This window comes from Phaseolus vulgaris, chromosome 2 (assembly GCF_051622355.1).
Source record: "Phaseolus vulgaris cultivar YP4 chromosome 2, ASM5162235v1, whole genome shotgun sequence".
Classification (NCBI taxonomy): Eukaryota; Viridiplantae; Streptophyta; class Magnoliopsida; order Fabales; family Fabaceae; genus Phaseolus; species Phaseolus vulgaris.
The window spans coordinates 43,200,437-43,272,525 of NC_143499.1; the positions used below are offsets into that span (position 1 = coordinate 43,200,437).

The following is a 72,089-nucleotide window of genomic DNA, read 5'->3' on the forward strand; positions in this document are numbered from 1 at the left end:
GTGTTCCTTCAGATTTGAGCAAATTTGCATCACTTTAATTTTCTACAAAAATTCTTATACTATTGTATATTAGTACGGAGTTCTTATTCACGCCAACAAAACTCACAGCAAAGTGCAATGAACCATAAAGGCTTGCAAATAATTTAGGTATCGGTGTCGGACACTTCTTCAAAATATTAAGATACTCCAAACTTCTTCATCTTGTTGTTTTTCTTCTTCCATTAACACTTCTCAACCACATCACCGACTTCCAAGACCCCACCTTTGTTAAATCCATCAAGACCACTTTCCTTCATTTTTATCGTCGGAGGAATAATATTATCGCGCCAAATTGAGATCAATAGTAGTGGAGAGATAATTTCATGATGCAAATTACGCACACACTTTTTCCTTTTCCAATTTTTTTTAGTATATAATCATTTTTATATATATAATGATTTCGGGTCACCATTAAAATCTTATTATTGCACATCATGGCTACATATTCGCCAGTGAAAAATTATGTCAGCCAATTTTGGAGTGATGACGTACACATATATATATGGTATATCACTATGGGTGACTATACCTAAGATCTGAAAAAAAAATGACAAGGAAAATGATTTAGCCGTTAAAATGCACAGGCGTGAATTGTTTGAGTCAATTATTGTATTTATTTTGTTTCAAAGAACAACAATAAGTGGAAGACGGTATGGACCCATGGATACATGGGCATGTGTAATGTGTTTTATATCGCATTGTCATAATCTTGAAAAGTTGGAAACATATGAAAATGTCTTTGATTTCGATAAAACAAGGATGCGGCGGCTATATATGCATTCCCCAAATGTCGCCACCAATTACTCCTAGAACCCACAACTTTATAATCGGCGTTAAATTAAAGACTGATAAAGAAAAAGAGAAGATCTTTCTTTGCAGGACGTACATTAGATGCCAAATGAACTGAAGGCCAACAGAAACAAGAAGAGAGAGAGGGGCACACATACTTACACTTTTTTTCTTAATCGTGTTCAATCAACACAGCAGCAGATTATACAATTTCTCTTTTAAACTTAATTAGCAAGTCAAAACCAGTATCATATATATTATAATCTCACACCAATTGACATAGAAAAGGCACAAAATATATAAAGGGATTAGCACTTTGAAACCACCAGGGAGGACCCTTTTGTAAATATGATTAAAAGCACAACTCAAGATTTGAAGGGAAAACAATAATTGAGAGAGAAGTTAATTAGCTGCTACTTATTTACATATTATTTGAGGGGAAGCAAAGCACAATGAAAAGAAAAGAAAGAAAAATGAAAAATAGTGTTTAATTAATAATTAATTTGATGGTCATAGTTAAGATGAGGATACCGAGATTCTCTCTTCCATGCATTAGAATTATACTAGCATATAGTACCATTAGTTGCTTTAAACTTTATGAAATCACAAACATCAATCCTTTTTTCTTCTTCTTATTCTGTTTGGTGGCCCATGCTTTAATCAGAAGAACAATTAATCCAGGATTCCACCATACCTTGGCTTCTGGCAGTTACACTGAAGTCTGGTACCTTCTCTCCATGAAAATCCGATGAAGAAGCTGAGTAGTGTACTTTGCCGTTGCTCACTCGCTCTGCAATGTCACTGTAGCTGACAGTGCCACTGAGGCCACCTCCTCCACCTCCTCCGTGATCGCAATCATCGTTGGTAATGGTGCCCGTTCTCTGGACCCATTCCGTTGACGGATTAGCATTACTCAAGTTATTGTTGTTGTTGTTGTTTCCACTTGACAATGCTCCCACTCCAACCGATGTTGACGAAACCATGTTCTGATGAAGACACCTGAGGTCGGTGTTAACATGGCCATCGGGTCTCAGTCCCAGCTCCTCAAACACCCCCATCTTGAGACTTGGCGGAATATCGAAGGAGGATTGTTGTTGTGGTCTGGAGACAAGGACAGAAGAGTTGCCCAGAGGGTACTTGGGATGGTGATATGCTTCGAGAGAAGGAGTGTTGTTAAAGTTGTGAGGCTGTTTCATAAGGCCAAAATGTTCGGACAGGTTTTGCTGCTGCTGCTGTTGCTGTTGGTGGTAGTTAATGGAAGTTGAATTAGTAGTAGAGTTAGTTGAAGGTGACAAGGTGTTGGAAAGGGAGGGAGGAAATGGGTGAAGGCTTCGGAATTGCAGTTTTTGTGCAAAGGGGCGAAGAAGATAAGGAGGTGGCGTTGGAGGGTCCAAAGGGTTAACATTAACGTTAAGGTTGGATCTCAAAGTTGGTGTTGCGGCTGAAGCAAAGAGATCCAGCCTAGTTCTCGGGAAAGGCGAGGATGTGAAGGGTGGTGCGGGGATGCCAGTGAATTCCTGAACCATGGCTCGGAAATTGGTGGTGTCTGTGGTTAGCACAGTGGTGGGTGCACGCCTAGAAGCTCTGGACCGTTTCTTTGGGTTTCGAACCACGTTGCTGTTGTTGTTGTTGGTACTGTTGGTGGTGCTGTGGGTTTGAATTTGATCATTGTTGGCGGCGGACACTGAAAGCATTAGTCCTCGGGAACCACTTTCTGGAAGCAAGGTAGGAAAAGCACCAGTATTGCCGCCCCTTGTTTGACTTGACAGAAAAGCTTGGTTATGTGGCGAGGGTGATGATGAGGAGCAAGGTATCAAGTTAGCAAGAGTGGTTTGGTTTGGTTCGGATCTACCTGGTTTGGACCACATCACGTCAAGGTTTAGAAGTGATGTTGAGCTTTGGGTAAGTGGATCCAGGTAACCTGATAAAGGGTCGAACATGTGGGTATTTTGGTGGTGGTTTGGTGGGATAAGTGGGTTAAGGTTTTTGGCAGTGGTAGTGTTGAAGGAAGCAACATGGGTGGGTGGTTGTTGGTTGTTTAAGAAGGCAGAGAGTGAGGATGATTGGGCGCGTGAATCGTACTCTTCATCGGCACCGCTTGAAGATTGCAAACTGCCACTAGTGTTGGCCGAATCCATGAGAGCGGAAAATGGAAAGACGTGAGGGAGGGAGGGAAGTGGTGAGAGATATTGATTTAGTTGCAGATACAAGAGTACATTTAAGAGGTATGGGAGCGAGAGACGAGGAAAACAAAAAGAGAGAGATTTTTCTGGTTGTGGAAAGACAAGCTAGTTGTCTTCAGAAAGTGGTTCCTCCCACCCACGTCTTTAAGGCTCTGCAAGACTGCAACTAGCACACAGTGCTTGGTTCGCTTTTACTTAATCTGTGTTTGTGCAAAAGGGTGTTACGTAAACAAAGGAATAAACAGCCCACGGATGATCATGCATTTAATACTTTCTGCAGAGAGGTTGGGAATACAAGTTTACTCTGTTTTGGAGGTTTGAGAGTGAGGAAAGTCTTTCCTATTTATGCTTCTTGCCTCCTTCTCAGTCCTGGGTTCTGGATTACTCCTATCACAACAACAGATTGCGAAAAGGATCAAGTATTAGGGTTTCAAGTGAAAGAGAAAAGGAAGAGAGAGAAGAAATGGAAAAGGATAGTTCTCTAGCCTTTTTCTCCTATAAAAAGAGACCCTCTTCTGGTAGATGTGTGGTTTCACCAGCAAAATATCGGAGTGGGGTGACTATAGGAATGAAAGAAACAGAGAGAGAGAGAGAGAGAGGGTTTGTAAATAATGGCAGGCTCCAATGGTCAAAGTATGAGAGATTTGTGGTTTGGATTTAGAGACTGAAATGGGGGAAAGACATAATATAGAAGAAGCAAAATGGTTTATTTATTGAGAACGTTATTTACTTACTCCCACTGTTCATCTTATATGTTTTGCGGAATAATGAGGTGTGTGGGCAACCAGATCAGATGATGGTTGTTGAATTGCATAAAGCAAACACATCAACCATATATAGCTTTCCAAATTGCGTCAATAAACCATCCAAAATACCTACATATATAAATAAACTTTTGTCCAAAATATTAAGTAAACACTGTTTCCACGGTAAACGCAGTAAACAGACTCTACATCTTTATGCATAATGATATTCAATATTTAAAAATACACACGAAGAAATGTGACTATTTGTTTCCAATAACTTTGACCAAGTCAGAAACCTTTATTTAGAAATTATTATTAAGCGAAAAATCTTGCATAAAATCTAAGAGAATCTTCCACAGTCTCTCTACTGATATCTTATATTTTATACAATTTTTCCCGTTAACTTTTTTTATTTATTTTGCTTATGAGTGGTCATTTTACTTGTTAATTGCTAATACTAACTAGTAATTAAGAAGCACGGATAAAAAAATCCAATTTTATTACCACGTTCCCAAAGATATATGGATGAATCAGTTGAACAACATTCTTGTTCGCTCCAACCAACGACACTTGGAACCAAGAATCAACAGAAACATTCCCTCTTTAGTATGTGTGTTTGGGAAGGGGAAGCTGCTCAACAATCAAATGACCATCAAATAATCTTAAAAAATAATTAACTTTGTTTCGTATACATAGTCCATACAATATCTATATTTATACCTTTTTCCCCTTTGCGTAGCTACAATTGTCGACATATTTAGTTTTGATCTACGTACGTAGTAATGTAAAATGAGCTCCAATAAAAATGTTGTAAATAAAGGCAATTATCTTATATTCTATGAGTGATTAGTGGAATATTAAAGAAGTAATAAGAAGCGTAAGTATATAAAGGAGATGCCATACGGTCATACTACGCTACTTGTTTATTCTGTTTGGTTATAATATTAGATACCGTGAGTGTGCAGTTTTGTTTCAACAACAATTGATAGAGTGGAGATGAGTGTGTTTATTGGTTTAAGAATAAAAAGAGGAAACTGTTGAACTAATTATGTTTGGGGTATGTTGCTTGCAGATGTAAAACTACTTTAGTTTGTATTACTGGATATGGTGACCGTCCTCTGCATCTACAAGGATAAGGGATGAATGAAAGAATATTGATGGGACCTCTAATCTAATCTACATTATTGTCAAATGGACACTAATTGGAGCCCCATTTCATTCTTCTCTCATCCACATTTTTATCACCCATATTTCCAATGTAAGGGAAATACTTATTTATTTTCTTGTTTACCTTCCCTAAAATTGGTTATATAGATAAATTCATCTAAATGGATTCTTTATTCTAAATAAAAAAATAGATTATATATTAATAATTAGGAGTATTAAATATGAAAGAAGTTAACTTAAATTCTTTATATAATGTATTGAGATCAATGTTAAATAATTCGAGCATGGCTCATTTTTTATATTTTGATGAAAATTATTATTGATTAAAATTTATTTATTTTTCAATTAAATCATACTAGATTCAGATAAAGTCTTGGAATATTGATATACAATATGTAGAAGAAGAAAAAATATATCTTTGCATAAAATTAAACACTAAAAAAATAACTTATATAAATTATCTCATTTTCCCATCCGATTATGTTCTCGTTACAAGAAAATTATTAAATATAAATCAATTTTAGAGACAAAATATAATTAGTTACTAATTAAAATAGAAATATTTTAGATACTAAAAAAATATTAGTTTTTAAATTAGTTTCTATTATTGATAAATAGTTTCTAAATTGATATTTAATTAGTTTTAACTACCAATTATTTAGATTTTAAATTTGATAACAAAAACATTGATAGTTAATTAAATATCAATTTAAAACTATTTATTAATAATAGAAATTAATTTAGAAACCAATAATTTTTTTTAATTTTTAAAATAGTCTTTAATTTAATTATTATAGTAACTAATTATTTTTGTTTCTAAAATTATTTTTTATTTAATGATTTCTTTTAGTGGCTACAAATTTTTTTCGTTTGAAGTGAATTTTTATGTTATTTGAAGTGAGATACGCAGGTAATGAATTTTTGTTGTTGTTGTGATTGAGGCGTTCTGACTAGGGTTAAATATCTGGAAAATGAACTTGAGCACATGAAAGTGGTAATTTTAGCAGGAATGAGAACGTGTAATGAATGCAAACCAATATTGTTGATTTTGGTCAATATCTAACAAGTAGGTTAATCCTTTATTTAAGTTAAGATGTCTTTAAACAGCTTAATCATTAAGTCCAAGCTAGAATAATATCTCTGATGGAAAAAAAATACTATTGATGTTAAAGAAGAAGAAAAAGAGAGAAATTGTCGTGACAACTTTCCTGAATGCATGACTCTATAATTAGAACTGCATGTGATTCTCACCAATCTTAATTCTCACACAGATAAAAACTTATCCAGCATGTGATTTTTTCCGTTTCAATTTTTATCCATTCAAAAACTCACTTAGTCAATTTTAAATTATTTTAGTTCAACATCGCTCCCTCAAATCTTTTGTTTCAATTACCCGTAACTATAACTCTAGTGGTAAAAAACAACAAAAATGAATCATTAGGAATAAGGAAAAATACTTATCAATATTATACTTGTATAAAAATAATAATAAATTATTTTATGCTACAATATTGGTCGATCCATTATAATGGGATTAGCTAAAGGGGATTATCACATGGATCTAGAACATGAGACAAGAAGAAGCTATATTAGTTCATATGAACACCGAAATTTTGGTTAGCAACAATGTACAAATGCCAAAGTGAGTTGAGTGAGCGTAGGGATTCCAAATTTTCAATTGGTGAGTTATATGGGAGAAAATAAGAGAGGGTTTTCGTGTGCATTGTTCTTCTCCCTCTAGAGTATTTTCACTGTATTATTTTCCTAATTCTAAAATTTTCTTTATATGTTTCTATATTTGCTATGATATGATGTAAATATAATCTTTCTCATTATAAGAAACTCACTATATATAAAGAACATGTCAAAAATATTAGAGATTTCATAGCTTTGTGCATTATCTCATTATTTATATTTTTCATTTATAGAAGATAATGAGTATTTGAAAGAGTTGTAGAATGACATGAAGCATTGGCGGAGATTATAGAAAAAATCAATGAAAGTTTTAAACAATTTTATATTATTAGAATTAAATACTTAACATTAAGATTTAGTAATTGGTGATCATCTTTAAACACAAACGCTCGGTGGTATCAACTCACAACTGAAATCTATTATTGTATTCTCACTATTGTAAAAGATATCTTTAGGACTAGTTCTCGGTGAATTTTGACAATAATTTCTAATTCATAATTGGAAACATAGGTTTTTAATAATGATTGAAATCATCGTCATATCAAATATATACAATAATGATTTTTTATATAGAATTGTCATTGTAAGTGGATTTACGTTAACATTTAACTATCATTCTAAGTTCACATACAATAGTGATTGTAATAAGAATTGTCTTTTTATTGTAATTTTTCTTGAAGAAAAACTCATTTTCTAATGTTTGCCTCAATTAAGCAACATTTGTATATGATATTTATTGCACAACTAGTTAGAATTAACAATATAATATGAAAATAGTAATAAATAATATATAACTGAATGAAAAACAATGTAATGAAATGAACTATATAAGAAGTATTGCAATGTCAAGTGTCAACCAATTTCAAAACACTAAATCCACGAGTTAAAAATAAAATAAAATAATAAAATGTAAAAACTATTGATAAAATAGAAATTGATAAAATATAGGTTATCCATATTGATCTAACATAATTTTTATTTTGAATCTCAAGTGGAAAACTAAGGTTTACTCGATGAAATAGAAAATTAATTTAGACTTTCAATGTTAATTAAAAATAAATAAATTTAATATAGTAAAATATAATTCAATTATATTATAATACATTAATAAATGTACATATACAATAAGATCGTTATAGTAAAAATAGAATTAAAATATGAACATATAATTCAAAACAATCATCCAATACATGTCAATCTTTAAAAAAAAATTAGAAGAAATACACCAACTTGGATAAAAATTTTAAGTGAAAAATATAAGACATTTTTTCAATATAGTCCTATTGTTAATTTAATTATATTTTAAGAGGTAATATTCTATATTATTTCTTCTCGTAAATAATCATTTATCCACACTTTATCCACAAGATCAATATATAAGATAAAAGTTCATATGTGTGTTATATATTCATGTACACACAATGTAAATGATGAGCTTTGTTTATTTACAATCATTTCTTTGTTTATACTAATAATACATTTATATTGTTGACGGAAACATATTTATTAAATGGTTGGTGTGAATGGCGAGTGATAGATAAAAAGTTATGAGTATTGGTCATTCCAAGATAATTGGGGCTTAAATGTTCATATCCAAACTGGTGCTAGCAAAAACTTATGAGAATGGATTAGAAAAGTTTGGAACTTCCATATATATATATTTAAATTGATATTTCTATTTTTATTATATACAAGAGAAAAAAATAATATATATATATATATAAACTTTTCAATTTCATTAACATATTAAATCTTATTTTATATTAAAATAATTTGAATTAATTTTGTTGTTAGCTGGGATAAATGAGTTTTACAGTGATTAACACAATTACTAAAAATTATTTCATTTTGAGTAATATTTACTCATTTGAATTCACAAGATCAAAGATAATATCATCCAATATTTATTTTGTTAATAATATTGTTATATTTTTAAATTTTTAGATTACTTTTATTTTACTTATTTGTCAATCCATAAAAAATGATAAATATTATAATTAAGAAATATAGGTGCATTAGTTAACATAAAATCATTGGATAATATGATTTGAAACATCAAGTAATGATAATGATTAAATAAATAAAAATGAGATTAAACATGTTTGACTTAAAATGTAATTATAAGTTAATAAAATAAATAAATAAATAAATAAGGTGATGTTATTAACACCTCATCAAACAAAAATAGTTATTAAATTAACAAACAAATAAATATAAGAGATTGTCATCGAACAAAGATAATTATAACATTAACCAATGAATAAATAAAATAAGGTTAGAGACACCTCATTTAGCAAACATAATCTTAAGATTAATAAATAAATGAATAAATAAAAATAGTTTAAAGACATTTTGCTGAGTAAATATAGTTGTAAGATTAACAAATAAATAAATATAATGAGGTTAGAGACACCTCACTGAATAAAGATAATTATAAAATAGAACAAATATAATGATGTCAGAGTTCGATCACTCGACAAAGATAGTTGTAAAATAAATAATTAAGATGATAGATGTCTATTTTCCTTTAGTGATCGTAGTTTAAACACTAGAATTTTACTAACAATGTTTCACTTAATTTTCTATAATCTCTTTACCTCTATTTTTTCTATCTTACTGTCGTATACTAATCACTCTCGGACACTAGAAATTGATAAAATCTTATTTGACAAATGGTTAAAGAATTCTAATTAATTGAACATTTCTAATTAATTGTGATTAATTATAATATATGAAACTCTTTAGTTAAATTTTATTTTATTTTTAAATAAAGGCAGAAATGCATATGAAGATTCACAAAATATATTTTTAGTTCAAGCTTCTAGTCAAAGTGGTAATAAATAGTTATATAGAAGAATTTGTGTAAATCAAGCAAAGATCATGTCTTAGCCAAATAAGAGTTCCACCGATTATCTCACAGATCTATACAAAGAACTCAACATGAAGATGAAGAACTTATAACAACAATATGAAATTCTTTTATTCTTCTAGTGATAAATGTTTGGGTGAGTGAAAACTTTTGTAATTTTTTACTATATGAAATACACTCAATGAGCTTAAATTATATTTTCTTTGAGAGTATTAATTTCTTTCTTTTGAGAGTGTATAATTAAAATTAATTTATGTACTCATTGAAATTAGGAGTAGTTTGTGTAGTGGTCATAATGAAGTGATTTAATTAGTGAAAACTCTTGAATTTTCTAAAAAAAATTTGAATGTATAGATAAGTCAGTATAAACACTTATGATAGAATCTAATGTTCATAAAAATATACTTTACACTTTATTGTTTAAATACAAAATCAAATAAAAATAAAAAGTTTATTAAACTTTGATCTAACAGTAATAAAATACTTAAAATTAGTTTAAAATTTAAAACTTATATGATATCAGTTTCATAGCACATAAATATTTATTAGCTAATCCCTTATGGAAACATTTTAACTTTAATTAATATTATTTGAATGTACTTTAAAATTTGAACAATTTTATACTTTCTAAAGATTTATTTCTGAAAAAAAATCACCGTTTTTGGTGGTTTTCCTCTATCCAACTATTTTCCATCATCTGTCAACAATCAATCAAAACGATTAAATAGATGGATACCAGAACAGCAGAAAAAGATATCTCCATCACCACACTAATCAAAGGTTCATTTTTTTTGAAAAATAACTAAAAAATACATATTTGGTCAATATTTTATGTTTATTTATTTTGTGTTGTTTTCTGAGGTGCGATCAAACTGTACGTAAACTACTACAGCCAAATTGGACGAATTTAGAAAGGTACGTAGAACAACCACACAATAAGGAGATGATAATGCAAATAAAAAGAAACAAAATAATACATTATCATATCATCATGCGTAATTCAATTTCCTCTCTTTCACTTCTTTTCTTTTGTTCAATTTTGTTTTTGCTTTGTTCCCGAGAAGGAAACTTTGTAACACAACACATATTTAAAGATAGATCAACCCGAATTTCCTCATTAATCATGCTTTTACCTAACCTAACCATGCAAACAATTTCAAATTTAAGATACTTCAAACACTTGATTAGACAACACTAACTATATATTTTTCTTATTTATGTATATATATACTTTCACGGTTTAATTAAAACAACTCATTAATCACATTTGAAATTAACTCCAATAATCAACATACCTGCTATAAGTCATTTAGAACATAGAAAAACAAAATTACTGTGCCCGTGCAAAGTGTCAACTTACAAGGTTTTTAAAGAAAAATCAATATATACATATACATATATTGCATGAATTGATTGAATAAAGAGATAATGTTAATCAGTGTCCCTTTTCCAGTGACATGTTCATAGTGGAGAGAATTGTGTTGTGAACTATTGAACTTTGTAGGATTTCCCTAAATCCTTTTGTCCCTAACCAATTTAAAAGTGTTGGTATATTCGTTTTGGAAAAGTCGTAAAATTGGAAAGAAAAATAAGAGGTAAAAGTGAGAGCCTCTCTTTGTTTCTTGGTTCTGCTGGGAATGATGATGCAGGAGATGTAACAGCTATTTTCTTGATTTGATCTTCATCTATGGACTTCATATGAAGATAGTGATATGAATATATAAACATAATATTTTATTTGAGAATACGACTGAAATTTTAAGTAGTTGATAACAGTCACTATTTTGATAAGTCCAATGCCACCTAACATTTTTTTCTTATTTTTTTCCCCTTCCCGTTAACCATATTATCCTTTTCCCTTGCTTTACTAAGGAGGTTCTCTAGATTTTTAAAAAAAGTAGAATTTTTAAAAAAAGTAGGATATATATAAAGATTTGACACTGATGATCACAAAAAAAATATAACACTACCCCCAATCTGTCTTAAGTTTAAATTTCTTTTACTTGTACACTTTTCTTTTGAGTAGAAGTATTTGTTTACCATGAGTACCCTACTCATGTAATATTCCTTACATACACTACCAATTACTCAAATACTAATAAAATTTAATATAAAAAAATCATTAATTAATCTATTTAAAAATTATAATACAAGTATTAAGCTACTATAAAGTTTAGCATTTTTAGACAATTCATAATTGGTATGGTTAATATTTTGGAGAGTATATTGTAAGATATTTTTTCAATTAGGTGGTTTGGAAGATAATATGAGGTAGAATTTTTATAAGGGTTGGAGTATATTGAGTATGAAACCAGAACCAATTGGGTTGTGTTGACTAAACACAATGTTTTAGTGAGTGGCTTAATTATTGTGTCCTTCAATAATCTCTATTTAAGAGATCTTTGTGTTTGTATTAAAATTGTAACAAACATAATGAAAATATAATTAGTTGGTTGTGGAGGTAGGTTACCGTTGGCGACTGAACCACATTAAATTTTGTGTTGTTTATTTTCTGCAGTTGATTCAAAGTATTATTTAAATATCTATTTTAATTAATTTTTTTTTTTTTAATGAAAACAAAATTTGAAGAGAATAAATTTGTGAATTTTTTTTTATATTATTCATCTCATTCATATTTATTGAATATTTTTTGAAACTATAATTAAATTTATAACAAATAGAGAGAAATAAAATAAAAATAAGTGGGGGAAAGTGAAAGAGGAAAAAGGTTGGAGGTAGGACTGTGTCAAAGGTACATTAGAAGTCTACGTAGTGGGTGTGGTGGGGTCTTGTGGTCCCATCATTTGGGTCTGGTCGTGGTAGTTCTAATTTGCAGCACTAACAAATGTCTTCTTTTCCTCCTTTCTAAGTAAAATGTTTTTTTGACAAAAAATATAGTGGTTTCTCATAATTTAAATTAATTTGTTAATACATTTATTCCGTGTTTGCATTAGTAGTACGATACAATCATAATATGCACAAATTATTTTTAGTATATCAATATAATTATTATTAATGTATGCATAATTTCATCGAATCAATTCTTTTTTTAAACATCGCAATACGTATATCCTTATGTCATACATTAAGAAGAGGGGAAAGTTAATTGCAAGGTTTACTAATAGTATAATATTTATTTAAAGAAAAAACAATACCTAGTATAAATAAATATTAACAGTATGAAACATTAAATTATCAGACAAACTCGTTAATATTTTTTATACTTTATACTGGTAATAAGTTATTTGAGTAACTTTTCAAATTTATACATATTATTGGTGAAATTTATGTTAAAAAATAAGTCTAATAATTAACGTAGAATTTGTTCAGATAATTTTTTCTGTTAAATACATTTAGGAAATAAAATAAATTATATTTATGCACAAGTTAAAAAATATTTTTAGAAAAAATAATGTGAAAGAACTTGTATATAAATTCATTTTAGCATATAAAAGACGTTAATTATGATTTTATTTTTTAAACGGACCTTGGTACATTGACTTTTTTTCATTGGTCTGAAAATAAGAGATTTCTAGCTCTAGGGGAACATGGTGAACACGTAGTACGAAATAAGTCAGAATTTCACATTTGACTTGTGTTCATTATTTTGGGTTGAACAACTCAGTTTTGTTTACTGGATTCAACAATCTAAATTATTGTTCATTAATTAGGGTTCAACAATCTACATTTGATTCCAAGCTTTGACGAGGAACAATTTGTGATTGTGAGAGAATCGACCAAACAAACTGTAAATGTGGTCCTTTTGTTTTGTTTTAAAAGAATGGGAAATGTGACGAAAGAAAATAGGAATAATATAAATAGTAGAATATGCTATTTTTATTATTTGAATGGGAAAATAATACTGATGAAAACGATTTTTTAAAATTATCTTTTGCAGATTAATTTAATAAATTCTTAAATATATATCAAATATGGAATTTAAGATGTGTCAGGCTTCAATTTCAGTTAATGATGTTAAGGGTGTAATTTTAGTTAGTGTAGTGATTGAAATATGGAAACAAAGAAACTTTGTCATATTTAATAGGGGAGTGACATATATGTCAGAAGTGTTCGTATTAACACAAGTAAAGGTTTGATCTTGAATTTATACAAAGTTTCGTTATGTTTCGTTTTCTTATTCTAATTGGGTTTTAAATCCTTTGATGTGTATGAGGTTGATCTTTTGGTAGTTGATTCTAGTTAGGAAAATGATAAAATGTATTTATATATAAGAGTTTGACTACTGAAGTGGTTCTTATTTATTTATTTTTTATTATCGATAAAAAAGACTATCTTAATAAGAAATCATTTCTATACATATTTGGCAAAATAAAATTAAAAAAATCAATTTCTTCCTAATAATTATTTGATCTATAAATTAATTTATAAAGTCTATTTTAAATATATATTTTTAAATTAGGCAGAAATCGAATTTAATTTATGAAGAAACTAACTTTTTTACTTTTCTATCTAAAAGTTTATTTTTTAAATTTCCTCGAACACCTATAACATATCTTGTTGCCGCATTACTGCGTTAGATAACATTTTTTTTAATGTTTTTATTAGTTCCTGTTTTTTAACATATGCTAAATTATTTATCAAGATGCAATTTATTTCTTATCTTAATTTTATTATTATTTTTGTATGAATCAACACGTTATAATGTATTACATAATTAAGTTAATCATCCAGTCGTTTATTTTCTTTAATTAGTATTTGGTTTATTAATACTAGCGGGAACACAGACACTCACGTGCCTTTGTATCCGCATTTTTCATTTTTACTATTTATATATTCATACAACTTTAATAAATATTAAATTATATTGAGAAGACATATAAATTATCTAAATGCACTGATAATAGTTTTATTAAAATTTTACATTAATTTTCTTATATTTTCATTTTATTGTTTTTTAATATTAAATTTTGATTTAACTTGGGTGTAATGTTGAACTTTGTAAGGTTATCAAGATTAAAATTAAGGTTTAAAAAAATGGAACAGCAAATAATGTCAAAACATAATGCAAATGGTAATGTTATTCAAGATCTTCCCATTTCAAGTTTAGAATAGTAACTTTCATGTTCATCAAACGTCTTATGCAAGGGTTGTATGTTGGAAAGTTGTAGAATCTATCACCATATCAATTGAATCCACGTCTTCTTCCATGAAAAAGAAGTTGAAAAAAATAAAATAATAAACTAAATACAAATTACCAAACTTCCAACTTATGTAATATCTAATAGATCAAAGCATCAGTAGACATAAAAACTTTGCCCGCAAAGCTCGGCTTAGGATTCATACAAAAATATAAAAAAAATTAAGAAAACAATAGAAACAAAAATGTTCAAATCCTATAACAATGAGACACGTCTCTGCTTCGAACGCTTTGGGAAGTGTGAGAAGGAGGAAGTAATGGTGGTTGTTGTTGTAGAGTGGTGATTGAAGAGGGACTAAGATGGGTGAGAGTAGGAGAAGAACATGGAGAGTGAAGGAAGAGGGTTCAAGATGTGTCAAAATTTATGAGCATTTTTGTTCTTTGGATGCAACTGGTGAAAACTACTCCTTATAAGAAAGTGGATATAACTGGTGAAAACTACTCCTTCGTAAGCAAGTAGATGTAAATGGTGAAAATTACGGAAGAAAGTGATAATCGCTCAACTACTACTCATTATAAAGATGGTGGATGTAACTGGTGAAAACTACTCATTCGTAAGAAAATGGATGTAAACAGTGGAAACCACTGAAGAAAGTAGTAACCGCTCAATAATAATAAAATTGTTCACATTTGGCCACTACCCACGGTTTCCTAATATTTATTTATCTCTCATAAAACAAATACTCCTCTCATTATGCAATTAATTTTCAAAATAAATTATTTCTTTCCATTCAAAACGGTTGTTCCATTTATTTCAAATATTTTATTAAATTTATTTCTCTCTCGTAAAACAGACACTCTCTTATTATGCAATTAATTTTCAAAATAAATCATCTTTTTCAATTCATAACCACCCCTCCACCTCTCTTTCAATTCATAACCGCTCATTCACCTCTCTTTCAATTCATAACTGTTCATCCACATCTCTTTTAATTCAAAACTGCCCTCCACTACGTATACCAAATACCGTAAAAAAAAAATGACACAATGACCATAATGCAATAATAAAATTAAATATTAATATAAGGATAAAATGGGAAAAAAAATTAAGAGCAGTTAAGAGAGAAATAAAAAATGACACAATGACCATAATATAATAATAAAATTAAATATTAATATAAGGATAAAATAGGAAACAAAATTAAGAGTAGTTAAGAAGGGAATCCCTTTATATATAAGTATAGATTTTAAAAAATGTTGTTTATAACAATCTTATCTAATTTAAGGGTAATTACATTTTTTTGAAAGATATATGTAGTCTCGTAAAATAAAGTTGATGTGAATACATGGAATAGTTAAGATTTTTATTCTTTCTAGTTGAACTTTTCCATTTTTTTTTATTAACAATGAATAAGAAATTGAAACTTAATTTTTGTTTGAATACATATATTCACTAACACTACAAAAAAATCAGTATTATCTACGGATTTTTATCCACGGATCTGAGTCCGTAGGTAAATTCAGCATTACCTACGGATATTACCTACGAATAACATTACCTACAGACATTACCCACAGATTCTGAATTCGTAGGTAAATTCAGCATTACCTACCAACTATTACCTACGGATCTTATTACCTACCAACTTTTACCTACGATCTCTATTACCTACCAACTATTACTTACGAATCTCTATTACATATGAACTATCACCCACTAATCTTTATTATCTATCAACTATTATGATAATAATTATACACATAATATTAAAAATATTAATATAATATGAAAAATTATAAAATCATAATTCATATTTATAAATAATAATAATCATAACTAATTTATACATATTATTAATATTAATATAATAATTTAAATAATATAATTAATATTATATTAATAATAAAAATAATATTAATAATAATAATAGTATTAATGATATTAGTAATATAAAAAAATTAATAATATCAGTATTAATAACATTAATAATATAAATACTATTAAAAATATATATAAAATTAACATTATTTATAATATTAATAATATTAACACTATTTATAATATTTAATAATATTAATAAATATTTATAATATTAATCATATTTAATAATATTAATAATAGTTAATAATATTAATAATAATGATATTAAATATATGAAGAATGTTATTAATTTTTATTTTATTAATTATATTAATATTGATAATCATACTCATAAATATAATAATAATCATAACATGACAACAAAATTTGACTGATGTAATGGTTAAAGCTTCTGTGGACATTTCTCAAGGAACATGAATGTATTACAAATCCTTCTTTAGAACATAGAGAAAATATATGTTTAGTTTTAAACATATTTTAGGAATAAAATTATAAAAATTTTATGGACAACATAAAAGGTCTTTATATCATACATACATGACGTACACAATGGGAAGAAATTAGTAGAACGATTGAAGAAAGTAATGACACGAATAATTTAAACTTTTCTCAAATCTATCGGGATAGCGTGCAGTAAAAAAATGTTTATTCCAAAAATCTTGTTAAAAAATGTTTAAAATTGTACTTCATGAATTTCAAAAATATATGTTCTAAAAAAATAATTCATAAATTATTAAAAGAAGGGTAGAATAATTTTTTGAAAATGGATGGAATGTTGGGAGAATTTTGATAAGGTACATGAATAACCACCCGTAAGAAGATATGAACCTACCTACATTTTTTTTTTGGCCTCATCAACCTAAGAAGCCCACATAATAATAATAATAATAATAATGGACTGTTTCTTCCTGCACCTCCATATATTCTTTTGACACATACAAAACATGAAAATATTTTTTTATCCTTCTTGTACTATCTCCATATATTGGATTACATAATTCAGAATGATATTCCGAATTATATGATTCAGAAGTCTGAATTTGATAGTAGCTTCCGGATTATGTAATCCGAACACGCATTTGAAAAAAAAAGTTTTTGTATTACATAATCTGGAAGTTAGAAAAAAAAATTTCAGAAATTATGTAATCCAAAAACTAATCATGTATCGAAAAAAAAACTTTTGGATTATATAATCTAAAATATTACATAAAATCATTTTTGAAAATAAAAAATGTATGAAGGTGGAAAAATAACATATAAAAGTTCATAAAGAAAGAGTCATAATAATGACATAAAGACAAATTACTCTCATTCTATCAAACATTATAAGATTGAAAAGACACAAACAAACTAAGACCAAAAGAGTTATAATTAATTTGTTTACTAAGATGGATACTATTAGTCAATTTGATCACCCAAAAACACTTAATTTAACTTTAAATTTGAACCATCTCCCAGTTTCGCCATAGTCTTTACAAATTGATTTAAGTTTTATAGAAGTAAAAATAATAATTTCAAATAATCTAAAAGACCAAAACATATTATATTTTTGTTATATATACACTACTACATCATCAAAGACTCTTATAAAATATTGAAGAACAAAAAATATAACTTGGGTGTATAGAGATATTCCAAACTTAGGATGGAACACAAAGGAGATGAAATAAAAAAATAAATTGAAGAATGTGATGAAAAAATAAAGTGAATGCAAATTAATATTTTATTACATTTAGCGTAGGTCTAAACAACATTAATATTTGTTTTCCAAGTAGTGTTCCCAATAGTAACAATTTACTCATATTTCTAGACTACGATTTTTTATTTTTTTAAAATTTAATATGTTAAAATATATTTTAATATTAAAATCGTATATATGGAATATGATTTTAGTTAGAAATCGTAAATCTTTATACAATTTTCAATTTTTTAAAAATCTTTATTGCTATTGACGATTTTATTTTATCAAAATATCCATGACGGTTTATCCAGAATAAAAAAAAAGTTGTCCATTTTGGAAATATAAAATAAAAATTGCTCCATTGAGAAAAAAACCTACAACTAGCCATAAATTTGTTTTCATATATGTTACAGTTGGCATGCAAAGGTGCGATGCTTGTATTTTCATGGTTTTGTTAAGATTTAAGAAATGATGGAGGCATAATAGTAAGTCCATGATTTCCAAAAATATTCGAGATCCTTGATCCACCCATCATCGGGTCTATGGGTTCCTATCATAATCAAACAACTAACTGAAACAAAACAAAAAAAACAAAACAAAAACTAAAAACCAACTATTACATTTGCTTTTCAAAAATTTACACATTTGTGCATCATTATTCTCCCCTCCTCTCTTCATGATGCAATTTCATATAAACTTTCCAACTGTAAGAAACATAAAAGTAAGAAGTTTTGTCTCATAGGAATCCTTTACGGATGGTTTGTATCAATCTTTGAAGCCCCACAATGCACGTTCACGCTGTTTACATTTTAAGATTGAAGTTTTTGTTGTTTCAATGTTTGATATTACATGTTTTGGTCAGAGATGTTTGAAATCATGATTCATTAGAATCAATCTTTTTTTGTACAATTCTTCATATTTCTTGAATTTTCATTTCTAAACTTGTCATAGACCTTCAACCAGCCAATCTTGTCTCTGTTAGCTTAGAAATATACCAATATTTCATCATGATCAACAAGACCGCCACCTTAATGAAGCATTCTTAAACATTGATAACCAAACCATTTTGAACATGGGAAACAACACCCCTCAGAGTAAATGTGGCTGTGGTGGCTTAATGGCCACAGCATTCTGGCGTTCTACACCCAATGCACCCAAAACCAACAATGCCGACAGTTTTGAAAAGGCATCAAACAACCCATACACAAAAAAACAACAGGATAGTTGTGAAGATGTAACTTTCTTTCCAACAGCTTCATCTGATAAACACACAGATTCTTCACCTGGTTCCAACACCAATTCAATCCCTGTTGTTAACCAATCCCACCAAAGGAACCATCCCAAAGTGTTACAAAACGAGGGCTATGTCAAGAATGAAAGAATGGTACCTAAAGAAGTCGAGGGTTATGTTAACAATGAAAGAAGGGTCCTTAAAGAAGCCGAGGGTTATGTTAACAATGGAAGAAGGGTTCCTAAAGATGCAGTTGGCATTTCTGGTGAACTTGAAAGCATGTTTTCTGATTGCCAAAAGGGAAGCAAAAACCTTGTTCGTGCTTCTTCTAGTAACGTGATGATGTTCAGTAATTTAGGCAACCTCAAGAAAGGAGAGAATACCAACACCTATTCTCATAATGTAGGGGATTATCGTGGCGAGCAAAGGGATGAAAACCCTGTTGCTAATGGAAGATACACAAACCAAAAGGTGGACAATGCAAGTAAAGGAGGCACAGAACAATCGGGTTCTCTATGCAGGGTCGTGTCTACTAGAATGGACCCTGAAAAATTGAAGATAATGGGCAATGAGGATTACAAGAATGGAAAATTTCAAGAAGCATTGGCTCTTTATGATGCTGCAATTTCGATTGACCCCAATAAAGCTTCCTATAGGAGCAATAAAAGTGCAGCATTAACGGCTCTTGGGAGGCTTCTGGAGGCTGTATTTGAGTGCACAAAAGCCATTGAAATAGAACCTCATTATCAAAGAGCTCATCATCGATTGGGGAACCTGAACAAAAGGTATTCTCGCACAAGAAATAAATTATGATTGTGAAATATAATACTTTCTTATTGGTGTTGTCGCTAACTTTTTTTTTAATTTATGTCTGGCTACAGATTAGGAGAAACAAACAAGGCCCTTTATCATTATAAACTAGCAGGACAAGAGGTTGACCAGGAGGAGATCACTAAAGTAAAAAAGATTCAGTTCCATTTAAACAAATGCACTGAGGCACGTAGGGTAGGAGATTGGAACAACTTGATCAAGGAGGCCAGCCACGCTATTTCATCTGGTGCAGATTCTGCTCCACAGGTTTGTTAATGTCCTATATTACCCTAAAGATTATCACTTTTTTCTAGGATTATTGTGTAGTCTAGAATAATCTCCACATGACATGTATGTAAATTTCATTAAATATTTTTTTAAGTAGATAAAAATTAATTGTGATTATGAGCATGTAATAATTTAGGATCATGTAATATTTTTTTTAATTTCTTACACCTTAAACTTTGTATGTGCCTGCATGCATACACGCGTGCACTCCAATCATGCTAATATGAATTTGATTGTGGCTTTACCTGAAGATATTTGCATTGCAAGCGGAGGCATTTTTGAAGCTACGTAAGCATCAACATGCAGAGGAAGCAATGTTGAAGGGATCTAATTTTGATGTGGATCAGTGCACCAGGTTCTTTGGACAAATTTGTAATGCAAACTTGTTGGTCACTCGGGCTCGAGTTTATTTGGCCATTGGCAGGTTAGTGTATCATTTATAAAGGAATAACATAATATTCTTTTTAATCTTCATATATGCATTCATTGTTGTACCAGATTTGAAGATTCTCTAGCTGTAATCCATAAAGCATGTAAGCTAGATTCAAATAATAAGGATGCGAAGAAGGTGATGATGAAGGTTAGAGCTGTGGCCACTGCTCGATCAAATGGAAATGAGCTTTTCAAGGGATCAAAATTCTTAGAAGCTTGTGTTGCCTATGAAGAGGGGTTAGAAAATGATCCATATAATTCAGTTTTGATGTGCAATCGAGCTGCATGTAGATCAAAATTAGGGAAATTTGAGAAGGCTGTGGAAGATTGCAATGTTGCTCTTAACTTGCGACCATCTTATAGCAAGGCTAGGCGAAGAAGGGCAGATTGCAATGCAAAGGTAAGAAAAGGCACTCAATTTTCCTTTGTTTCTTAACATAATGTCTTTTTAACATTTTTATGTGCTTTGTGTTATGTTTATGATGCAATTATAGTTGAAAAGATGGGGAGCTTCAATTCAAGACTATGAAATATTGCTAAAAGAGACACCGGAGGATGAGGAAATAAGGAGGCTTTTGTTAGAGGCCAAAGAGCATCTTATGCAACACCAAAGTGAATGAAGGTTATGAAGTGGTGGACTTGTACAAAGAATGGTTTAGACTTTAGACACTGAGTTTGGTGAAGAAATATGAAAAGTGATGTGTGACAAAGGTGAGGACAGGAGAATGCCCTACTGTGTCTATAATAGATAAGCACACTTATGGTCAATGATCAATAATAATTTCTTTTGTATTAAAAGGATCAACCAAGTTGTGGAAGAACTCCACAAACCCATTGTGAAGGAGAAAGGTATACAATAAAGTATCACTTAATTATTTCTAATGTTGAATCAATCAAGTGAAGGTAAAAAATTTCAAATTTTATATTGAGATTGAAGTTTGAATTCAATGGTCGGATATAGCTTCGTATCCTCTCATGTTATGTCATGGACAAATTGATTTTAATTAAAGAAACTATTTTTTTAAATGAAGATATGTATATATGTAAATTTGTTTCATCTCTAAGAATGAAGAATGGAACTTGAGCGTGTTTGTTTTAATCCTTCGTGGTTTCTTAATTCACATAACAAATGATATTGAAATAAAGATATTCATCCAAACTTATGGTAACGTAAATTATTAGAAAATATTCTATTTTGTAATTTTTAAATTTTAAATCAAGTTTGTGCTTATATATTCTTTCACGGCCTTTGTTTTTTCTATATTCTTCATTGTAATATATATCAAAATGCCAAAACACATAGAAAAAAAAAACAAAATTGATCTTTGAGAAAACAAAGTACTTTAAGAAACTAATTGGCATTTGAGTTTTATAACTAACCAGAAGTGCATAAGAGAAAAAAAAAATCTGGTAACGAAATTCAATACCATCCCGAATGAAAAATATATTTAATTTTCAACTTGGTTATGATATTAAGAAAATTATTTTTGGGTAAAGATTTTGTAAAGATGTCATCCAACCGATGATGTTTTTCTTCATAAAACAATTTGAGCGCGTGTTTGTGAACTTGTTTTGAGATGTAGTGCAAGTTAATCTCAAGATTCTTGATTCTTTTATGATAAGTCACAATTTGAATATCAACTTTGTTATCACAAACAACTACATAAGAGGTTGAAATATTGAATTTAGCTAACAGTTTTGTTAATTAAATTATTTTCGAAAAATAGAAGCCAACTACCTATATTTTACCCTAGTTAAAGATTTGCTAATAGTTTGTTGTCATTTTGCTTTCCAAGAAATTAAAGAATTCTTTAACAAAATACAAAAAAAATCACTTGTAGATCTTCTACTATCAAGGCATGATCCTCAATCAACATTAATATAGACATCCATTTTGTTCTTAAAACTAAATAAGTTGCATTGAGGTTTGGAATGGGGATTAGAAACAAAGTGACTTAACTTATGTATAGTAGAATTGGTATTTGGTCTAAAAATAATGAGATACAACCATTGGCCAATAAGTCTTCTATAGATGTTTAGAGGTGTCTCAAAATTTGTATGTAAATTTTAAGTTGGATTTCATAAGAATAATTGAGGGTTTGGAGGTCATTATACCTCAGTCTTCAAGAAAAATCCAAAACCCTAATTAAGAATACCTCTTTGAGATTTTGAGAATTCCAAATTAAGAAATAATTTTTTGGAATAAGTAATAATAACGAATAAAATAAAGAAATAAAGAAAAAAAAAAAACAACAGAAGAACTTAATTTTTGTTTTGTTACTATATCAAAATATGATTACACACGGAAAACAAAAAGAAAAAAATAATAATCTCATACTATCAAGAAAACACACTATTCTATGAAATTCATACAACAGAATTTTATAATTAAAAAATGTAAAAAAATAAAAAATAGAAAATCTAACAATAGAACCCAATACAGGAACATCCTAGAATCGACGAGTTTACATGGAAAATTCAAATAAGCAAATTAATAATTAATACGACAACTGTATTTACACGTGGAACAAGCTCTCATTAAAAAAATACTAAATAAACAAACGTGTAATAAGAAGAAAAAAGATTTCTGGATAAAGTTAAAAAAAAGCGCAAGTAGTGGCCAAAAAAATTGATGTAATAATAATGTGACACTAAGTCACACTAACCATGTTATATCAATTCTTGCTTTTGTTAATGTTTATGTGTAAAGTTCTTCACTAGTTCCTACGGTACTACATATAACCTTAAGAATGCATATAAAATGATATTTTATTTAGATGTAAAATGAATGAAGATCACATTTAGTGTTGTAAAAGTATCCATTCTCATGAAAATATTACTCTTGATCATTGAGAAGCCAACCTCATGATAATAAACGACATGACAAAAGAGGTTGGTGGTAGTCATAACACTATTTCAAAAAGAATAAAGATTTTTGACACTCCAAACATAACTGCAAACAGTACGCACTATCTGAAAACTGAATTTAAAACGCCATAGCGATTGATACAGATAGTTCCCATTATTATTGAAAACTACAAAGAAAAAACGGGTTTTCAACCCTCAAACCCGGTTTTCCAATTCAAGTACTAAGGCGATACTTATTTCTTTTCGTGATCGTTGCTATAAGAAGTTCCTTAACAAAACCAACAATAACCGAATCACACTCACTTAAAAACAACAATCTAAACCTTCCTCACGGGCGTGCATTCTAGAGAGCGGATCTGGATCCGGATCCGGATCCAGCGCGCTCCGAAACTGGCCGGGCCTGATCCAAGCCATAGCGGCAGTGGTTCCTAACGGCCCAAATCTGGTAGGGCGCGGTGTCGAGAGCGAGCCACTGCTCCACCTCAAACTCATCCTTAGCACAAGTTGCGTGGGGCCCGGTGGAGGTGACTTCGACGTAGTTAAGGTACCAGCCGTGGTGCGAACCGGATCCGTCAGAAGTAACGTTGACGGCACAAACGGCTCCTTCAAGACAGGGTCCCGTTCCGCTGAAGATGTCGAGGTTGCCGCGCTCGAAGTAATTGTGACTCTTTCCCATCAAACCGCCCCACGCTTCGAGGTTTTTAATGTAGATGTAGTAGCCGAACTTGTCGTACAACTTGATCCCGATCTTGGAGTCCGTTCCGCCCTTAACCACCGATCCGGTTCTAATGTACGCCGTGTAGACGCAATCGTCATCCTGCATTCAATTCAACTTCCAAGCTGAGTAACAGTGAGGCACAGATTAACGAGATCGTGAAAGTTATATATGAATAATTGCAGTATTTAATCTTACCGATCTAACGGTTCCTGCGATGCATAGTGAAAGGAGAAAGAGGATGGAGAGAGAGAGTGTTGAAGGTCCCATTTTCTGCATTCCTCGGAGTGGTGAAGAACCAAGTGTTGCCATTGATAATGATTTATAGAGGGAGCCATCAGGGACACCTGCTTCATCATTCTCTCCATAAGGATAATATTGTTAAAATATTATCACATTGAATTGTTAAAAAAAAAAAAAAAAAAAACTTAATAACCTTTTCCTCCTATTATTTACTTTGTTAAATACCATCTTTCTATCAATAGAAAGGGTTGAATAAAGTTCTTTTCTATTAATAAAAAGGTTTGATCAAGTTTTAATTCTGTTTCTGAATTTAAAATATGTAATGCCATCTTTCTCGTTCTAAAATTATTATTATTAATTTTATAAATTATCATTGATAGATCGTACGACTTTGAAAACGATTTTATAGGTATTTGAATTAAAAATGATCACATTGTTATGTTTTACAAAATTAAAATATTTAAATGAACCTTTATTAATAATGGAATCAGATTGAAGATAAATAACTAAATTATACAACTGAAAAAGTAATTAAAAATATTATAATATATATTTTATACAATAAAATCAACACCATTTTTAACACATCGATCTATTTTACCATATTTTTATTAGTAAAACTTTATTAAAACTATTAAATTTGAAAAAAAATAATCGTATTATATGTAGAGAGAGAGAGAAAAAAAAGTTTTATTAATTTTAAAATAAATTAAATCCAAATATAAATAAGTTGAGAAAAATTGAACTCTTGAAATTTGAATTTGATTTGTAAAACAAAACACCCCTACTTTTACTATAAATTTTGGACTTATTTATTAAAAAATTAACTTTTAGTTTAGTTATTTATGATAATTATTTTTACTTTAAATATTTTTAAAATGCTTTTAATTTTTATCAGTGTAGCCTTTAATAATAATTTAAACGCAAGAGAATTATTTACTAATTATGATATTATATTAACAAATATTATGATGCGGTAACATTAAATAGAAAAGTAATAATAGCAAGTAAGATAATAACAATTATAGTGACAAGTGGTGAGGTTAATAATAGTCATAATATTGTAATAGTTACACGAATTTTATTCTTAAAAAATCAATAAAAAGATTGGTTTGTAATTAAATCCAAATGTATATTTATTGGAAATAATTAGTTTGGATTATAGATCTAAATCTAAATAATTGGATTAAATTTTAAATTCAAATTCATATTCATATTTTTTTTATAATTGTGGAATCTTTCATATTTTATAAAATGTCTGATTAATTAATAATCTGAAAGCACAAACAATTATTTTTTTTATCTTAAATTCGTAATAATTGTAAAATTGAATTAGGTGAAATATACATAGAAGATAAATTCTCAAATCATATTTTATTTTTTTTAATCTTTATTTTTTTTTAAATGTTTATTCACTTATATAGTGAGTTTTATATGAATAATTATCTTATCTGATTGCACCCATTATTTTATTATTCATTTGGAAGGTTTCAGAAAATAAATCAAAATTTTAACAATCAAACATATTTTTATGCCTAGTTTTGAGTTAACTATTTTTTATCTTTTATTAAATATTAACACTATAAATTAAAAATGAATCAAGAATAATTTAAGAAGATTAAGCCCAGAGAGACAACGCTTATTCTTAAGAAAATATTTATATTAAAACAGATTGGAATTTATCGCATAAAAATGTAATTTTCAAGAGATCGTACAGATCTAAAGATATAAAAGTGTATCTTTTTAATTTAAATAATTTAAATCTGGAAGTATGTGATATATTATTTTAACGCTCAAATTAGTTTTTTTTATGTAATTAAATTAACATTGAAATATTCCTGGTATCTCTGAAAATTTCATAGAATAATAAAATAACACATGCCGCACACGATTACAAAATATAATTATTTGTCCTTACAAATAAGAATAATAGAATAACACACGCCACACGATTTCACTTTCTTAGTCCCTACATCACGGATACTGTTACAAATATCTATTGTTGCTTTAATAAAAGGAATCCAACAATAGAATTTAATACTAAAAAACATAAGGATTTATAAAAATATTAAATAATATAAAATTTAATGATAAATTTACCTATATTAGTTTGTATGTTTTTAAATACACAACTAAAAAAATGTATTATAAAAAATTACTTTATTGAAGTAGATATATTAAATTAAAAGTGTCATTACATCACACACATATATATATATAATAAAATTTTAACATTATTATATAGTACTTTATATAATTAAATAATAGACGATAAAAAAAAAGTAATAGAATACAAAATTTAATATCCCCTTGGTTAACACAAGTTTTCCGCGTGAAGAACTTTACTCCCACCCTTGTTCTTGTTAATTATATTGCTTTTATAAATCTTGTTATCGAAGAATGTTAGTTATAATTGCCAACATCCACCATCCTCCACGTGTTTTGTGTTACTAAGTGTGAGAACAAATTTAAAGTGGGAAATCGTAAATGATTCAAATTTATATTAATTTTAAAATTTAATTTATTTAATTAATTTTAGATTGGATATAAATTGAATATTTTTTTGATTTTAAAAAATTAAAATTAATGTTCATAATCATTTCAAGTTATAAAATGATAGATCATGTCAATTTTACTAAGATAGGATTAAGTTAGGTTTAGGTTGAGTTTAGTTAACTTGAACATAGTTCGAGTTAACTCAACTAGAACATAAATTAAGTTAAGTTAGTCTAAGAGAAATATTTAACTTGAACAAAGATCGAGTGAAGTCAATGCATGTTTAAGTCAAATTAATTCAATATGAATTCATGTCGAATTGATCCAAATCTAAATTGAGTTCAGTCAAGTTAATTGAGACTCAAGTTAGCTTAGATCTAAGTTAAATTGAATACACTTGAATCCATTCAAAATTGAGTAACTCAAACTTAAATCTAATCAAATCAGTTAGTTTCAAATCAAACTAAGTAGACCTTAATTAAGGTCAAATAAAATATATACAAATCCACATAAAGTCGAATGAAATAACAACAAAATTAAAATTTGAAAATATTGTCACAATAAGATATCACAAATTTATAAAAAATTAGACAACGTTGTTTTTTTTTTGGAAAAAGAGAGATTATCAATAATTGTTCGCTAATTATTTGTGTTAAAACCGACGGGCATCATGATTATATGCTTGTATTTCTAATTTCCTATTTTAGATTTTATTTTATCGAACATGGCGTAGCTGGGGAGAAAAGAAAGGAAAAAAAAAATAAATGTAAAAGTGTCGTGATAAAAAAATAATACAATTATAAAGTAAAGAAATATCATTGAAAACCTATTTTTTTTTACACTCATGTGAACCTCGATACTATTATTTCAATAACTTTTTATATTATTTAAATTTAGATTGGAAAATATTACTTTTATATCTGAATGCAAGGTTTTAGTGAATATATAAGTACTTTTGTAAATTTACTTTTTCCTGTGTATATATATTTTTGTTAAACAATCACATCAAATACAACACCCTAGTTGTCATATATATTTTGTCAAAAATAAATTTCTAACATTTTGCGTGTATTTTTATTATGGATTTTTTTTTATTATAAATGTTAATATTTATTGTGTTCATACTGTTATTAAAATATTATAATTCATTTTAATATGAAAATGTTGATTTGACAACTGTATTTAACTCTACAATCTAATTAATATTAATATTTTAATTATGTATAAAAATTCATAATTTTATTGATTGTAAAAAAAAAATAACTTTTTGTATTTTGTGTGTATTTTCATTAAGGTTTTTTTTATTGTAAATATTAATATTTATTATGATGATAGGGTAAAACAAAGGGTAAATTTCCTATTTAGCACTATTTACACTTTTATTTCTTTATGTAGCACCATTTACACTTTTATTTTCCTATTTAGCATCATTTTGTTTTTATTTCTCTATCTAGCACCCTTTTGTTTTTATTTCCCTGTCTAACACCCTTTTATTTTTTATTTCCTATCTAGCATCATTTCAAAAATAAATAAATAAATAATACATTATTATTTTTTTATAATTTTAATTTTGAATGCATTAAAAAATAAATATTTGTAATGTTTAAAATAGTTAGAAATATAATTAATGAATAAATAAATGAGTTTTTACAAAATAAAAATGTAATAAATTTAAAATGTTTAGTTGAAAATTATTTTTTTAAAAATGAAAAAATTAAAAATTAAACTCTATAACAACATAAAAGTTGAATCTATAAATATAAATTAGTATTTATTTTTATTATTATTATTAAAAGCTTTCATGTTAGACATCACTATGCTACTCAGCTAGCCTGACACCTCAAGTAACAACAATCATTTGTCATCACACGAAAAAAATATTATTAGAAAAATAAATACAAAAATACAAAAATATGGGGGACTAGACCAACAACCATAACGAAAATGATACATAGGTAGATTATACCTATTAATAAAGAATTTTAAAAACAAACTAGATGAAAACCTATTATACCAATGAAAAGATTCTCTATGAATAAATCCTAAATTAACCGACTTATCAGCACATGCATTCCCTTGACGAAAAATATGAGTAACCATAAACCTGATTTTTGTCATTGTGTGTGCACACATAATTATTACTAATTGTCTTTGTTTTTTTTATAATTATGTCATGTATTTTTTACTTGAAATTAACATGATTACATCATCAATAATAATAAAAATAAATACTAATTTATGTTTATAAATTCAACTTTTATTTTGTTGTAGACTTTAATTTTTTATTTTCTTTATTCTTAAAAAAAATAAACTAAACATTTTAAATTTATTAATTTTTTATTTTTATTTTGTAAAAACTCATTTCTTTATTCATTAATTATATTTCTAACTATTTTAAACATTAAATAATTTTTTTTAATGCATTCAATTTTTGTTTTTTTTAATTTATTAATTTTTATTTATTTTAGAATGATGCTAGATAGGGAAATAAAAACAAAAGGATGCTAGATAGGTAAATAAAAACAAAAAGATGCTAGATGAAGAAATAAAAGTGCAAATGATGTTAAATAGAGAATTTACTAGTCAAAATATTATAACTCTTTTTTAATACGGAAATGTTTATTTGAGAACTGTATTTCATCCTATCTAAAAGTCAATAAATATTAATATTGGAATCATTTATAAAAATTCATAATTTTGTTAATTTTTTTTAAAAAAAACTTTTTGCATTTTGCGTATATATATATTGAGAAAGTGCAATTCTAATTATGTATATAATAATAATAAGTGGCAATTGCAGGCTAGTCAAAGAACAACTAGGTTGTAGCTATTAGTTGTAACAAGTATGGTCTGATTTGTAGTTAACATGCTGATTACACTCAAAGCACAAATAGGGGCATGATTCTTAATACATACTAAAAACAGAGGGGTTAAGAAAACTAATTACGTCGAAACACTTGTTAATAGCAAGTTAACAATCTGGAAATAGAGTTGTAAGAACACCCAAGAAAGTTAACAATATGCCCACATGCGTTGTGCGCTCGTGTTTTCCACGCTGTCAGAACCCTCCTAATATCACATTCAACACCCCAAACCAAATCATCTCAATTGCATGCATGCAACAGATCCTCCAATTCCCGTAACGCACACCGCGCGGCCTCGATAACCCCTTCCGCCGGCCACTGCTTCAATCACCATGGAGGGGCAGGCAAAAGCCGCCGATCCCACCGTCGTCGCTTCGCTGCCGCCGCCTCCGGGTCGCAAGTCGCATGAAACGTACATCGTGCAATTCCCGAAGAACCAAGTGTACCGCGTGCCGCCACGTGAGAATGCGTTGATTGTAGAGCAGTACCGGAACCCAGCCGCCCCGAAGAAAACGCGAGGTGCCTGCTGCCTCTGTGAGCGTCGCGTCCTTCTCACGCTCGGTCTCATCGCCGTTTCTATCATCGCCATCGTCGGCATTACGCTGGCCACGCTGTACCTTATCTTCGACCCCACGGGACCCACATTTAGCGTCTCGAATTTGATTGTGAAGAGCGGCGGCGCCGACAGGAACTCGCGGCCGCAGTACAAGGTTTCTTTGATAGTGAATAACCCAAACGAGAGGCTGGGGATCCAGTACGAGGCCGGCGAGGTGTCGCTGCTGTTCGAGGGGACTAGGATTGCGGGGGGGAGGTTTCCAAGGTTGGATCAGTGTCGAGAAGAGTCAAGCGCGGTGGTAGCTAACTTGAGTGGACCCGGTGGACTGTTTCGCTGGGTAAGCAGCAGTGGGGACGGACCTGTGGCTTTGGAATTGGAGATGAACCTCGCCGTCAGAATCAGAACCGCCGGAATCGAAACCTGGCTTATGACCTCCAATGTCTTCTGCCACTTCATGGTCACCGGTCTCAGGAGCAATACTCGAATCTTGTCACAGGAATGTGATGCCGATTTCAAAGAATATTAAATAATTCAATAATACTCTTTGGCTAACCGTTACAATGGATGACACTAATTTGTTGGTTCTTGGATTCTTGCTTAATTCATCAATCTTCTTTCCCTCATCTCATTTTTCTTCTGGGTTTTTATCTTTAATTGTTGCACTGTGCAATTAAGTGATGTTGATGGTGAAAATGTCAAGATCTCATCTTCACTTATTCAGGAATTTGAGTCCAAAATTAAAGTAGATAAATAAAATATTATTAATTATATAAGTGTGTTGGTGCATGTGTGCGTAGCCACTAACAACATGGTTTAATATTTGTTTAATACATATTAATCTGAATTAAAGTATTAGTATAAACGTTAAGAATCAACCTATTGCGCGCCACTAACAAATTTACTCCAAAACTGAACCATGGTTCCACACACCCAATCTGACCCAAGCAAGTCTGTATTCTTATTGGAAGATAAAATAAAGTCTTAAAACTTTTCAAAACAAATTATCTAGAGAAAACAAAGAAGAAATTACCTTCTAACATTTACTTGGTTACAAATATTATTTACAATTTTTAATGTGAATAATACAGCCTCGCTTTCAACTTAAAATGAATCATCATACTTTGATACTTTCATTTTTCTCTTACCTTCAAATTAAAATTTCATAATTTTTTTTTTTAATATAACATTTTTTTTTATTATTTTAATATAATATTTTATAATGAATAAAAATTATGAAATCAATATAGATAAAAAAAAGAATAAAATTTCTTGGACACTCAAAGACTAAAAAGTTACCACTCTATAATATTTTTTAAATAAAATATTACATTATAATAAAATAATAAATATTTTAGGTTTCAAGTTCTAAGTGTCAAGATCAATATTCATGAAAAAAATAGTGTAAAAAGAATATTTTTCTTCAAATTTTGTATTTGATTTTAGGCCCTTCTTTATCATTTGTCAATTTTTAAGAATGTGTCTTCTTGCACTCCAAAAAAAAATTCCGTATATTCCATTAGTTTGGGCTGTTTTACTTCTTTTAAACATGACTTTTGGATTAGAATGTTTATATAATATATTTTTTGAAATTCATAAAATATATTTTTGGAAAACATTTTTCAAAAAAGAATTTTTTAATAAATTTTCTGGAACGTATTAAATATGTTTCGGAATGTGCTTTCCAAAATAAAATTTTCAAAGTACGTTTTAGAAAGAGCTTTACCAAATGATGATGAATAGATAGATATTTTATTCATTTTATTTAATTGATAGGAGAAATTTTAGGGGATGAAAGAAGAAATACCCATGTTTTAATTATAGATTGGTCTAACCTCGCATGAGGCAGCCCATTGGTAATCATTTGTGAAAGTAGACAAGAAGATTATACATAAAAGGTAAGAGAAGAATTATTTAACATTGTGATATACAAAAACAAAAATGCTATCAATACACTTAAAATACTCTTTCACAATTTTAATAGGAGTTCTTCATAATAGTTTTTTACACATAAAAAATACTTTTTAAATATCTCGCAGACATGAATTGAGTAAAGTTAAAAAAAATTACATAAGAGAATTACTTATTTAAATATTTTTTTATATAGATATTACAAAATAGAACATATATGAACAAAAGAGAACATAGATAAATGAAACAAAAGAGTAAACTGAAGACAAAAGATATGACAATGAATATATCTTCTTTCTTGTTATTCAAATCAAAACAAATAGTCTAAATATATATAAGTAGTATACTCATTCTAGGTTTAACTAAAGAGGAAAAGAATCAATAATTAAATACTAGAATCATAACACACAAGACAAAATAAAGGTTATTCACCTCTGTAAAGAGAAACAACTGATAATTAGAAAATACACCAAATTATTCTCTTCTATAAAGAGAAATAGCTTATAATTATTAGAAAAGACACTTAATTAATATTAGGAGGATCCTTCTATATCTGGTATCCATATCCTTTAATACCCCGCCACAAGCTGAGGAGCAAATATTGATGAGACCCAACTGCTTGGAACAAATATTCTTAAAATATTGAGGACTTAAAGCTTTGGTATAAATATCAGCCAGTTGCTCTGTGGTGGAAATGAGAAGCAAATGGATGAGATCCTTCTTTAATTTTTCCCGGACCACGTGACAATCTATTTCTATATGTTTTGTACGCTCGTGAAACACTGGATTTGCTGCAATGTATCTTGTTGAGTCATTGTCACATTATAAAAGAGATGGTTGCTCAAAAGGAACTTTGAAATCTTGAAGAAGATAAGTTAGCCATTGAATTTCACATGTAACAGTGGCCCTGTATTCAGCTTCACAAGAACTCTTTGATTCCCAAGATATGAGAGAATTCCCAAGATACACACTAAAACCAGTAACTTATTGTCTTGAATCACTACAGGTGCCCCAATCACTATCACAAAAGGCTTTCAGATGAACAGAGGTAGTGGAAGAGAAAAATAGACCAAGACTTGGAGCTCCTTTGATATATAATTCTAATCGCTACCTTATAGTGAGCAATTGTAGGCTTAGCAAGAAATTGAGAAAGTTGTTGCACAGAAAATGTTATGTCAGGTCGGGTATTAGTGAGATACACAAGTTTTCCAATCAATCTTCTGTAGGCTTGAATATCTGTGAAAGGAACACTTCCAGTATAAGAGAATTTCTCATGATTATCAATAGGAGTGGGTGCAGGTTTGCAGGCTAAAAGACCTGCATCTGTTAATAATTTCAATGCATATTTCTTTTGATTTACCATTATTCCTGTCTTACTTCTTGCTACTTCTAGACCAAGAAAATATTTTAAATTCCCAAGATCTTTAATCTTGAATGTCTGATTCAAGGCTTGTTTGATTCGAGCAATCTCTTCTTTATCATTTCCTGTCAATATTATATCATCCACATATACCAATAATGCTGTAAAAGATCCTTCAGAATAATTAATGAACAATGAATGATCATTCATAGATTGAGTATATCCCATAGAAAGCAAAAATGATGACAGTTTGACAAACCATTCTCTGCTAGCTTGCTTAAGACCATATAAAACCTTTTTTAGTTTACAAACTTTTCCTGCTGGAATAGAAGTCAATCCAGGAGGAGCAACCATATATACATCTTCTTTCAAATCTCCATGTAAAAAGGCATTATTTATGTCTAATTGTTTCAATTCCCAATTATAAATAGAAGTTAAAGAAAGAAGCAACCCATCTTTGCTACTGAGAGAAAGTATCAAGGTAGTCAATGCCTTCTTTTTGTGTATATCTCTTTGCCACTAACCTTGCTTTATACTTTTCAATTGTCCCACCAACCTTATATTTTATTTTGAATACCCATTTGCAACCTATGACAGCTTTGTTCTTAGGCAGAAGAGCAGTCTCCCAAGTTTGATTTGACTCTAAAGCAGATATCTCACATTGTATAACTTTTCTCCAACAGTCATGCTTCACAGTTTCAGAATAAGTGTTTGGCTCAACATGTGAAGAAAGAGACATAACAAAAGATTTGTAAGAAGGAGATAAATTGCTATAAGACAAAACAAAATTCAAAGGATATTTAACTCTTGAAGATGTACTGGAAACATTAAGATTACAATGATAATCCTTTAAATACTCAGGTGGTCTTTTTATTCTTGTGCTCATTCGGACAAATGGATCTGATTCAGAACTTTGTTCTATATCATGATTTTCATTGAGGTTTTGGTCTATATGGGAACAATCTACGTCTGAAACCTCAATTTGCGACTCACAATTATTATCACTGCTATTTTCAACATTATCACAAGGTGTATTATCACAAGGTGCAATAATGACTTGTGATGGCTGACTTAAGACAAATTGATCTTCAACAAACAAAATTTGATCATCAATATCGAGACTGTTAGTTTCATTACTAGTATCTTGAACCCTTTGGTATGGAAAAACATGTTCATAAAAGACAACATCCCTAGACACAAAAATTTCTCTTGATTGATTATTCAACAAAATATATCCTTTTGTCCCCCTTGGATAACCAATAAAAACACATTTTGATGCTCTTGGATCAAATTTTCTTCTATTTGTTGACAAAGTGCTAGCATAACATAAAGAAACAAACACCTTTAATCCATTAAAATCTGCATCAGTTTTGAAAAGTATTTCATGAAGAGAAGAATAGTTTAAAACAAGTGTGGGAAGCATGTTTATAATATGCGCAGCATGTATCACAGAATATGACCAATAAATTTTGGGTAAATGAGATTGTATCATAAGAGTTCTTGCTACATCTAATAAATGACCATGTTTCCTTTCAACTATACTATTTTGTTGTGGAGTATTAACACATGATGTTTGATGAATTATTCTTTTACTGACAAAAAAAATAGTTATGAAAAACTCAGTTTCATTATCACTTCTTATTATTTTTATTGTTGTCTCAAACTGTGTTTGAACAAAAATAACGTTCCAAAACCTTAACAACTTCAGATTTTTGTTTCAAAAGAAAAATTCATGTGTACCTCGAATAGTCATCAACTATGGTCAAGAAATATTTATGGCCATGAATTGATGGTATTGAGTATGGTCCCCAAATATCTACATGAATCAAATCAAAACATTTTTTTGATTTAGATGTACTAAATAGGAAAAGAAAGTTTTTTTTGCTTTGCAAAATGACAAACATCACAAACAAAAGATTTGTTATATTTAACAAAAAGAAATTTATTCTTGATAACATCAATACATTTATTTGAAATATGACCTAATCGAAAATTCCAAAGGGTTTTTAGATCACTAGCACTGACATTAACAGTATTGATGATGTGTGTAGATTCAAGGGGTTTAATTTGAAATTTCTGGTAAGATGGGATCCTGGGTATATAAAGTCTATCTTGCATCTTAGCAGAACCAATTATTTTTAAGGAGTTTTTGTCTTGAATGTGACAACCATTAGAATCAAAGATAAGAACACAAGATAGTCTATCAACCAGTTTTGTTACTAAAAGAAGATTAAAAGTGAAGCAAGGAATATACAAAACATTGTTTATGACATGATTTTGATTGAGAAAAACACTTCCAGAATAATTGGCAATGACTTGATTTCCATTTGGTAAAATTTGACATAAATAGGATCAATTGATGATACGAAGTGAAGTAAGTTAAGGATGAACAAATGTGATCAGTAGCACCACTATCAATAATCAATGGACTAGAAGAAGAAATAGAGTTATTACCAGTTTGTGTTGTCATGTTGGAAGGAATAACAGAGACTTGACTAAAAACATTGTCATTGGATTTGACCTGTTGTAAAAGAGCTAACAATGTTTGATACTGCTCAGGAGTAAAACCAATTTGTTGAGACTCCACTTCTGACTTTGAACCTTTATGATTCTGCTCATTATTGTTAAATTTTGTATTGTGAAAGGCTGCATGACTTTGATGATGGTTCTGATTTTTAAATTTGAAATAAGGTGGAAAACCACGCTTTTTATAGCATGTATCAATGGTATGCCCTGTCTTTCCACAATAACTGTAAATTTTGGAAGTATATCCTCCTGCATAGCTTCCTCTTTCATATCCACCACCCATGCCATAGGTCGTAGCATTGTTATTATAACCTGTTTTGCTAGTAGCAATCATTGCCTTGGATTGATCACCAAAAACTTGCCTCTCTTGTTGTGTAATGAGAGAGTAAACTCTATTCAATGATGAATTATCTGATAAACTAACATGGTAAGGTGAATAAAGATATTGTGAGGGATCAACAACTTCACCCATAGATAAATATAGCAACCAGAGCTCTAATCAGACAAAATAAAGGTTATTCACCTCTATAAAGAGAAACAACTGATAATTAGAAAAGACACCAAATTATTCTCTTCTATAAAGAAAAACAACTTATAATTAGAAAAGATACCAAATTAATATTAGGATCCTTCTATAACTCTGGTATGCGTATCTTTTAATAATAGATAAGTCTGTTAAATCGTTTATCGAAGATGGTTTACTGTGCTTAATTCTTGGGAGTCATGTTCCTCTTTTTATATCCATATTAGAGTCATTTTCTTATAACACGTAAAGTGGAATTCTTAATGGCCAACACCAACCTCCCTTGAATGTATTCTTCTATAATGATGGATTGAAGTGGACAGAAAATAAACCCAACAATTAGCATTCATATTCTGTTTACAAATCTGCATTTCACATTTCAGAGACATCAACTTTGTCTACCTTTTCTAATTTAATTAATTTTTATATTATTATATATATATATATATCTCATAAATTCGAAATTCATAAATAAAATGTAGATGAACCAATTTGATAAATGAACCAATTTGAAATGTTCTTTAAGCATTCATTAGTTTTAGTGTATTACGTTAATTAAATTTTATGTTATTATGCGTTTATACGTATATATTACGGTAGGCAAAATAAAACAAAAATTGTACCACCATTTACTTAAGAAATATATATCCCACGACTTTTAAAAAAAAACTATACAATATAGATACGGCACATGGAGCAGAAGAATCTTTGGCAGAAGATGACAAAAGCGAGCAATATGATAACATTTGTAAATTAGAACTTGGTGCAGTTTAAATTAAGTAAAGCGTAAGTTCTAACCATTCATTAATTAAAATTTATGGTCATTAAAACATGAGAAGAAAGCAACAGCTAAACTAATCAAAGTCAAGTATAAACCAATCTCAACCTAATACAAATAGTAAAGAAGAGGTTAATTAGGTCATTAATTTGTTAAAAAATTTATGGAATGACGTGCAAGGCAAACTTCATCTGCAGAAGGCAAAAGTTCCGATCCTCTGTGGTGGTGCCCCCAGATGTGTGACTCCAAAGACAGAGCAACGAGTTCCTGTGGTGTTGGGTTGTGAAAAGTGAAGATGAAATCAGAGACAGCGACACTGGTGCTGGTGAATCTAGCAAGTATTATGCAGAGAGCAGATGAGTCGTTGCTTCCAGGAGTGTACAAAGAGGTTGGTGAGGATCTCAACGCTGACCCCACTGCGTTGGGTTCGCTCACACTCTTTAGGTCACTTGTTCAGTCTCTCTGTTACCCTCTGGCGGCGTACCTCGCCACGCGTCACAACCGTGCTCATGTCATAGCTCTCGGTGCTTTTCTTTGGGCTGCTGCTACCTTCCTCGTTGCCATCTCCTCCACCTTCACACAGGTTCTTCCTAACCGCCTTCTTCTCCTCATCACTTCTTTTCTTATATAACACAACTTTTAGACCTAGATCTCAATCTTATAAATCAGAATAACTGTTTATAATCAAATCAGATGCTCCTCTATCACACATTTCAAAATGTAAAAATGAAATACTTACAAGTAATTAGATAAAGGTCCATTAAAAGATAATAAATTAAACTAAACAACAATTATTTTGAGCTTAATTAGAATGCAGAACTATTAAACATAAAAAAAATAAATTAAATTTGAACAGTTTTGAGAAATACACAATTAAAATTAAGTATAAATCAAGTCAGTTATTGTATTAAAACTTTTCAAATATTGCATTAAATTAAATAAAAAAAGTTATTTATAATCCAGATTGAATCGTTTTACTGGTGTCTAAATATGTAAGAGTTAAAAAAGCCAAATTTATAGTAAATGTTTGACCAACTATTCTTCATAAAAGAATGAAGTTCTGTTGTATCTAACATGATATTTTACCAGAAAGGAAATTAATGAACACAGTCTAGAAAAGGCTTCTCCTCTTTCTCATTCCATTTGTGTCATAAAACTGTGATTAACTTTCAATAGTGTCCAAAAGTTACATAATCATACGACTTGTTCAAAATGTAAAAGATACAAGTATAACCAACATCAAGATAATTTGCTTTAAAAAATTATAATTTTGTATGGATCATGTTTTTTTTGGCCCAAGTTTTCCTAGAATCATGTGCGTGTTTCCTTACACCTTGGTGTTGCATAATATGGATTATCAGGTTGCAATTTCAAGAGGTTTGAATGGGATAGGACTTGCCATTGTTATTCCAGCAATTCAGTCTCTGGTTGCTGACTCAACCGTGGATAACAACCGTGGTATGGCTTTTGGGTGGCTGCAACTCACAGGAAACTTAGGAAGCATCATTGGTGGACTCTGCTCTGTACTTATAGCCTCAACCACAGTTGCAGGTATACCTGGGTGGAGAATAGCTTTTCATCTGGTTGCACTGATCAGTATTATAGTGGGAATATTGGTCCGTCTCTTCGCTAATGATCCACACTATTCAAAGAGCGATGACAAAGCAACAAAAGAAGCTCCAAACAAGTCCTTTTGTTCTGAAATGAAAGACCTAATGAAGGAAGCAAAGTCGGTGATTAGAATTCCAACTTTTCAGATAATTGTGGCTCAGGGAGTGTTTGGATCATTCCCCTGGTCAGGTTTGTCATTTGCCACGCTTTGGTTAGAACTAATAGGATTCTCCCATGTAACAACAGCAACTCTTTGGACCTTATTTATTGTTGCTGCATCATTTGGATCTCTATTTGGAGGGTGGATGGGAGATTTTTTATCCCAAAAGTTACCCAACTCTGGTAGAATAGTACTGTCACAAATAAGCGCTGGTTCAGTGATTCCTTTAGCAGCAATTTTGCTGTTGGGATTGCCAGATGATTCATCCACTGCCTTCATGCATGGTCTTGTTCTAGTCATCATGGGATTCACCTCTGCCTGGAATGCTCCGGCGACTAACAAGTACGTTTCCATAACTCTAATACCTTATGTTTTTTCATATTCAGAATGACTATATTTTGTCTAAGCTGTGAGGAATTCTTATACTAGTACATGGCCTCAATCCCTTTATAAACAATAGAGATAAGTCAAAGTGTTTTCTAACATCAAAACATCAAACAGAGATGTAAGGTGGAAGAAAGGGTTCTTCCTATAAGGTTTATAAGCTATAATCAAACACTTTCTCTAATTAATATGGGATTCTAGTTTTTTAATTCAATCTCGCTGATGATTTATGTGACTTTTCTTAGTTCGTTCTTGATGTTGTTTTATTATGTGAGTTTAGCAGACAAGTTTAATGAAATATTATTGTAGTAAATATGGGTGATAAAAGATAATTTGAAGATGGTAAAAAATATAGGGGAGCTTATATAGATTTTTTATATTTAAAAGTCTATGTATAAGTTTCATTCACCACTTCTCTATGATGGTGTTGTTTAAATGCACTTTTCTAGATAATTTCAGATTATCTTAGCTTGGAGAGTTGTGTATTTATCCTATAGACTATCATATTTCGATACTCAATAGATTTTTACACTTAAATTTACTCTTTTTCTTTATTTATTTTTTAAATAATGAAAAAGATTGTTTAGTCTTTTTCTTTATTTTTTTTTAATAATGACAAAGATTGTTTGGCACCATGACTATAAAAACATCCATTTGAAAACCTACTAATATTAATTTATTGAATTAGTAAATGAGTATATTTATTTTTTTGTCATTACTTAAAAAATCATTAAATAAAAATTAATTTTGAAGATAAAAATAATTAGTCATTATATTGAATAAATTATATACTATTTTAAATATTAAAAAGTTATTGGTATCTAAATTAGTTTATATTATTGGTTCTAACTAATATATATAATTTTAATTTAATTTAAATTAGTATTTAATTAGTTATCATGAATAATTCTGGCTACCAATTATTTAGATTCTAAAATTGTTAACTAAAACCTTGATTACTAATTAAATATATTTTTAGAAACTAATTATCAGTAACATAAACTAATTTAGATATCAATATTTTTTTAACTATAAAATAATATAATTTTATCAATATAACAATTAATTATTTTTATCTTAGTTTATATTTAATAATTTTAGTGTAACAAGTTTCACTATTATTTTAATAATTATGTTATGCATTCTAAAGTGACGGTTCAAAACATTATTTTTCTTATAAATTTAAATTTTATTTTCTTAGTTGTTATTTTTTGGCAAGTTTTTTTAAAATAATGTCTTGTGGATTCTAAAAAATTATATCAATATAATAATAATAAATCTATAATTAGTTATAATATTTGGATCTAGTTTTATCCTTATTAAACCCACTTCATTTTAAGATAATAGAGAATTAATAATCATATAATGAAAAAATTTATTAATATGTTGATATTAGAATCACTTTCTAATTGTAATTTTTTAATTAAAAAAAATATTATAATTTTATTTACAACAAGCATTTATTCTTATTAAAAAAATTATCTTTTACTAGTTATAAAAAAATGGCGGTCATAAATATTTTGATGATGAATATAAAATCATAATGAAAGCTTTAGCAATAAAAGATGGTGTTGATAAGTTTCAAGGCAAATGGAAGTAAAGAAAAAGATTGTGCAGCTAAGAAGGGTTTAACAGTGATTAAATGGAGGTTTGTTTAGTTGAATTTGAAATGTAACAGTGTGGACAGTCCAATATTTGCAGAAATAGTCCCTGAGAAGTCCCGAACAGCTATATATGCTTTGGATTGTTCATTTGAGTCTATCTTGGCATCCTTTGCTCCTCCAATTGTTGGAGTATTGGCTCAGCGTGTTTATGGTTACAGACCAATCCCAAGCGGATCCTCGGATTCTGTGGGGATTCAAACTGACAGGGAAAATGCTGCGTCTCTGGCTAAGGCACTTTACACTGCAATTTTAATTCCGATGATAATCTGTGTCTCCGTCTATTCATTGCTTTACTTCACGTACCCAAGGGACAGGGAACGAGCAAAAATGGTATCCTTAGTGGACTCAGAAATGCACCATCTACAATGGGAAGATGCCACTAAAGAACAACATTGCCAAGTTTCTGATGTAGAATCAAATGGGGTGAATGGTAAGGAAAGTAGCAACTTTGACATCGATTGTCCCAGGGGAGATGAAGATGATGACAAGAAAGTTTTGTTGTCCTAGTATTACTTCACTTTTGCAAGGAAACAGTGGTTCATTTGATCAACAAAAATTATATTTTGTTATAGATAGCTTTTTTGTTCCAGAATAAATATCTATTGGACAACTCTGAAAATTGTTGATATGATGTTTATTAATTATTTTTTAATGAATGTATCATGTTCAATCATTCTTGATGTCTCAAAGTCCCCTGGCATGACTTTACGTAAATCTTGCTTAATTTAATATTTTATTAATATATATATATATATAATAAAATTAAACTAAATTAAAACAATAAATAAAATAATAGATATCAACATTCCAACATAATCCAAATCCAACATATATAATCCAAACTATCCAACATATATCATCCAAACTAATTTCAAACATGATATATCGCACCAATATTATGCGTTGCAACTATAATATTCATTAGAACAATCAAACATCATCCAATGCAATGACTCAATCATAAAACAAAATTCAAAAGTAATTTCAAGTTCAAACTTAATCAAATTCAAACATAACATAATTCAAAAATTCAAATCAAGTTGAAATATAATCAACAATCCAAATGAACTTGAAACATAATCCAAGATCCAAAACTTTAAGATAAATTATCCAAACTAAACCAAAATAAAGTAGAAACATAGTCCAAATGAAGTTCAACTTTTTGAAGTTCCTAATAATAAACATAATCGATATCTTCATGTGGCATTGTTCATGTTGTTTTTCTTGTCGGTTTGGTGGTTGTTGTCACTTCTGCACTTGTTCAAATTGTTGTTGTTACTTCTGCACTTGTTCAAATTTCAAATGCACTTTGTGCATAACCAATGATTTCAATTGTCGACTAAGTCTCTCACTGTCTTCCTCTTCCCTATAATTTCAGACTTGTTATTTAAGCTACAGAATGTTGGGTGATTGTTGTAGTTCAAATGTGCTTCATGCATGAAGTGAAAAGAAAGGAAAGACGACACTAACCAATTATTTCAATTGTCGATTAAGTCTCTCGTTGTCTTCTCTATAATTTCGGACTTGTTCCTTTACCTATAGAATGTATTTTGAATCATGAGAGGAAGTCGAACCTCCATGATGTTTCAGACTATCACTTAATTTAATCTATGGACAAGTTCTCCAACCTCCGATCTTTCTTCTTTTCACCTGCAACAAGAAGTCAACTTTTAGTCCTTATTCTATCTTCCTTTGCAGGGATCTATGTGGGATGATTCAGATTGTCCAGTATAAGATGCTGCCTCAAATCTAGCTTGAGAAAATCTACTCTAAAAATCTCCCTGTTATTTTGTTTTCATAGATTAAAATTATCTCATATATACAATACACATCCAAAATAAACAGGAAAGAATCAAACTCACCTGTGTTCATCTCGATCTTTCATGAAAATATCTCGATCTTTCATGAAAATAGACAGAGTTCACAACACCAAAAGATGCACCAATGTCATAAAAAAACTGAATTCTGAATGTGACTGTCCATCTTTTTGGGAAACAATCCATTCTTCTACACAACAACAACACCCTCCGAGTTAGCATAAATTGTTGCAAGATTCTTACTAGCTCTCGTCTTCTTCCTCCTTTCCATATTCTTACTCATTCCTTCACTAGGATTCACTACCAAACTTGAATTGTGGTCCACTCCAATGGCCTGCAGCCCCTGATTGACATCAACCTGGTTATTATTGGGAAGCAAGTTTACAGCAATGCCCAGAGGATTAACACTTATAATCTCCTCGATCTTCTGCTTCCTCATCTTCTTCACCACAGCCCCATCCAAACTCTGTTGCATGTTAAGTTTGACATCATGGGGGAGACGACTGCAAATTGAAGCATTCCCTTTCTGGCAAGCAAGGTGTTCCTTAATCCTACGAATCCCACCACCCTCGAACATCTTCAAAAAATATATGCACTTCAGTTGCACCTTGTCACTATTCTTAAACATCTGGACATGTTTCCATATTGGGTCATGTTTTTGTGAGGTAATTGGCACCAGCCTAGGAGAGTGGATTGTAACAAATTGCATGCATGCCAAGTAGAGGTAGCAGGGGCCTACTTCTCTGTTCTCTTTCAATGTCTATCTCTTCAGCACTCTGTGAGTGCTAATCAAGAACCATTGGTATCACCATTAAAACAATGTCGTGGTAACAATTTCCTATCAATAATAAACAAAAACTAAACTAAGCTTACAGCACCAGAACAAGAGTCAATTAAAACAGAAAAAACAAATGAACATTAGCAAGATTAAATTTCAGTCGAATGCAATTTATTCACAAAAATCCTCAATTAACACCAAACGAAATTTGTTTAAAATTCTTTCAACACGTATATAAACAAAACACTAAAACATTGATAGCATACAAAAGTGAATTCGAATACACAAACAAACGGAATAAGTGGATGGAGTGAGAGATATGATTTGGAATCTACAGTGGAAAGGAAAACAAATTAGAAAAATAAAAATCCTAGATAATGGAAAAACGCTTACTTGTTGGCGCCAAAGGTTACAGAATCATCAGATCGGCGAGGGCTGTCTTGAAAACAACATCGAATCAATCCAAATCGCAGGCTTCGATTCATTGCTCTCATGGACGATCACATTCACAACTTGCGTGGAAAGTTGGATGGGAATGGAGATTTGTTCAGTGATTTGTGGATTTAGGGTTTTGAGACACCTCTAAGAATTTTTGGAACAAAGGCATTCTTGGGGTTTTTGAGAATCAAGATTTTTCACAATTAAGGATTTCTGAAACTCTTTTGGACTCGAGAACCTGTAGGGAGATTTGGGATGAAGATTAAATCCATTTTATGTTTTTAATTTGGAAAAGTTTTATTAACACTGGAAGAACATACATTTCACAATCAAATATAATAATATAATAATTTTACTTTTATTTTACCATGCATCTTGTTTGAGTCGTGATATATTGATATATTCATGTCCTCTAACACTAACATACATTGTAAACTCTCAATGACATGATAGAGTAACATTGTGATGCAATAACAACGTGAACTTTAAAATAGGATAAAAAAATATATATTATATCGTTTCTTAGAACTGATGTAATATGTTTTTTATTCAGAATGACACATATTACATTGGTTAAGTTATTTAATCGATGTAATATATGATCTATATTAAAAAAAATTGTTTTCTTTTTCATAAAGAGTGGTGGATCGTAAACGTCACATAGGTAATCACTTACACAGGTAACCAGTTTCGGATGTGTCAGTATATGTGGAAGAACTTGTGGTTGGGTAACCAGTTCTGGTAGGGTTATTACATCGGTTAAGCTATCTAACCGATGTAATATATGATTTTTACATCGATTAAGTCATCTAACCGATGTAATATATGTTTTTTATTAAAAAAAATGATTTTTTTCATGAAGAGTTGGTGACCATAAACCTCACATAGGTAACCACTTACACACATGGATAACCAATTTTGTGTGCGTCACATAAGTAACCACTTACAAACACATAGGTAACCAGTTTTATGTGTGCTACGGGTCATATATTATAATATAAAGTCAGTGTCACATCCTCACCAAATATTACGTCTGCAACATCAATTAATACGATCCAAGCGATATCGTATTAATGACATAGGGGTTAATAAAACATTTTTCTCTTGTTTTGCCATGCTCCCTCCATCCATAAGAAAGTCAACTATTTCTTGGAGTGCAATAGCTTTGTTTAACCTTAACTTTCAAATTTTCACAAAATCATGTCTAATTTGTTTTCCTTGCATATCTTATATTGTCTTAATCCTAAACTTATATATATATATATATATATATATATATATATATATATTATGAATGGGTAACGAGACAATCCACAAACTTTATATATATAATTATATTACAACTTTAATATTATTATTTTAATATTTTTATCATTTAATTGTAATTTTTTTTATTATTATATTTTTTTAAAATCCATTTTTACGAATTTATCTTGTATAATGAAAAAATGATAAAAGGATTGAAATGTATTTCTATTACAGGAAGCATTGGAAGATATGTTCTGAGCCTGAACCCTTCTCTTTGCACTGTCACAAAAGTCAATAGTATAGATTTATATGGTAAAATGAATTCAAACAATTTTGTTATAGGCTCCTTATAACTTCATTGGTATAGATTGAGAATTTTTCAAACAAAAACTTTAGGATGATATAAAAAAACTACTATTCAAAATTATATTTTAATATTGATTAAAATAAACAAAGTTGATATCTTAATAAAAATATATGTACTCTTTTAGTTTATAAATAAATATTAAAACCGGAAAATATTAACTAATATCGCAAAGTATCAATTAATTCATTGGAAAATAAAATATTTTGTTTTATTTTTTTAGAGATAAAAATATTTCTATTAAAAATTATTATATTGAAAAATGCTTAACTCTTTTTTTCTTAATAAATTAAAAATATTCAATAAATTGCATTTAATGTTGCTTAATCCATGCCCTCAAGACGCATAAGATTATAGGTTAGGAAGAGTTTTCTCATAATTGGTATAAAAGAAACTCATATAAATAATATGCAACATTAATTCCTTTAATTTCCAAAATTGCAAAATTGACATTTTTTTATCTCTCTGACAATATCAAAACAATGAGCAGTTTAATAATGACTAATGATTATTTTATTCTTAAAATTAGAAAAATAGTAACTAGACTATTCATGTTTTAGTTATTTAAAAAACTAAAATAAGTTTTTTATAATTTCAAGAGTTAAAGCATTAATTCAATGTATTACTCTTCCTTTGTTGTCTTGTGACCTTTTGACTTAATGGTCTATGCATTCGTCTGAACTCTAACAAGTGGATGATTTCTCCCTTAATTTATGCACAATATAAAAATGGGACGCGTGTAGAACAAATGTAAATAATTGAACCCTTTTGATTCTCTTCCTCAGGCTTATGGTGCAGAGATGGTTAAGATGAATCTGAGCCGTTGACTGGGCTATCACACAGTTATCGGAGATGAGAGATGTATTAAACGGTGGAGATTAAAATAGTTGAAGTGAGGCATAGATAAGCAGTGAAATTGTACCATCTGAAACGGGCCATGTGATAGATCACCGTCTCCTACTACTTTGGCAGCACACAATTCCACTCGAACACTACCATTTTCCCACTTCACTCACTCGCCAATAGTGCAAACTATAAAATCCTACCCTTACTTATCACACTACCCTTCCCTTCCCTTTTTTCTTTCTTCCCTTCCCAAATCTTGATGCTAATAAATTCGCATGTGACCCTTCTATGTATTAATTACTATATAGCTAGATCTTAGGGAGCCTCTGTTTGTAGATCTTGAAGCAGAAACCAGGAAAACCAATGCCTCAACTTAATCTCAGAAAGGTACTACTGTTCTCTGTTCTGTTATTCCTTTCTCTATCTATTTGCTTCAGTTCTTGTTTCGAACATCAATGTGAGACCACACACTTGTCTAGTACGAGAAGAATGTTGGGTGCAGAAAAACAAGAGCTAGAGAAACCTTTCAAAAAGAAAACCACCACCCAATCCGCCAAAAATCAGACCAAGCTCATCAAACCCACTGCTCTATCTTCAAAGAACCAAACCAAGACAATCAAATCCGACAACATTTCCTCCAAAAACCAAGCAAAAACCCTCAAATCCAATATCCTTTCCTCCAAAAACCAAACCAAAACCACAAAATTACCCAACAACACTTCCACCAAAAACCAAACCAAGCCACTCAAGCTTAGCCCCACCAATTCAACTTCCAAAGCCAAACCTACCACCGTCACTGCCGTCAAGAAACTCAACAACTCCACCGCCACAAAGATCAAGAAGCTCAACGTCACCTCAAAATCCCCAACATCAAAATCCAGCACGCTTTCCACTTCAAAACCATTGGATCTCGCGAAAGCAGGTAACAAAACCACAAAAGCGACCAAATACGACGACAACAAAAACAACAAGCAAGCTAAAACAGCAAAAGCAGATCAAAGTCACGAGGCAGCAGACAAGAAGCAAAAGACTCCACTGCTACAAACCAAGAAGAAACCTACGAAACAGGCACCAGCGAGTTGGATTCTGGAGGAGGAAGATGATTTGGTTTCAGAGTTCACAGATCTACCGAACAAGTTCCACCAAACACTCCTCCCCGACCTCGAACGATTCTCAACCACTTCCAAAGCCTACCTCACCAAAGCCAATAACGAAATGACGAAAGGCTTCAAACCCTACGTCGGAAAAAAATATGCACCCACCGTCGCCACCGTCATTTCATGCTTCTTCGTATTGATCCCTTTGCTCTTAGTTTCTCTCCTCTGCTCAAGACTCAAAGCCTATTTCTCCCTCCAGAAAATCTTGATCTTCATCCAAGTCTACCTCTCTATCTACTTCACCGTTCTCTGCGTCACATCGTTGTTCACCGGTCTTGAACCACTCAAATTTCTATACTCTACTTCGCCGTCCACGTATCTGTGCCTGCAGGTGCTGCAAACTCTCGCTTACGTCTTCTATCTACTGCTCCTCCTCATGTACCTCGTCCTCGTGTTCTCCACCGACTGTGGGCTGGGCTCCAAGTTCTTGGGCCTGGCCCAGGTCTTCGTGGGCTTCGCCGTTGGGCTGCATTACTACGTGACGGTGTTCCACAGGGTGGTCTTGCAGCAACCGCCCAAGACGAATTGGAAGATCCACGGGATTTATGCCACGTGTTTTCTCCTCATTTGCGTTCTTGCCACAGCTGATAGAAGGAAAAAGACTTACGTGGAAGAGGGCGGAGGAGAAGGCAAGAAAAATTAATGTATTTTTTACTGTTTTTTTTTTCTGATTTCAATTCGATTCAATTTAATAATTAAAGCAATATCCAAAAGCAACCCAGAAAGCTTGTTCTGTAAATAAGACCACATGACGGCGACAACACTTTCATGCTTCCTATTTTTTATCAAAAACGGAACTGTTTTATTGTCCAAGTACAATTTGCAAACTTTACTTATTTTATTTAAATAACTAAATTTACTATACTTTCATCAAATTATAAATATGCCATATAGTTAAGAATTATTAAAATTTCTAATTAGTTTGTGCCCTTCGACAAGTTTAGGCCAACCAACGTTGATAATAATGGCAGATCGTTGTTATGATTGGCATCTTGAAACATTATTTTCTTCAGTTTTTCTATTAACAGCGCGTAATTGATTTGTGTACATCTTTTCCATGAACAGGCCAAAAGTTTAACATCTTATTAAGAGTACACTATATAAAGAATAATTTAATTATTTAAGTTTTTAGCTTAATGTACAGTTTTTATAGTTGGCCACCGACAGTTTATGATGTCACATTGACATGTGCCACGTGGGAGCTAGTAATGCAACCAACTGGAGTTTGTTTGGAAGTGTCTTGGGCCATTTAGGGCACAACAGCCTCATCAAAGTCATCATTTTCTCATTCATACAAACCCTCCTCCAAGTCGGTGTATGGTGATTAAATTCAATAATGATATTTCACCACATACTTAATTTTGGTTGTTTAAAGTTTGCATATCACTAATCATTGTATTAATATCTTAAAAATTTAAGACTAATGATACAAATAAATCTTTCGAATCCATTTTCTGAAGTTTTGTCCATGTTGTAAAATGTTATCTGTTTAATTTTTTACTACATTTTTCATTAATACTAAGGATTAAAATTGATCCCATTTTACAAAATCCAGGATTAAAATTTTTTAAATTAAAATTAAAGCAATCGATGCTTAAAATTCAAATAATGAAAATGTTTTAATTAGAACTTTGGATACCCAGAAGAACTCGTTTGCGTCTTTTCTATCAAAAGCCTCGTGGTTTGAGAATTCTACCATGATTAAAGTAACATATATTATAAGTTTTACTAATTCACTTACGTAAATCAGGCATAACTTAGTCCTGTATATTATAAGTTATAAGATTTGGCTCCAATAAGTTTAATAATACTAAAGAAAAATATGTCTTCTATATTTTGTCCAAAACTCTAACAATACTATCTCCAACATTACCATCAGTATCTTCCTCTTTCTCATATGAAAAGTATGGATCATTAATATTGATATAAAAATTGTTTTATCAAACATTTATTATTAAATAAAAAATATAATTGATAGTTAAAAGTATTTTTTTTTCATTTAAAAATATAGTAGTTGAAGCACTATGATTCGATTATATTTTAATTCACTTGATTAAGGTCACGATGTAATTACAATCTACTCAACAACAATTGTCCCACTAAAAAAGAAACTCGTGATATTGACTTTAATACTAATTGTTAGAATGAAAGTTTAGCACTAGGTCAAAAGTTATACTTAAAAGGAATAATACATTTTTTGTACTTAAAAGTAGAGTAGTATATTTATCACCATTCGATTGTGATTTTATCCACCTCTAACAAAAAGTATAAATTATCAATATTAAATGCATTAATAGTTGGATTAGTTGAACTTGATCCATCCATTTAAGTCAATATTTTCATCATCTTCTTCATCTTGAACTTTTCAACCTTAACATTACATCCTTTTTCACTTATGCATTCATCAAAAGACTCAAAATCATTAAATGGGAGAGCCCAACAAAACTAATTATTTTATTTCTAACTTCTAAGTTATAAATCTCACAAACTAAATATTTTGTATTTGTCTCGAGTAAATGATTTTTTTTCATGAACTTATAATTAAATATTAAATTTTAATAATTATATAAACAAGGTATAGAAAATTAAAAATGATAGATAATTTGATAAGTTTGAATTAACATTTCGAACAAACTTTAATTATGCTCATAAGAAAATCACAAGTCAAGAAAACAAATAATAAACCTCTGAATTTTGAAATTTCATCCCCAATTATTAGAGGATACAGATACCAGAGTTACAGAAGGATCCTAATATTAATTGGGAGTCTTTTCTAATTATTAATTGTTTCTCTTTATAAAAAAGAATAATTAGGTGTCTTTTCTAATTATCAGTTGCTTCTCTTTATAAAAAAGAATAATTAGGTGTCTTTTCTAATTATCAGTTGCTTCTCTTTATAGAAAAGAATAATTGAGTGTCTTTTCTAATTATCAGTTATTTCTCTTTATAGAAGGGAATAACCTTTATTTTATCTTTGTGTGCTATGATTCTAGTATTTAATATTGATTATTTCCTTCTTTAGTTAAACACTAGAATGAGTGCATTACTTGTATATATTCAGACCATTTATTTTGATTTGAATAATAAGAAAGAAGAGATATTCATTCTCATATCCTTTGTCTTTAGTTTACTCTTTTGTTCATCTATGTTCCCTTTTTTTCTCTGCTTGCTACATTTATTCATGGGTGAAGTTGATGATCCCTCACAAGATCTTAGTTCACCTTACCATGTTAGTTCATCAGATAATCCTTCATTTCTTATTATCACTATTATTCTTGAGGGACCAAATTATCATCATTGGTCTCGTTCGTTTCAAATGAGCCTAATTTCAAAGAACAAAATAGGTTTCATTGATGGAACTATAGATCCCAATCGTACCAATTCATTGTTTCCAACATGGCAGAGGGCCAATATGTTGGTTGTTTCGTGGATTCTCAAGGTTGTTTCTCAATCCATCGCGCAGAGCATCATTTGTATGGACAATGCCTTTGACATATGGAATGATTTAAAGAAAAGGTTCTCACAAGGAGACATGATTCGTATTTCTGATATCCAGGAGATGATTTCTTCTTTTAAACAAGGTGAGTTGACTGTTACAAACTATTTCACTCAGTTAAAAATTCTTTGGGATGAACTTTATCTTTTCCGCCCGCTATCCGCTTCTTCATGTGCCTCTAAATGCAATACTCTTGTGAATGTTTCTAAATATAAAACACAAGACCAGATTATCAAATTTCTAAGGGGGCTAAATGATAATTATTCGACTGTGAGAACTCAAATTCTATTGATGAACCCTTTGCCATCCTTGAATAAAGTTTGCTCTCTTGTTACACAACAAGAGAGGCAAATATTTGGTGATCAATCCAAGACAATGATTGCTACTAGCAAAGGAGGTTATAAAAACAATGCTACAACCTATGACAGAGGTGCTGGATACGAAAGAGGAAGCAATGGAAGAGGATATACTTCCAAAATTTGTAGTCATTGTGGAAGAACAGGGCATACCATTGATACATGCTATAAAAAGCATGGCTTTCTTCCTCATTTCAAGTTCAAAAATCAGAACCATGATCAGAGTCATACTAATGCAGTTTTTCAGAATACAAATTTCAATAATAATGAGCAGAATCATGAAGGTTCAAAGTCAGAAGTGGAGTCTCAACAAATTGGTTTTACTCCTGAGCAGTATCAAACATTGTTAGCTCTTTTACAACAGACCAAATCCAGTGGCAATTCTTCTAATCAAGTCTCTATTATTCCCTCCAATCCCTCCAATCAAACAGGTAATAATTTTATTTCTTCTTTTAGTTCTTGGATTATTGATAGTGGTGCTACTAATCACATTTGTTCATCCTTAACTTATTTCACTTCATATCATCAAATTGATCCTATTTATGTCAAATTACCAAATGGAAATCAAGTCATTGTCAATTATTCTGGAAGTGTTTTTCTCAATCAAAATCATGTCATGGACAATGTTTTGTACATTCCTTGCTTCAATTTTAATCTTCTTTCCGTAGCAAAATTGATTGATAAATTATCTTGTGTTCTTACCTTTGACTCTAATGGTTGTCACATTTAGGACAAAATAACAATGAAGATGATTGGAAACGCTAAGACGCAAGATAGACTTTATATACTCAGGATCCCATCTTACCAGAAATTTCAAATTAAACCCCTTGAATGTACACACACCATCAATATTGTTAATGTCAGTGCTAGTGATCTAGAAACCCTTTGGCATTTTCGATTAGGTCATATTTTAAATAAATGTATTGATGTTATCAAGAATAAATTTCCTTTTGTTAAATATAACAAATCTTTTGTTTGTGATGTTTGTCATTTTGCAAAGCAAAAAAGACTTTCTTTTCCTATTAGTACATCTAAATAAAAAAAAAAATTTTGATTTGATTCATGTAGATGTTTGGGGACCATACTCAATACCATCAGTTCATGGTCATAAATATTTATTGACCATAGTTGATGACTATTCGAGGTATACATGGATTTTTCTTTTGAAACAAAAATCTGAAGTTGTTAAGGTTTTGGAAAATTTTGTTATTTTTGTTCAAACACAATTTGAGACAACAATAAAAACAATAAGAAGTGATAATGGAACTGAATTTTTCATGACTAATTTTTTTGTCAGTAAAGGAATAATACATCAAACATCATGTGTCAATACTCCACAACAAAATAGTATAGTTGAAAGGAAACATGGTCATTTATTAGATGTAGCAAGAGCTCTTATGATACAATCTCATTTACCCAAAATTTATTGGTCATATTCTGTGATACATGCTGCGCATATTATAAACATGTTTCCCACACCTGTTTTAAATTATTCTTCTCCTCATGAAATGCTTTTCAAAATTGATGCAAATTTTAATGGATTAAAGGTGTTTGGTTCTTTATGTTATGCTAGCACCTTGTCAACAAATAGAAGAAAATTTGATCCAAGAGCATCAAAATGTGTTTTTATTGGTTTTCAACGGGGGACAAAATGATATATTTTGTTGAATATTTAATCAAGAGAAATTTTTGTGTCTAGGGATGTTGTCTTTTATGAACATGTTTTTCCATACCAAAGGGTTCAAGATACTAGTAATGAAACTAACAATCCCGATATTAATGATCAAATTTTGTTTGCTGAAGATCAATTTGTCTTAAGTCAACCATCACAAGCCATTCTTGCACCTTGTGATAATACACCTTGTGATAATGTTGAAAATAGCAGTGATAATAATTGTGAGTCACAAATTGAGGTTTCAGAAGGAAATTGTTCCCATATAGACCAAAACCTCAATGAAAATCATGATATAGAACAAAGTTCTGAATCAGATCCATTTGTCCGAATGAGCACAAGAATAAAAAAATCACCTGAGTATTTAAAGGATTATCATTGTAATCTTAATGTTTCCAGTACATCTTCAAGCGTTAAATATCCTTCGAATTTTGTTTTGTCTTATAGCAATTTATCACCTTCTTACAAATCTTTTGTTATGTCTCTTTCTTCACATGTTGAGCCAAACACTTATTCTGAAGCTGTGAAACATGACTGTTGGAGAAAAACTATACAATGTGAGATATCTGCTTTAGAGTCAAATCAAACTTGGGAGACTACTCTTCTGCCTCAGAACAAAGCTGCCATAGGTTGCAAATGGGTATTCAAAATAAAATATAAGGTTGATGGAACAATTGAAAGGTATAAAGCAAAAGGGATATACACAAACAGAAGGCATTGACTACCTCGATACTTTCTCTCCAGTAGCAAAGATGACCACCATAAGGTTGCTTCTTTCTTTAGCTTCTATTTATAATTGGGAATTGAAACAATTAGACATAAACAATGCCTTTTTACATGGAGATTTGAAAGAAGATGTATACATGGTTGCTCCTCCTGGATTGACTTCTATTCCACCAGGAAAAGTTTGTAAACTAAAAAAGGCTTTATATGGCCTTAAACAAGCCAGCAGATAATGGTTTGCCAAATTGTCATCCTTTTTGCTTTCTATGGGATATACTCAATCTACGAATGATCATTCCTTGTTCATTAATTCTTTTGAAGGATCTTTTACAGCATTATTGGTATATGTGGATGATATAATATTGGCAGAAATGATAAAGAAGAGATTGTTCGAATTAAACAAGCCTTGAATTAGACATTCAAGATTAAAGATCTTGGGAATTTAAGATACTTTCTTGGTCTCGAAATAGCAAGAAGTAAGACAGGAATAATGGTAAATCAAAAGAAATATGCATTGGAATTATTAACCGATGCAGGTCTTTTAGCCTGCAAACCTGCACCCACTCCTATTGATAATCATGAGAAATTCTCTTCTACTGGAAGTATTCCTTTCACAGATATTCAAGCCTGCAGAAGATTGATTGGAAGGCTTATGTATCTCACTAATACCCGACCTGACATAACATTTTATGTGCAACAACTTTCTCAGTTTCTTGCTAAGCCTACAATTGCTCACTATAATGCAGCAAATAGAATTCTCAGATATATCAAAGGGGCTCCAAGTCTTGTGTACTGGTAGGCACCGGACGAACGCACGTGGCCGACCGGCCTTATACACTAAATGGAAACGAACGCACGTGGCCGACCGGCCTTATACACTAAATGGAAACGAACGCACGTGGCCGACCGGCCGTATACACAATAAATGTAAGGGCATTTATGTGACAAGCTAAGGTGGTTAAGATACACCTCCGAAGAATAAGGAATATGCGTTTAGAGAAGATATGTTCCCCGGGTATTCCGGAGCACGACTGACAAGACATATCCATAACCACCCTGAGCCCAAGGGATAGAAAGCCCATTAGGCAATCCTATAAATACTGTGCTCAAGCCAGAGAAAGGTACGTTTTCATTCACTTACGAAACTGCGCTTAGAATCTCATACTTACTTGAGCGTCGGAGTGCCTTCGCAGGTACCCTCCCCCGCCCGACCGAAGTTGATAGCACGAAGGGACGACCGACCAAAGGAGACAGCAAGAAATGACAGTCGACCAGAGGAGAAGAAGGTCAACACGTCAGCAATTGCACCACGTCAACCGACCGTGCCTGGGCCCCATCTCTCCACTCAGGTACAATTGGCGCCCACCGTGGGGCCGAGGCAAATCTTCAATTTTTGAAGCTATAATGGTTGCGACAAGAAACAACAACGACGCTATGGCAGAACAGATGACTATGATTCAAATCCTCCAAGCTCAGATGGAGGAACTGCGACAAAAGGGGATGGAAGACCATCGTCAACATGAAGAAGATAGACGCCTCCAAGAAGAAGATAGACGCCGCCAAGAAGAAGAAATCGCCTTATTAAGAGAGCAGAATGCACGACTCCAACAACAGGTCGATAATCCCGAACGAGAAGGCCAATCCCATATGGCCGACCGAACCGCCTCTCGCATACCTACACCTGCCAATACCAATCCTGCTTCCAGAGCTGAAACAGTCGAAAGAAAGTCAAGGAAAAGGGGTCATCCTTTTACAGACGAAATTATCACCACTCCACTTCCTGACAAATGGAGAGGCCTCGTCATTAAACTCTATGACGGCTCGACCGACCCGGACGAACACTTAAATATCTACAAGACGCAAATGACTTTGTATACCACAGATAACAATGTGTGGTGTAAAGTATTTCCCACGTCGCTCCAGGGAGAACCTCTTACCTGGTTCACAGAGCTGCCTCCAAACTCCATTAACGATTTTGACACCCTAGCCGCAAAATTCTCCACTCAATATGCCACTAGCCGACCGCATCACATGTCCTCCATGTCTCTCCTAGCGGTACAACAAGAAAAAGGTGAATCTCTTAGAACCTTTCTAGATAGGTTCAACAAAGCATGCATGAACATCCGAGGGCTCAAACAAGAGGTTGCATTGCACCATTTGGTCTCGGCCATCCGACCGAGCCGTTTCACTGAAAGTCTCATCAAGAAACCACCTCAAGACATGGAGGACCTTCGAACTCGAGCAACCAAATTCATGCAAATCGAAGAACACATTGATTACCATCAACGGTTCAAAGCTGTCGGATTCGGAGCCCTTAAAGACCAAACCCAAAGTAAAGAAAGAGAAGTCGAAACCGAACGAACCGTCCGAACCACTCTGAGGTCCGACCGGAATAGGGGAGGCCGAATCCCCAGGTTTAACAGTTACACCCCTTTAACTGTGCCGAGGGGACGAGCCCTAGATGAAGCACTACAAACGGACCTAATCCCGACATTGAAGCAGTATCAAACACCACCGAATGCAGATACTGCTAAGCGTTGTCAATACCATCAGAATTTCGGTCACACGACCGAAGGATGTCAAGCTTTGAAGGATAAAATTGAAGAACTCATCCAAGCTGGCCATTTACGGCAGTTCGTCAAGAGGACAAGGAGTTCAAGATCCCCACCACGGAATACTGACCGTCCTTCCCGTGGTGTCGACCGGTCGTACCGTAACGATTACAAACGCCACACTGACCGTAGCCAGACTTCGCGAAAACGCAGCGAAAGCCCCGTTCGGCGTACACGCCCCCGTAGCACAAGTCCCGACCGAAACGCCCGACCTCGCCAACGAGTCCGCGAATTCATCAACATGATTGCTGGACCCGTTAACTTGGGCGAACCGAACCACGAAACAAATTATATAGCTGGAGGATTTGCCGGTGGCGGGTGCTCAAATTCCGCCCGAAAGAAACATCTTCGTGACATCCAGTCCGCTCATGCTACCACGAGGAAGCGTCCACATATACCTCCGATTACTTTCACTGACGAAGACTTTACAGCCATAGATCCAGCCCAGGACGACCCCATGGTCATCACTGTAGAAATTGACAAGTTCGCAATTGCCAAGACTTTGGTAGATCAGGGTAGCTCGGTCGACATATTGTATTGGGACATTTTCAAGAAAATGCGCATCCCAGAAGCACATATTCAGCCCTATAACGAACAAATTGTAGGGTTCTCAGGTGAGCGGGTCGATACTAAGGGGTACATAGACTTGTACACAACCTTTGGTGAGGAAGACGGCCTCCATAAAACAATAAACGTACGATACCTCCTGGTTAACGCACAAACTTCCTACAACATCCTGCTCGGTCGTCCGTCCATTAACAGATTAAAAGCCATTGTGTCCACTCCACACTTAGCCATGAAATTCCCCTCGGCTAACCACGACATTGCAACCATCCATGTCGATCAAAAAACCGCTAGGGAATGCTATGTAGCAAGTTTGAAAAGTGAGCCAACTCGACGACTCTATACAACCAATACGGACGACCGAGTCCCGCAAAAACGAGGACGTTCCCCCACACGGCGTTCCGGACGACACATGTCCCGTCGTCAAATGATAGCCCTTGTTGACCTCGACCCTCGCATGGACGATCCCCGTATGGAAGCAGGAGAAGACTTGCATCCATTCCCGCTTCGCGATGATCGCCACACTACGCACATCGGTACTTCGCTGAAACCGGACGACCGAATGGCCATCGGGACGACACTTGTTAAAAATTCCGATCTTTTCGCCTGGACGGCCGCTGATATGCCTGGCGTAGACCCACAGGTTATCACTCACCGATTATCACTGTATAGAGAAGCTAAACCAATAGCTCAAAAGAAAAGACATATAGGCGAGGAACGACGTCAAGCCGCACGTGAGGAAGCCGACAAATTGTTACAGGCTGGATTCATTCGGCAGGCCCATTACACCACATGGCTAGCCAACGTGGTTATGGTGAAGAAAGCGAACGGAAAATGGCGTATGTGTGTTGACTACACAGACCTCAATAAAGCTTGCCCAAAAGACTCGTATCCTCTGCCTACCATTGATCGTCTCGTCGACGGTGCAGCCGGACATCACATCCTCAGCTTCCTTGATGCCTACTCTGGCTATAATCAAATCCAAATGCACCCGGCCGACCGGAAGAAGACGGCCTTCATGACTGATTCCGGCAATTTCTACTATGAAGTAATGCCCTTCGGACTCAAAAATGCCGGAGCCACTTATCAAAGACTAATGGACCACGTATTCCACGACATGATTGGTAGGAATGTTGAAGTCTATGTCGATGACATCGTCGTCAAGTCCGACTCATGCAAACAACATATTGCCGACCTAAAAGAAGTTTTTCAGGCCCTCCGCCAACACCAGATGCGACTCAATCCGAACAAGTGTGCGTTCGGCGTCGAAGGGGGGAAGTTCTTAGGTTTTATGCTAACTCATAGAGGCATAGAAGCTAACCCCGAGAAGTGCAAAGCTATCTCCGAAATGCGAAGTCCCAACTCCATTCAGGAAATTCAGAGACTTATCGGCCGACTCACCGCACTATCCAGATTTGTTCCTAAACTCGCCGAACGAACGAGGCCAATCGTCCGACTACTGAAAAAAGCATTCCGCTTCGAGTGGTCGACCGAATGTGAGGAAATTTTCCTCGATTTGAAAACTTTTTTATCAACCCCGCCGGTCATCCAGAAACCGGACGCACGAGAACCCATCATAGTCTACCTCGCCGTTTCACACGAAGCCGTCAGCTCAGCCTTAGTGCAAGAAATTAATTTTGAAGAACGGCCGGTTTACTTCGTCAGCCGCGCCCTTCATGGCGCCGAAATCCGATACCAGACGATCGAAAAGGTAGCCATGGCCCTCATCATTACCGCCCGACGAATGCGTATGTATTTTCAGAATCATCGGATTATTGTTCGGACAAATTACCCTATTGTAAAGATCCTCACTAAACCAGATTTAGCCGGACGAATGATCGGTTGGACGATCGAACTATCCGAATTCCATATTCAGTACCAACCACGCGGAGCGATCAAGTCGCAAGCTCTCGCCGACTTCGCAGCTGAACTCACTACTTCTTCAGCCGAGACCGAACATTCATCATGGATCTTATATGTTGATGGCTCCTCGAACGAGAGGTCGTGCGGCGTTGGAGTTGTTTTGGAAGGCCCCGGCGAGATTGTCATCGAGCAAGCCCTCAAATTCGACTTCAAAGCTTCAAACAACCAGGCCGAATATGAAGCCATATTAGCCGGTCTACGTCTCGCTCAAGAATTAGAAATCACTAAGTTAATTTGCAAAAGTGATTCCCGGCTTGTCATCGGTCAGCTTAACGACGAATATGAAGTCCGAGAAAGCTTTTTACAGCGATACTATCACTTAGTCAAACAGTCGATGAGCACCTTTTCTGAAATTTCTATGCAGCACGTTCGACGCAATCACAATACCCGCGCGGACGCCTTGTCCCGGTTAGCAACCACGAAGTGTAAAGGAATGCATCGGTCGGTCATCCATGTTACGCTTGCACGCCCAAGCATCGACCTACAGGAATGCCTGACGACCGACACGGAATCTACTTGGATTACCCCAATCAAGCAATATTTACTCGACGGCACATGTAGTCCTCTCGGCGAAAAAACCATGAAGCTGCAGGCCGCCCGTTTTTTCTTAATCGGCGACGACCTTTATCGCCGAGGTTATACCCAACCACTCCTTAAATGTTTGACACCAGACCAAGCTTCCTATGTCATCCAAGAGTTGCACGAAGGAATTTGCGGAACTCACTCCGGCGCACGGACAATGGCTGCCAAAGTATTCCGGGCTGGATACTACTGGCCGACCGTCCAAGGTGACTGCACCAATTTCGTACAAAAATGTCTTAAATGCCAAGAGTTTGGCACTTTGTCCCATCAAAAGCCTGAGGAACTCCATTTTATGTTATCACCTTGGTCGTTCGTCCAATGGGGTATGGACATCATTGGTCCTTTCGCCCCCGGTAAAGGCCAGTGTAAATTCTTACTAGTCGGCATTGATTACTTCACCAAGTGGATCGAAGCCGAGCCCCTGACTGCAATCACCGCCCGCAATGTTCAAAATTTCGTATGGAAAAATATCGTTTGCCGCTTCGGGCTTCCACAAATCATCATCACCGATAACGGTTGGCAATTCACCGACCGAACGTTAGCTGAATTTTACGAGAAGCTCCACATCAAACACATCGCTAGTTCAGTCGAACATCCGCAAACAAACGGACAGGCAGAAGCTGGAAACAAAGTTATTTTGAACGAACTGAAGAAACGTCTCGGCCCAGCAAAAGGCAACTGGACTGAAGAACTCTTAGAAGTATTATGGGCATATCGCTGTACTCCTCAGACGACTACACAAGAAACGCCGTACAGCCTAACGTATGGCACCGAAGCTATGATCCCCGTCGAGATTGGCGAACCCTCTCTCCGCCGGCAAACCCTTGATCTTGATCTAAACAAGGAAAGCCTCTCGGTCGGTCTCGATCTCATCAACGAACTCCGGGACAAGTGTAGAATTAGAGAAGAAGCATGCAAAATTCGGGCGGCCAGACGATACAACTCCAAAGTTAAACCAAGATTGTTCCACAAAGGCGACTTAGTATGGCGAATGCGGAGCAGCGCACGGAAGGAAGGAGGCAAGTTCTCCAACAATTGGGAAGGACCTTTCCGCATAGCTGATACGGCAGCCGGTGGAGCCTATTATTTAGAATATTTATCTGGGAAGGAAATACCGAGAACGTGGAATGCCACACATCTCAAATTTTATTACAGTTGAACTCTTTCCTCGCTCAGTCGGTTTTTCCCTAAGGAGGGTTTACGACCGGGAAGGTTTTAACGAGGCACTAAATTAAAATCCAAATCTCCTAGTCCTTTACTCAATTCATATCTCGTTCGGTTTCATAGGTATTTAACGAAATCAGAATTATTCACTTATTTATGCCTCGTTCGGCATCAGAATTATTCACTTATTTATGCCTCGTTCGGCATCAGAATTATTCACTTATTTATGCCTCGTTCGGCATCTGAATTATTACCTCAACGTAATCAGAATTATTTATGCCACGTTCGGCATCAGAATTATTTACTCAATCTTATGCCTCGTTCGACATCTGAATTATTACCTTAACGTAATCAGAATTATTATGCCACGTTCGGCATCCGAATTATTTACTCAATCTTATGCCTCGTTCAGCATCTGAATTATTACCTTAACGTAATCAGACTTTTTTATGCCACGTTCGGCATCAGAATTATTCACTTATTTATGCCTCGTTCGGCATCAGAATTATTCACTTATTTATGCCTCGTTCGGCATCAGAATTATATTATTACCTCAACGTAATCAGAATTATTTATGCCACGTTCGGCATCAGAATTATTTACTCAATCTTATGCCTCGTTCGACATCTGAATTATTACCTTAACGTAATCAGAATTATTATGCCACGTTCGGCATCCGAATTATTTACTCAATCTTATGCCTCGTTCGGCATCTGAATTATTACCTTAACGTAATCAGACTTTTTTATGCCACGTTCGGCATCAGAATTATTCACTTATTTATGCCTCGTTCGGCACCAGAATTATTCACTTATTTATGCCTCGTTCGGCATCAGAATTATTCACTTATTTATGCCTCGTTCGGCATCAGAATTATATTATTACCTCAACGTAATCAGAATTATTTATGCCACGTTCGGCATCAGAATTATTTACTCAATCTTATGCCTCGTTCGACATCTGAATTATTACCTTAACGTAATCAGAATTATTATGCCACGTTCGGCATCCGAATTATTTACTCAATCTTATGCCTCGTTCGGCATCTGAATTATTACCTTAACGTAATCAGACTTTTTTATGCCACGTTCGGCATCAGAATTATTCACTTATTTATGCCTTGTTCGGCATCAGAATTATTCACTTATTTATGCCTCGTTCGGCATCAGAATTATTCACTTATTTATGCCTCGTTCGGCATCAGAATTATATTATTACCTCAACGTAATCATAATTATTATGCCACTTTCGGCATCAGAATTATTCACTTATTTATGCCTCTTACGGCATCAGAATTATTCACTTATTTATGCCTCGTTCGGCATCAGAATTATCTTATTACTAATGTAATCAGAATTATTTATGCCTCGTCCGGCATTAGAATTATCTTATTACTTTAATGTAATCAGAATTATTTATGCAAGTGTGCATTGCCCACATGTCGGGTCCAGCAATTTTCTATGCCACATTGTTCATTAACTCTTCAAAAGAGGCGTCAGGCTGTGGGCCAGGGGTCTCCCCCTCGGCCTCCTCATTTAAATTATCATCGGGGTTGATCGGCACCAGCTTTCCATCAACTATTATTTTTTCTGTCGTACTGGTCGTCCTCCAGGGGTGCTCCATGCAGGCAGGCCGCTTGTCCGATGCCTAACCGAAAATATTCTTCGCTAATGCGAACGTCCCGTCATTCCGTTAAATTTAATGTCTGACAACTCGAAAGGCACAACAATTATTACGACTCTTCGGCTTTTATTCACCTCGAGCCTGGGGGGCAAGTGTACTGGTAGGCATCGGACGAACGCACGTGGCCGACCGGCCTTATACACTAAATGGAAACGAACGCACGTGGCCGACCGGCCTTATACACTAAATGGAAACGAACGCACGTGGCCGACCGGCCGTATACACAATAAATGTAAGGGCATTTATGTGACAAGCTAAGGTGGTTAAGATACACCTCCGAAGAATAAGGAATATGCGTTTAGAGAAGATATGTTCCCCGGGTATTCCGGAGCACGACTGACAAGACATATCCATAACCACCCTGAGCCCAAGGGATAGAAAGCCCATTAGGCAATCCTATAAATACTGTGCTCAAGCCAGAGAAAGGTACGTTTTCATTCACTTACGAAACTGCGCTTAGAATCTCATACTTACTTGAGCGTCGGAGTGCCTTCGCAGGTACCCTCCCCCGCCCGACCGAAGTTGATAGCACGAAGGGACGACCGACCAAAGGAGACAGCAAGAAAGGACAGTCGACCAGAGGAGAAGAAGGTCAACACGTCAGCAATTGCACCACGTCAACCGACCGTGCCTGGGCCCCATCTCTCCACTCAGGTACATCTTGGTCTATTTTTCTCTTCCACTACCTCTGTCCACCTGAAAACCTTTTGTGATAGTGATTGGGGCACCTGTAGTGATTCAAGACAATCAGTGACTGGTTTTAGTGTGTATCTTGGGAATTCTCTCATATCTTGGAAATCAAAAAAGCAAGGAACAATATCAAAGAGTTCTTGTGAAGCTGAATACAGGGCCATTGCCCACTGTTACATGTGAAATTCAATGGCTAACTTATCTTCTTCAAGATTTCAAAGTTCCTTTTGAGCAACCATCTCTTTTATACTGTGACAATGACTCAGCAAGATACATTGCAGCAAATCCAGTATTTCACGAGCGTACAAAACGTATAGAAATAGATTGTCATGTGGTCAGAGAAAAATTAAAGAAGGGTCTCATCCATTTGCTTCCCATTTCCATCACATAGCAACTGGCTGATATTTATACCAAAGTTTTAAGTCCTCAATCTTTTAAGAATATTTGTTCCAAGCTGGGTCTCATCAATATTTGTTCTCCAGCTTGTGGCGGGGTATTAAAGGATACAGAGTTACAGAATCCTAATATTAATTGGGAGTCTTTTCTAATTATTAGTTGTTTCTCTTTATAGAAAAGAATAATTGAGTGTCTTTTTCTAATTATCAATTATTTCTCTTTATAGAAGGGAATAACCTTTATTTTATCGTTGTGTGTTATGATTTTAGTTGATGAGCATATATTTATTCACACTCACTAGCCTTATTCATAGATTATTGGACTATAATAATAAATAAATCCATTGTTTTAATTAATATTCTTATAATTGGGTTTATTTAGGCCTTAACTATTATTATTGTTAATTTTGTCTTTTTAGAGTAAATTATCCAGAGAAGCATCTACCTTTATGAATGGGCCAAATATGCAAAAGTCCAAGTTGCTTCTTGAACCACTAGTACTTAATATTGATTATTTCCTTCTTTAGTTAAACACTATAATGAGTGTATTACTTGTATATATTCAGACCATTTGTTTTGATTTGAATAATAAGAAAGAATGAGAGATATTCATTCTCATATCCTTTATCTTCAATTTACTCTTTTGTTCATGTCTGTTCCCTTTTGTTCTATTTTGTTATATATATCCCATCATTTCTCAAGAACCATAACTTTGTTACAATCTTTTGCTTTTTTTATAAAAAAAAATATATTACACCACAATAAAAAGTTAATAAATTGCGAACTAATTAACACATTTTTAACCAATTTTTTCATGGATATATACAACCATTTTTTTCCTCGTAATCATTATCTCTAAAACTAGGTTCATAATACAAGTATAAATTAAGGTAATATGTAATAAGCTTTTACATAGAAAGGCATGTAAAATTTAGGATTTAGAGTTTAACTCATCAATGATTTTCAAATAGGTACATAACAATGAAAATATTATGTTATATTAAAAATAATTAAATTTTAAATGAGATATTTATAAATTTCATCTTTTCATAATATTATTAATGTTTCATTTAATCTTCTATTTTATAAATCATATTCTCATATGAAATTCATTAGGAGTTTTATATATGAATTCACCAATCAACAATTAACTATAGTAAGAGGGACAACAACTTTAAAGTTTGTGATTACATTAATATATATCATATAAAATAATTTCTACATATTAAATTATAAATAAATTAATTTTATTTTATGGAAAAATAAATTTATTTATTTTTATATATTTTTTTCATATAAATTTTAACATGGAAAAACTAAAAAAAATAATTACCAAACACGGATTAGTTATGTAAGGTCGCAGACAGAGATGTATCTTGAGCATAGGATATATAGCCATATAGGTCTGACTCATGCTCCCATCACCATAATAGTTTATAATTGTTATTTTTGTGAATAATTAATTAATTAATTAAAAATAAGAAAATAATATCATTTTAAATATACATATAATTTTATAAAGATAATATTAATGTATAAGTCAACAATATTCTGATCATGATTAAGATTGATTAAAACTTAATTAATAACACCTGATTGAGAAAATATGAAAATTTTAAATAATTACTTTCAATTTTATTTATCTATGTCACATATTTTATCATAAAATATTTAAATTCAACTTCTAAGTTTTTGAGTAAACACATTACGAGAAAAAATAATTTAATCTTTCACAACATAATTCAAAATTCAAAGGATCATAAACAAAAATACGGCATCTCAAATAAGTTCTCTTAAAATACGTCAAAAGAGACACGCTTATATTTTTTAGAAATTAAACTTAGAATTCTTTTTGTTTGGCGAATTAATCTTTTTGACTTGAAAAAATAATTGAAAATAAGAGAGGCTAACAGTCTAATAATTGCACCTACTAGAAAAAGGAAATGCAATTCACTGAAAATTAATTAATAGTATTATTATTGAAAAAGAATTGTGTATTGGGTCATTCAACTCTTCACTTTTTGATTTCTCTCTCTGTTCCTATGCATGGGTTTCTATCTTATTGCCCATCCATTTCAATATTATACGCTAGTGCGCAATTGGCCCCATTCAAATATGCAAGCCAAACAAAATAAACAATAAATAAATATTATTGCATCACTTACTAACACAGAGATACACTCAGATACATTCCTACGACATTTACACGGACATAGACATACATAAAATCTTTAAAATGTAGGATATAGAGACACAAATTATTTTTTTAGCAGAAAGATGTTTTTCATGACGGGTTCACGAGAATTTAATAAAGATTTATGTACATAAGTATGTTTCAAATTATTTTTTTAGCAGAAAGATGTTTTTCATGACTGGTTTACAAGAATTTGTTTCTTATTTTTATAATTATAACAATAATTTATATAATAAAGTTTGAATTTTTAGAAAATTAAGGTATTTTTTTTTAAATTGTGTTAGAGCCGTATTATAATTGTCAGAACAAATATTTTTTGAATTGAACACTTCACGGATACGTGTCTTTCAAGTGACACCATTTAAAAGGAGTGTTCGAGCTTCATAGCTTAGTAGTAATATTTTCCTTAAAAAATACCAATCCAAAATTCATAAAAATGTGAGTTCAAAAATTTAAACTAATACCAATAGAAGAAAATAAGTAAAATCGATAATTTGAGACGGAAATTATGCAACGGTTTTTGTGTAAGTAAATTTTGTGTTAATTATCATTTTCTGAAACGAGGATTTTATATTTACTGAATACGTAATTTAATTTATTTTTAATTTTATTATCTAACTATTCTGTTGATTTTTAAATAGTAGTCGTTTTTCCACTTTTCAATCAAGTTAAAACAGGATTATATCTTTCTGATTTTGTGATTAAACGTAAGAAATTATAAAATTATATATTTCCTTTCAAGAAATATTTCCTTGGCGAGACGACAGCGATGTAAGTAAGCACTAGAGTGTTGTCGTAATACGTACAAACAATTGGAAAAAAAAAATATTATGTAATTACACTAATTATACTAATTTCTTCATTTTTTTTTTAAATATCTATTTTGAAAGAAAATTTATTTCTACCCTTTTTTAGTAGAATAGGCACAAAAAACTGAATTAAATAATTATTTAAAATAAAAAACCAATCATTTAAAATTTATACTTGTGTAGTACAGTGTAGTAGAGGCTCAACATTATTCCGTTGTCTTCCTTCTTCGTTGCTCACTCTCTTTTTCTCCTTTCTCTCTCTTTCACTGGAATTTTAACCTAGATCAAAAGATGACGGTGCTGTGAGAAAAGCGTGAGTAAGAGAGAGAGAGAGTGAGGAAAGTTCACAAAGCATCCAAGGAACACGTGAATTCCGACATGAAACGGTCTCAGGTTGTAACCCACCACGGCATATTTGGATCTGTCGTTTACCAACATCGCCGATCTTCGCCGTAAACGACGCTTCCCTGAAACGACTACACACTTTCTCCTTACTGTTTATTATTGCTTGCAACTCTCTTGCTCTATCACAGCTTCTGTGTTCTGCTTTCCCTGTTACTGTGAGAAGACCGTTACGCAGCGGAGGGTAATTTTATCACTTACTCTTTTTTTTTTTTTCTGTGCGTGGTGGAATCGATTGCGCCACAGGAAAAACCCGGTTTTGGCTACTGCGTAGTGCGTAGTCGATTCTGCAACACACCAAAAACAAAATGAAATTGTTTTTTTTTTCAGGGGAATTTGGTTGACTTATGTGGGAATGTTGATGCGGTGAGTGGTTAGTAGGTACTAGCTAGGTAGTATGATCCTCTTCTTGCCCTATGTTTTTCCGTGATTCACTCTGGGTTTGACTTTTTAAGTGAGAATATTTATGTTTTTTTTTTCTGTTTCAGAAATCACTGTTTCTTTACCCTCACTATTTCAGTTGGAAAGGGGAAAAAATGTCGAAAGTCTGAATTTTTGCTATTAATTTAAATGTTTGATGATGTGGGCGGGCGTCTTTGTCTCTTTCAAGGCTGGTGCAGAATAAGCATTAAAAATCAATTTTGATTTGGACTCGTTTGTGTAGGTTTTGTTCTGCAACGAGTTGGCAATTTTTATTAGTGTGGGTATGGGAAAATGGTTGTAAAGATGAATCGATAGCTTGCTTTTTTATATAGCTTTTCTTTCTGAGAAACTATTGTTGCTTAGGGAACTATAGAAGAATTGGCCTTTTGGTTGGTATGTGTCTGGTGTTGTGCTGATTACTGATTTATTATTGTGACTTGTGTGCAGTTTTGAAGTGGTTTTTTGCTTCAGCTACCTGATGAGGAATTGATTTGTTGATGTTCGAGGTTGTTATTCTAATTTGTCGAGCATGGATAAAGTTTCATCGGACTGTCCATACCCTGGATGCTTTTTTTGTGTCATGAAGGAAGGGAATCCGAGCAAGCGCAGAGCTAGTGTACTGAAATTCTTTAGAGAGCTTCCATGTCAAGATGATGATGGCCAGGTTCTCCCTATCAGTGGCCTTTGGAACACGGCTATGGCTCATCCAAATGACCCGGAATTCATAGAGCTAGGAATTTTTGAATGCATGTCTGCTCTCATATGGAAGGGACTGAAGAACCGGCGCTGGCTTTCTCATGATCAAAATATATATATTCCTTATTATGCAGCCCATATAATTGGTTCCTACACTATGAATATGGAGGAATTTGCAGAAAGTGCTGTGCATGCTGGGGTCATTCCTCCCTTGGTTGAGCTTTTAAGAGGCAGATTAACTTGGGTCGAGCAGAGGGTGGCAGTTAGAGCATTGGGACACTTGGCTACATATGCCAGCACTTTTCCTGCCATAGCAAGCAATGGTGAAATTCTTGAGCTCTCCATTCAATTGGCAATGAGTTCCCTGGAAATAGTTTATTCACACTTCTACCAATATGTCGATAGAAGGCTTAGTTATCATTGTGATCTGCTTACACGCGGTATGGGTGGTGTTGAAATGGAGTCCAGGAAGGCCGAGGAATGGGCTAGTCAGTTGCAGTGTTGGTCCCTTCAGCTAATTAATTGCTTTGCCTTTAAACATGAATTTCTTCCTACCATATGCAAACCTGAATTTCTGATAAAATTACCTGGCATGTGGGGTGGACTTGTGAATGAAAATTCACCAGCTGGTATTGGCTTATTAAGAACAATTTGTCATCAAAAGCTTGGTAGGGGACCTGTTGCCAGTTGCCCTGGTATTATTGACGCATTGTGTAATATTGCTCGCTCTTCAGATGACTGGCAGTATATGGCTATTGATTGTCTTCTATGGTTGCTTCAAGATCCCAATACATGTCACAAGGTGAAACTTTCTCAACTTTGGACTGGCATCTTGCTCGGTTTTTCGTATATGTTGTTGAGCTTGTTTAACACTAAGGAATACTAGAGATTTGTCTCAGAAAGAATGCATTGATTAACATGTCAGTGAAAGTTGATTCTTTCTTATGCCTTGAACTAACATAAATTCAATTAAAGAAAAATGGAAAAAAAAGTAAAAGCCTCCTTCACCTTCAGATCTATCACGTTGCATTCCTCTTATTTGTATTCCTCCTTGGTTAAAATGGCTTTTCAATATCTCTAATTTCACTTGCAAATTTCATCGAAAGTTGAGAGGTCTAACGAGGAAAATTTTCTGGATGACATGATTTCTGAATACAACAAGAATGGTAATCGGATGAGAAGGAAATAAAAAATGGTTTTATTTAAGTTTTTTGGTTTTTATGTCAGTTTCTTTGGAGCATCTATAAACAGGTGACTTAAAACTCGTTAGTACTTCCCTTCATTAGTGTGCCTTTTGGTTCTTGTCTATACACCAATGAATTTGTGAAGTGTAAACTGGATGTATACTAACAATGCCTTGTGTCCAAAGAATTATTCCGTTTTAAATTTATTGGAAGGGCTTCATGTTTTCATTTATTCATTCAAGCTCCAATTGCTAGAGATTATGACTATAAGTTTGTATCATTTGAATATTGTAAATTGATTTCTGGGTTTGATAAGGCCTTGGCGTATATTGTGTAGGTGATTGATAAAGTGGTGCCTGTATTAGTTGATCTTGCGGAGATTACAACTCTGGGTGATCACAAAAAGCTCGGTGATTCAATTGTTAGTGTTCTTCAAGAGTGCATCCAATCTCAAGGGTCAGGTCGAAGCTCAATTAGTAGTCGTACTAAAGAACAGATTGAGGATATATTAAATTCAAAGCAGAGATTGAAGTGGGAAAAGAATATGCCCAAGGAAGATCTACATATTAAGCAAGCCGCAGCTCTGGTTGTCAAGCTTGAAGGAAATTCCTTGTTCTCATCTGGAAATATTTCTGGAGCTGCATCAAAATATTCTGAAGCATTGTCATTGTGTCCTATGAGATCCAGGAAGGAGAGAGTTGTTCTATATAGTAATCGGGCTCAATGCCATCTTTTGCTGCAACAACCTTTGACTGCCATTAGTGATGCTACCCGTGCACTATGTCTCCATAAACCTGTCAATCGCCATGCCAAAAGCCTCTGGAGACGAGCACAAGCTAATGACATGCTTGGATTAGCGAAAGAGAGTTTGTTAGATGCTATTTTATTTATAAACGAGTGTTCTCAGTCAAATGATCCTGATCTTTCATTGAGGCAAAATAAAGTTCCAGATTATGCAGAGCGTTTAGTTAAGAAGCAGATGCGTGCTGCTTGGTTATTCCGAGAGGCAGCTGTTAAGCATGGTGGGGTCCATAGTCAGGGTGATGGTGGTGATATGTATGGCCCAGAGACTGATGATTCTGAATGGGAGACAGCTAGTGAAAGTGATATAGGAAATGATGGAAGGGATGATATGGGCGATGATGACGATGGTGATTGGAATAATGATGAGAGTAAAGCCTATGACAAACCTTCAATGAAAGGTATTTTTATTACAACTTTCCTATTTCTGTGCTTTATCTTTAATTTCCATTATTGCTTGTTATTTATATTTTGATTTTGGGAACTGGAATTGGCTAATAAACAGTGTGCATTTTAAATTAATGTAAAAAAAAATAGGTCCTATCAACTTGAAATATAGATATGCAAATTCTTTTGGATGACATTGTCCCACTCTAAAGGAACCTACTGTCTGTTTGGTTTAGTTTAGGTATGTGGTGGAGTTGTATGTTGGGTTCATGCATACCATAATCTGTATCTCGATTTTGTTTAGATTTCTTGAAAAGAATAAGTTCCTACCTGATTGCAAACTGGATAGTTATGATAGTTCATACGTGGCTCTGGATTTTCGGTTTTAGTTAGGATAGTGGACAAATTGGTGCAAACTGCCAGCTTTCATTTGTTTGTAATATCATCTGGCATCCCTTCTTAACCATGATCATCCACCGAAAACTTGTGGTATAAGCCAGACTTCCTGTACTTGCCTTGCTACTAGTATGATGCAACCATTGAACAGTTCAGCTGATTGCCCATTTTAGAATGTCAGGATTTATACACATGCAAAAGAGTAAATTTGATTGAGTAGGTTGTACTTACACCCTATATATAAAAAGAAAAAAGAGAGTAGTTGGATAAAGATAATATGCCAGCCAAACCCGTAATATTAAACCACATGAGTTTTTTAATTACTGAATGGGATTTCTCTCTCCAATGCATATTGACCTGAAGGGAGCAGTAAAAATATTCATATATTATATGTGGCATGTTTTTGCAAATGGTGTGTAATTTTCAAAAGTTTGGTTTCCTCCAGATATAAAGCATGGATACAATGTGCAACTTGCGGAAGAAGAACCTTGACATAGAAATCCTTGCATTTAGTGCAATATTTCTCTGGCACGAATGAAGCAGGGTTGGATGCTGTGACTATTCTTACTCTACATGTGGGCTTTTAAAAGAGAAAATTCCCAACTTAAGTGACGGGTTGAAAGTGATGACTGAGTTTTTGGTCTTACTATTATTTGAGGTTGATATTTTATATAAAGTTTTCCATGTTCCATATTTGTTCTCCCTATTTTTCTTGTCAAGTGT

At 32.5% G+C, this 72,089-nt stretch overlaps 8 protein-coding genes and 1 long non-coding RNA gene across 11 annotated transcripts in view; 6 read left to right on the forward strand and 3 right to left on the reverse strand.

The window, feature by feature from the left end:
- Positions 1-1,126: 1,126 nt before the first annotated feature.
- LOC137809513 (uncharacterized) lies at positions 1,127-3,811 on the reverse strand. Its single transcript, XM_068610621.2, has one exon. The coding sequence runs from the start codon at positions 2,964-2,966 to the stop codon at positions 1,485-1,487; it is 1,482 nt and encodes a 493-aa protein (XP_068466722.1). The 5' UTR covers positions 2,967-3,811; the 3' UTR covers positions 1,127-1,484.
- Positions 3,812-19,221: 15,410 nt separating this feature from the next.
- Positions 19,222-21,530, forward strand: LOC137809789 (inactive TPR repeat-containing thioredoxin TTL3). Its single transcript, XM_068610867.2, has 5 exons — positions 19,222-20,165; positions 20,262-20,457; positions 20,730-20,902; positions 20,977-21,310; positions 21,405-21,530. Exons 1-5 carry the CDS (start codon positions 19,222-19,224, stop codon positions 21,528-21,530), a joined length of 1,773 nt encoding a protein of 590 aa, XP_068466968.1.
- Positions 21,531-23,860: 2,330 nt separating this feature from the next.
- Positions 23,861-24,870, reverse strand: LOC137812310 (PLAT domain-containing protein 3). Its single transcript, XM_068614241.2, has 2 exons — positions 24,692-24,870; positions 23,861-24,595 (listed from the first exon to the last, which is right to left on the reverse strand). The coding sequence occupies exons 1-2, from the start codon at positions 24,803-24,805 to the stop codon at positions 24,122-24,124; spliced, it is 588 nt and encodes a 195-aa protein (XP_068470342.1). The 5' UTR covers positions 24,806-24,870; the 3' UTR covers positions 23,861-24,121.
- A 5,471-nt stretch (positions 24,871-30,341) lies between these two features.
- LOC137809790 (NDR1/HIN1-like protein 13) lies at positions 30,342-31,178 on the forward strand. The gene has a single exon (XM_068610868.2). The coding sequence runs from the start codon at positions 30,429-30,431 to the stop codon at positions 31,176-31,178; it is 750 nt and encodes a 249-aa protein (XP_068466969.1). The 5' UTR covers positions 30,342-30,428.
- A 6,469-nt stretch (positions 31,179-37,647) lies between these two features.
- LOC137812311 (uncharacterized) lies at positions 37,648-42,239 on the forward strand. 2 transcript variants are annotated; one of them, XM_068614242.1, is made up of 3 exons: positions 37,648-38,330; positions 39,109-39,860; positions 41,590-42,239. In XM_068614242.1, exons 1-3 carry the CDS (start codon positions 38,043-38,045, stop codon positions 42,071-42,073), a joined length of 1,524 nt encoding a protein of 507 aa, XP_068470343.1. In that variant the 5' UTR covers positions 37,648-38,042; the 3' UTR covers positions 42,074-42,239. The 2 variants fall into 2 exon arrangements, with proteins under 2 accessions (XP_068470343.1, XP_068470344.1); XM_068614243.1 differs by having other exon boundaries at positions 37,870-38,330; positions 41,604-42,239.
- Positions 42,240-42,529: 290 nt separating this feature from the next.
- Positions 42,530-44,904, reverse strand: LOC137812312 (uncharacterized). Its single transcript, XR_011081247.2, has 4 exons — positions 44,555-44,904; positions 43,429-44,221; positions 43,037-43,216; positions 42,530-42,932 (listed from the first exon to the last, which is right to left on the reverse strand). It is a non-coding gene; the product is annotated as an uncharacterized LOC137812312 (long non-coding RNA).
- Positions 44,905-47,022: 2,118 nt separating this feature from the next.
- On the forward strand, positions 47,023-49,027 carry LOC137812314 (uncharacterized). Its single transcript, XM_068614244.1, has one exon. It carries the CDS (start codon positions 47,421-47,423, stop codon positions 48,855-48,857), a length of 1,437 nt encoding a protein of 478 aa, XP_068470345.1. The 5' UTR covers positions 47,023-47,420; the 3' UTR covers positions 48,858-49,027.
- A 2,368-nt stretch (positions 49,028-51,395) lies between these two features.
- Positions 51,396-52,831, forward strand: LOC137809514 (uncharacterized). Its single transcript, XM_090297961.1, has 3 exons — positions 51,396-52,304; positions 52,431-52,497; positions 52,797-52,831. The coding sequence occupies exons 1-3, from the start codon at positions 51,396-51,398 to the stop codon at positions 52,829-52,831; spliced, it is 1,011 nt and encodes a 336-aa protein (XP_090154087.1).
- Positions 52,832-67,254: 14,423 nt separating this feature from the next.
- The window catches only part of LOC137812315 (ARM-repeat/Tetratricopeptide repeat (TPR)-like protein), a 4,973-nt gene continuing 138 nt past the window's right edge, over positions 67,255-72,089 (forward strand). Inside the window, exons 1-4 of one of the 2 annotated variants that reach the window (XM_068614245.2) lie at positions 67,255-67,663; positions 68,350-69,400; positions 70,120-70,984; positions 71,812-72,089. The exon at positions 71,812-72,089 is cut by the window's right edge and continues 138 nt beyond it. In XM_068614245.2, the coding sequence (XP_068470346.1) occupies positions 68,432-69,400; positions 70,120-70,984; positions 71,812-71,858 (1,881 nt within the window). In that variant the 5' untranslated portion in view covers positions 67,255-67,663; positions 68,350-68,431 and the 3' untranslated portion in view covers positions 71,859-72,089. Of the gene's footprint in view, positions 67,846-68,349; positions 69,401-70,119; positions 70,985-71,811 lie in introns of both variants that reach the window. The other variant, XM_068614246.2, reaches the window with a different exon arrangement.

Coding starts and splice junctions, on each gene's coding strand:
- LOC137812311 (XM_068614242.1), top strand. CDS start 38,043: ATGAAATCAGAGACAGCGACACTGGTGCTGGTGAATCTAGCAAGTATT. Junction 38,331..39,108: donor TCTCCTCCACCTTCACACAG/GTTCTTCCTAAC, acceptor ATGGATTATCAG/GTTGCAATTTCAAGAGGTTT. Junction 39,861..41,589: donor AATGCTCCGGCGACTAACAA/GTACGTTTCCAT, acceptor CAGTGTGGACAG/TCCAATATTTGCAGAAATAG.
- LOC137812314 (XM_068614244.1), top strand. CDS start 47,421: ATGCCTCAACTTAATCTCAGAAAGGTACTACTGTTCTCTGTTCTGTTA.
- LOC137809514 (XM_090297961.1), top strand. CDS start 51,396: ATGGGTGAAGTTGATGATCCCTCACAAGATCTTAGTTCACCTTACCAT. Junction 52,305..52,430: donor ATCAGAGTCATACTAATGCA/GTTTTTCAGAAT, acceptor CTTTTACAACAG/ACCAAATCCAGTGGCAATTC. Junction 52,498..52,796: donor CAATCCCTCCAATCAAACAG/GTAATAATTTTA, acceptor TGTCACATTTAG/GACAAAATAACAATGAAGAT.
- LOC137809790 (XM_068610868.2), top strand. CDS start 30,429: ATGGAGGGGCAGGCAAAAGCCGCCGATCCCACCGTCGTCGCTTCGCTG.
- LOC137812310 (XM_068614241.2), bottom strand. CDS start 24,805: ATGGCAACACTTGGTTCTTCACCACTCCGAGGAATGCAGAAAATGGGA. Junction 24,596..24,691: donor TCGCAGGAACCGTTAGATCG/GTAAGATTAAAT, acceptor AATTGAATGCAG/GATGACGATTGCGTCTACAC.
- LOC137809513 (XM_068610621.2), bottom strand. CDS start 2,966: ATGGATTCGGCCAACACTAGTGGCAGTTTGCAATCTTCAAGCGGTGCC.
- LOC137809789 (XM_068610867.2), top strand. CDS start 19,222: ATGGGAAACAACACCCCTCAGAGTAAATGTGGCTGTGGTGGCTTAATG. Junction 20,458..20,729: donor GTGCAGATTCTGCTCCACAG/GTTTGTTAATGT, acceptor CTTTACCTGAAG/ATATTTGCATTGCAAGCGGA. Junction 21,311..21,404: donor GGGCAGATTGCAATGCAAAG/GTAAGAAAAGGC, acceptor ATGCAATTATAG/TTGAAAAGATGGGGAGCTTC.